A 72089-nucleotide genomic window follows, 5' to 3' on the forward strand; every position below is an offset into this window, starting at 1 on the left:
TCCTAGCTTTAGGGAACTGCAGCTGAGTTGAGACTGTCTTGCATAGAAATATGTACCTTAACTTATGATTCATCTAGCATATTTAAATATCTACCTTCACATGAGATGAATCATGCCATAAATTTCAGTGATTCTGTTGATAAGGTCTGCAAAGTCAGCTTGTGCTGAATAACTCAAATACTGACAGGTATAGTTAAATCAACTATCCATCCTAAGGATTTAGAATGTGATTGTCAGCTAAGGATTATTTGCTGAATATTCATTTGTCCCTGTGCTTTTGAAATTCTTACTCCAAAAAGAAACTGTTTCCAGCTTTTGATGAGAAATCAACATTGAAGGAACAGACCAGTTGCTGCAATGCCTTGTTCCTTCAGTATCTGAGCAACAAGCTGAACTGATCCAGCAGTGTGCCCTTGCAGTAAAGAAGGTAAATGTTATTCTGGGGTACATTAGGTAAAACATTGCCAGCAGATCAAGGGATGTGATCCTTCCCCTCTACTTGGCACTGACAAGGTCAGCTCTGGAGTCTTCTGTACAGTTCTGGGCTCCTGACACTAGGTGACACATGAACATACTGGACAGAGTCAGATGGAGGGTCACAAAGGTGATGAAAGGCTGGAGTATCTCCTGTGAGGAAAGAGTGAGAGCTGGGAGTGTTCAACAAAGAGAAGAAAAGGCTCAGGGGGTGGATTTAGTAAAGCATATAATACCTAAAGGGAAGGCACACAGAGGGTGAACGCAGGCTCTCTTCATTGGTGCCCAGTGACAGGACCAGAGGCAAAGTGCACAAACTGAAACACAGAAGGTTCTACCTGACCCTCAGGAAAATCTCTTCACTCTGAGGGTGACAGAGCACTGAAACAGGTTGCCCAGGGAGGTTGTGAAGTCTTACTCTTCAAGATAGTCAAAAGCTGTTTGAGCATGGTCCTGGGTAGCTGGCTCTAGGTGACCATGCTTAAGAAGATTGGTTTCTGGTTTGGGTGGTTTTGCTTGATTGGTTGGTTGTTTGGTTGTTTTTTGTTTGTTTGGGTTTTGTTTTTTTTTTTTTTTTTTTTTTGGTGGGTTGGTTGGTTTGGGTTTTTTTTGGTTGGGTTTTTTTTTTCTCTTTGGGCTTTTTTTTCCCCCAGTGAACAATTCTCCCAAGCCAGAAAGATTCAATTTATAAAAAAAATCCATGTTTTTTGGTTTTGGGTTTGTTGTTGGGTTTTTTTTTATTATTTTATTTTTCATGTTCATATAATTTTTGTGTTCATATAACTTTTTAATTATTTTTTAATTATTTTAAAATTATTTTATTATTTTGTGTTCAGCTTTGTCAGCCAGCACCCCCAAGTTCTTTTCTGCCAAGCAGCTTTCTAGTCACTCTTCCCCAGGCCTGGAGCATTGCATGGGGTATCTTCTACCACTGCTTCTTTTTTCCAAAGTCAGGGGAAAAAAAAACACTGTAGGTAATTTTGAACTTTTAAAGTAACCTGTATTCCCAGCTCTTTTCCATGAAGAGAGCACCACCAGATTTTTAACTACATTTCCCAGTGAAGGCTAAATCCTGAGCTGGTAACTCACTGTTTGCAAGACTTACGCATATAAGTCTCAGTGAGGCAACACTTTGTTTACCTTTAGTTTCTTGGTGTATAAATTTAAATACATTGAGTTTGTGAAAATGAGTCAGTGGAAGTACACAATATCATAGTCTGTTAACTGGTAATATGTCAATTTTTTGAGGATTTTTTGTGTTGCTCTAAAGCCTACTGAAAGAAATCACAGGGTTTCAAACTATGTATTAGTTTTGTTTCAGGAAAAAAACTATAAAAAACCTTTATAAATAGGTTATTGTTTTTTTCTTCACAAGCTAGCTAACACACATCAAAGGCTACATTTGTTGTCATCTAATTACAGTGCATCAGGGATAATGTAGCATTTTTGAGAACTGTTCCATAATTCTGGTCATGTCTCATAAAACTGTCTCATAAAAAACAGAAACAACCTTCTCAAATAAATAAAAGAGAAATGACAGTGTCTGAGGGGCACTAAATGCAAAAAAAAAAATATGATAGGGATGGGTAATTGATAATATGTGGAGGATTGATGGGCAATATTTGTAATACACAAAACCTGTTTTATGAGAAATAAAAATTGCTTCAGTTTCTATTAAAATGACAAAAGAATAGGTTTTATTCTTCACCTTTACAGGACAACTGTATATGAGGCCTTGAGCAACCTGGTCAAGTGAAAGGTGTCCCTGCCCGTTGCAGAGGGGTTGGAACTAGATAACCTTAAGGTCTTGCAATCCAAACCATTCTGTGATTCTATGATTCATTTCAGCCATGCAGCAATTAGTGGGGAAGATTTCACCCACTTCTGGCTTCTTGGCAGGGAACATATTTGCAGAGACTTCATGTTGTGCTGGAGCAAGAATCAAAGTACAGCCCCATGATGTGAAATGGGATTGCTAAAGGAACTGGTGCATTGCCTTGAACTCTTTGTATACACTACCTAGGAGGGAGCCATGTGGAGGGAAAGCAGAATGTGAATTGAACAGTGCAGCATCTGCTGAAAAAGACATGTTTAAAGTGAAGGAGACCTCCCTTAATTAATCTTTGGATATACTCTTACATGCTCTCGCAACAAAATCAACATAATATCTCTAGAAAGCAAAATGGAAAAGAAAACAAACCAGAGGAGTTGTTTGTGTGTATTTAACTAGATGACTTCCCTCCTAGTGAGGTGGGTGAGCTTGTCTGAAATCTGGTTTGATTTCAAGTTTACTCATATTAAATCGCTAAAGAGGGTCAGTCAGATTTTCACAGTCATGCCAGTGCTCAAGAGAAAAGTGCCAGAACGTTCCTGTGTTGCTGTTTGTTTCTAATGGAGAGTGAGAAAGCACCATCTGCTTTTTACTATTTTCAGTCCTTGCTCAGTAGAGAAAAAGCTTTGTCAACACACAGATCTTGAAGTATAAGGGATGAGATTGCTGGAGCTATGCTGAGGTAGTCTGCTTCCTGAAAAATCAGTGTCTTCTGCATCAACTGATTAAGCACATGGAGACATAAAATTGACTGACATAGTACTGGACCTCCTTCAAAACACATTCATGTTGGCCACTAACTATTGTTGGTGACAAGTCAGGGAAAAACACATCTTTCTTAGTGGGGGAAAGGTTTAACACCAAATTATTGTTCAATGTACATTACTGGAAGGTCGTTTTTTGTATATTCTTGTTCATATTACCTGTGTTCATAGTTATCAGCTATGTCTGTACTAATACATTATCTGACCTTGAGGTAAATGACGCTTTCAAAATGACCAGACAATGACATTCTCTAGGCCTTCAGCTGGAGTGACTGTACTCAAACTGTATGTTGGATAGAGTCCCATGTCTACCCTAATGGCTGAACTGTGCCAGGACATCCCCAATAACCCTAGCCAAAAGGGTACCAAGGATAGTTATATCTATAGAAATACCATAATTTCAATCATAAAAAAGACACTTAGTCTAACCTAGTCATCAAGTTTCTTCTTAACCAGGGGAAAGACATCTTTAAAATATGACTTATTGCCCTTTAGACAGTTATTTTGTTATGGACTGACTGAAGAATTCTGTCTATCCATTTGAATGACATGGCTGACCTAATTTTGAATGGCTAAAATCAAGCAGGATTAATTGTATTTTCTATAACTGGTTCCATAGTAATTTTCAGCTGTGGGAAACTGATCTTAAAGATCAGTTCATTTCTTTTGTTTCCTATTGTCCAATTTGGCTAAGTTTTTCAGTAAACCCAACAAGTTTGCCATCATATACCTAAGCTATGTTTAAATTTTTTGACTCAACACAATGCTGAAGCTATTGCAGGACATGTTTAGAATGGGAAACATGAAACATTTTTATTCCTTAATATACACATCTTAGAATTGCCTGCAAAAATAATGTTACTGATATTATTGTCCATATAGCAATGTTAGCTGATATGATTTTTTACTGCTAATGTATGAAGATGGTAGCTTTGTCACTAAATGAAAATATTTTTAATCTGAAAATACATTATTGCCTAAGGCCTGACATAATTACAGACATAATGGAAGAAGTTCAGTGACAGTCACTGATTCCACACAGTCCTCATGTAACAGCCCATCACAGGAGTTCGGCTGTTGACTTTTCAATCAAGTTCAGTAGCTACTGGATAATTTGTCTGTTCTAGTAAGAGTGTGCTTTGAATGAAACCTTCACATTAGTCATCCTTTTAGCATAAAGATGTCTTGACAGGCAGTCAGATTGATAGAATATGTAAAGTAGAAGGGCTAAGAAAGACAATTTTTTTGCCAAAGTGTGTCATCAGCAAAGCTGAGAAATTTCTTCAGACTAACAAGAAAGAAAACTTACAAAAGGCTGACAGCAGATACCATCACTCTCATGACTGGGAAATAAAAATAAGGATAACCGAGACAGCACTTTTTTTTAAAAAACAAAAATACCCCACACACCTGAAATAGAAAAGATATCTCTCTACGTAATTGATCTGTACACTTTTACTTCAATTTCTAAGCCTCCTATAGCTACCAATCTATTTAATTTTCTCTACTGTCAAGATGAGCAAAGAGTCATGCCACAATCAAGGTTATACAAGAAGTCTGTGGCAGATTAGAGAATTAATGAAGATCCTTAACTTCTAGGCTAACATCATATTTCAAAATATCTGCCAGCTCTCATTAGAGGAAAAAAAAAAAAACGAAGAAAAAGCAACATTTTCTTTTTTATGTCACAGGGCTTGAGTTGTGAGGAACATTTTTCACCACTAGCTAAAGAATAAGCCCCACTTTGCACAACTTCAGAGCTGACTGTCTTGAAGTGAACAGTCAATTTGGAGAGCTGACACAACCAATGTAACCACTCATAAATCATTTACCATGTTTTCACTAGCTTCGCACACACGTGGGCACATTTTTTTGACAACAGCTTTATGTAACTGACACCTTCTTTGTCCGCAATATGCTACTTTGTGCATGCAACTTAGCAAAACACATAGCCCCTTTTACCAGAAACAGGATGTAAAATTACATGAAATCTGCACTTCTGTCTTCTCCTAAAGGTGGCTCTGGAGAGTGAAAATACCATCCCTAATAAATATTATAGGGCCTATTTTTCATTGCTAAGTCTGTGTAATCCTCATTCTCTTGTCCTTACATTCCACAGCTAAAGTATTACCAAATGACTTTTTCTATCTTTGCTGTAACAGGCTGCAGAAAATGACAATGCTATGAATCCCCTTTCTCCTTTGACACTCAGTTTTGGATTTAAAGGCAAGATTTCTGTCAGACAAGATATATTTGACTCAGGGAGATTACCAGGTATATTACCAGGTGGAGGCAGTGAGAAAGAGTCCAGAGGGATGACTCCCTAGGGTGCTCCTCAAGCCCTCAAATGAGATCATGTGGACATGTAACAGGCATGATGTTGGCCATGGATGGGGAATTTGTTGCAACATATAGATCAGTCTGAGTTAAACCATGTCTTTGTTTATCTCTGTGGAACAAACCTAGGATGAAAGCATTTAAAAAGTCATTTAAGCAAATTTAAATTTTTATTCTGTGATTTTCATTAACTCTGTTGTGGAAACCAGAATTGGGCTCTTACTCTAAAACAGAGGAAGGGGATCAGAGAAATGAACAGTTGGTTAATGTGAGTGAATTCTCACATTAATGGTTTCAATTTACTGGTCAGGTTATTCTCTGGACAGTAAAGCAAAAGTAAAGGCAGAAGCAGACATCTATTTTTCACAAGTTTGATGAGTGAAAAGTATGCAAGACAAGCTCAGACTCTGTATAGTATACATATCAAGATACCTGTAATGATATCTGCTTGATGTCTTTTGCCTCTGTCAACTGTACATATCCCGAGGAAGGACTTTTATTAGGGTTTTTACAAATAGTCACATGGTGGAAACATCATCAAGTCCATCTCCAAATGCTGAATGGAGTAAAACGCCCTGAAGTTATTCTTGCTAGATGCATGTCATTCTTAAATATCTCCATCAATAGTCATTCCTTCATCATTCTATGTATCTGTCCCAAGGATCAGGCTCATTTCACATATATTTATGTCATAAGCATTAAAAACTCAGCTGGTCCTTCAGTTTTATTTTTTGTTTTGTTTTGTTTTTTGGGGTTTCTTTTGTTTGGTTTGTTTTTTTTGTTTGCTTGGTTGGTTTTGTGTTTTTTTATAGTCAATGGGAAGAACACAGATGTAGAGGGCATGATTTAGACATCTGCTCTGGCATGAGACTAATTGTATTTATTCTTCATCTCCTTATTGAATAGAGGATGTTTTTAGATGATCAGCTAAAACAGAGACAAATGTATCTGCCAGTTGACTGCCACCTTCATCATCCATGTAACTAAACATCTTTTCTCAGTAGCTGTTCTACTTCTCATAAAACCAGAAACTCTAACCAAAAGGATTTTATGCTACTGGTGGGCTGATACAGCAATGTAGCCCAAAATGAGATTTTTTTTTTAACAATAAAAGCATCAAGTTTTGAGTTCATATGTGGACTGGAATTCACTGTTGCCTTCAGGTCCTCTTGTGTTTTAGTTGCAATTAATCAGTTACTTGTCATTCTAATAGTGTATTAAATTTTAGTTTTAAATTAACATTATTTATTTCATTTTTTTTTTAGTAAGGATTGGTGTATAAATATACATAAAATCTATTTGTATACCTGTAATGTAGATTAACAACAAAACTGTAAATTTATTTCTATTTCTTTATTAATTTATTCAATACAAAGCTTGAAAATCTAGCTGGTATAGAAAACAACAAATGAGTTATGCCTAGCAACATTTCGATGTAAAATGTACTGTAAGCCCTGTCTCCTTGCTTACACCAACAATTTAGAATATACTTTTAGCTTTGATTCAAATGTCTGCTCATTTTGAAAATGACAAATGAGTAAGAAAACATTTGCACTGACATAAGGACATTCATTTCTTAGAACCCACAGCTACAAAAGCACTGGGTGGTCAAATTATGAGAAATTGTAATCCATTTTCCCTGGGAGATATGTATGTTAGACTGCCCAATTTCTTGTTATGCACTGAAACATTTATTACTATAGTAACAACATACAGCTCTCTCATTTGCTTGACTGCAGTCTGAGAATCAGAGGAAAAAGCAGATTGGTGAAGTTTTCAGTATGATATAAATCCTTCTACTTCAAAAAATGTTGAAGAAGGAACATGCAGTTCTCTGTTGTCGCTATACAAAAAAAGGGGCCATTTTATTTTTGATCCTCAGCAAGACCTGATGGAAGAACAATCCAAACTTTCTGCTTTCTTTTAGCTTTTATTCATTATAGTTTTGGTACTCTGAGTATGGAACTTTAGAAAAAAAAACAAATTAACACTTTGATATTTCCTGTTATATCACGTTTACAGAAGAATCATTCCTTTCCTTTTCCCAGCACTGATGCTTTCAATCCACTGTAGTAGATTTGGTTTAGTATATATTTCATATTTTATATTTCATATTTCATTTTTATGTAAACACCAGTAGCTCTAAAATTCAAGGTGCCATTTAAAATTGCTTTCAAACACCAGATACAAGAATCCAGAAATTTTCTCATTGCTATTACTATGAAATTATTTGGGACTAGCTGAAGTGCCATATCCTTTGCTCTGTTTTTACTCATATATAGAACAAATGCCATTCGAATATTTATCCTTTTGTGCTTTCAAAAGGGTTGAAAGATCAGGCTTGTGCTGGCTAATTTGAACATACTGAATCCCTGCCACCTAATCTGTATTTGCCAAGGAGGAAGGCAATGGCAAATCTTTCTTCAGTTCAAATTTCCATTCCTCTCAGGCGTGACACCAATTTGTCTAGGTCAGAACCTGTGGTCCAAACACTTCCTGTAGCTACAGACACCCAGAGAAGTTCTCAGAGATCAATTCTTCCCTCTTTGTTTATATATAATTCTTTAGAGAGCCTGTAGCAGAACTGCAGAAGCAGCATAGACAGGTTCTTGACTTAGCTCTGAAAGGGACCAGCATAGTGGCACAAAGGGTTTTGGCAATCTGTGGACTCAGTTTAACTCTGTGAGGGGAATCCTAACCTTGACTGAGCTGGTTCTCAGTAATGCTAGTGGAAATTGCAGAGAAGGCAATCAAAATAAAGAAAAGCAGGTCTTTCTGTTAGTTGATCTGTGTACCAGGTTGAAGTTGCTACACATCTTCAAACTGTCAGGTAAATGATTAGTATTTCTACTTACACCCCTTTCAGGAAAATATAACTTTTTAAATCTACAAAGATCTTGGTCAAAATACAACTGCTTCCATCCTCATTTATAGCACAAAGACAATTTTTACCCTACTAAAATCTGTACTATTCAGACTTCTTGAATTAGAAAGCTATTTTATATGTTATTTTTCACTTGAATATAATGTTGGATTCTGGGAATGTAAAGCAGGAAATGAATTATATTTTATTTGTGAAGAAAGAATTTTAGGTAGGAAAAAAACAACTCGCTTGCCTGGAGACGTTATTATGTCTGCTGAAACCAAAGTGCTATTCAGTAACCCTTAAAGCAGCATAATATGTGCACAGTAAAAAATTATAAAGCAGAAACTCTGTCACTTACTCTCCCATGTCATTCATTTGCAATATCCACGTCCTCCAAAGTCATTATACGCTTGATAATAGAATGCTCAAAACCAAATACATGATGATATTTTTTTTTTCTACAGCCTATAATGGCTGACATCAAAAGAGTCAGGAAACCAGAAATCACATACAATTTGAGTGAACTAATTTGAATGCACTGCATCTGTTCAATGATCAAAACAAAGTGTGGGATTGATGAGGGTGTTGGGTTTTTCTTTGTCAGTTTTCCTTTTCACACTTTCAAGGGTGATTTTTGTTATGCTTTCCATACTAATAGCCATGGTTTGTACTTTTTGAATGAACTCACAAGAGATCAAACGAAAAACGAGGAGAGAAATAACAACACAAAAATGCAGATGTCATTTAACTTCATGTTGAGCAGTATGTAAACTAATACTCCATCAACTAAAATGGCAATAGCCTCTGGCAAACTCAGAAAGATGTAAAGGCATTATGTCATGGTGAAGATCAGAGCTGTCAATATACTGGACCCAGAAAATCGACCTCCTCATCATTGTCTTTGGCTTTCAGGTTGCCCTACGCCAGTGGATTAAGGAGGCTACTCAAAAACTGAGTTTTAATGACCTCCTGTTGTATAATAAAGCCTGGGTTGTGGCTGTAGCAAACAGAATAAGGTACATGACTATAGACATCATTTTGGGTCACTCTGAAATTGATATACAAGGCAGTTATGACGAACCAGTATCTGTTGACACCATGTGCTATATTACAAAATTACAATGTACTATATGTAGTATTATAAGATGTAGGATTCTATCACATTGATATAGATAAGATCCCAAATACTTCAGGAAATAAGGAAATGCAGTGAAATCAAGCCTTTGTTGAGCAAGTGGGGAAAATAAGATCTCTATCCAAGTTTTGTGTTTGGTTGTTTTTGTTGGGAAGGGTTTTTGTTGGGGTTTTTTTAACACCAGACATACCTATTAAAACATCACAAAAAACCACTGGTTTGTATATGCAAAGGTAAAATTAAAATGTGCAGCTTAACAGATGTTCTGGGAAGGGCTATGCTTCCCTTAACTCATAACACACAAAAGAATAGTTCAGGATATGATGCACATGTCCTGATTTAATTCTTTAAAAGGTAGATGTATAATTTTAAGGTAGGTGATGGCTTTGATTTCCAGGGAAGGAAATAAACATTACCAAGAAACCATGCAAAAATTCATCAGATGTGTAAGCTCTGGAGGAATATGCTTCCAGTGACAGAGGAGAGCAGAGGATGACCACTGTCTCAGAGACAGACATCCAGTCCTTTGGACTCTAAATCTTTGACAGAAAAAATGCAGAGGATGGATTTTAATGTCTGCTCCATACCTCTTTCATAAGAAAGAGTTACTTTCACCAGAAACTCATGTGCTTTCTTAAACTAATAGCAAAATTTCAAATAGTTTTGTACTTGACATCACAACCCAAAGCTAAGTAAAGCTCATGAAAAATGTTCCTTTAGATGAATTATGGAAGATGTTCTTCCAAAAGCATGGACATGTATTTCTCTGCATAATTACATTAAATATGAAATGATTAGGTGCAGAAAAAAAAATCACAAGTGTAAACCACTCAGAAGACTTGCTCTTTTAATTTTAATTAGTTTTACACGGGTAACTGTAAATTCCTTCGTAAAGTGAATAACCCCCTTGGAGAAACAAAAACACACAGAGAGAATAAACATCCATACTATATCATTTAGCTGGGAGGGAAAGGGATTTTAAGTGTATGTAGTACACCAAGTTTAAAATATGCTGTATGCTAGCTATTACCCATTGATAGTTGTTTTGGGTACCAATGATCATTACTATGTTTGTGTAATGTGAGAAATGGAATTAAGATTTCATGAACATGGTTTAATACCCAAGGGAGGCTAATAAACATACACAAGTTAGGAGCAGTAGTTTTAATAAGGAAATTGATTATATTAGCTAGAAGAATTTTATCATGTCTTTTAAAATCCAAGTTGTATTCAGTTACCTTGAAAGTACTGTTGGCTGATAAAAAAAATAACTATTTAACTATATAGTACTTTGCTGTTAAATGCAATGAAAATATACTGCTTATTCAGTGGTTTATTGAAATGGTGACTATTAATAAATCCGATTTTGCTTGGTTTTCTTTTCAAGAAGATTAAAAAAAATACTTATATATTGACACTGAATTAATTGTGGAAGGGACAGACTTTTAGATGGATATCACTACCAATTTTCTACAGTGGACATAGAGCTAGTTATGTGAAAATCCTGAATGTTTTAAAACAAGTCTTTGAAGACAAATTGTACCTTAAAAATAGATAGCACTGCAGGCTTCCTCTGCGACCTCTAAAGCTCCGTGATCAAGGAATTATCTATAGATACAGTCTCCTTCACATTTGCCCACATGAACTTAATATGAAATTTTGAAGAAAATACCTAAAGAACAGAACAAAGACTTCTTGGAATACAGACTTGTGAGAAATTTTAGACAGGATCTTACAAAGTGTTAAATGAATCTCCAGTATAGAAACCCTTTCCTTGAACTCCAAAAAATATAGATACCCAAATACTCTACACATAGTTTCAACTTTGCTTCTTTGCACAGTAGATGTAAACTATCTGGAAAATAGATTATGGAAATTTATTGAGAGTTTCACGTTACCCACTCATAGCATGCATACATTCTAGGGTACCTCAATAATTGCAAAGTGAAGAAGCTCTCCAGAGAGTAACTCATCCCACTCACTTTGAGGGTTCATAGAATCACAGATCAAGTCCAACTGTTAACTAAACACCACCAAGTACTCCTCTAAACCCTTAACTATGTCCTTAAGTGACATATCTACATGTCTTCTGAATACCTTCAGAGATGGTGACTCCACCACTAGCCTGTTCCAATGATTGGCAACGCTTTTGGTGAAGCAGTTTTTCCTAATATCTAATCTAAACCTCCTGTGGTGCAACCTGAGGTAATTTCCTCTTGTTCTATTGCTTGTTACCTGGGAGAAGGGACCAATTCCCACCTTGCTATAGCCTCTTTTCAGGTACTTGTAGAGAGTAATAAGATCTCCTCTGAGTCTTCTTTTTTTTCAGGCTAAACAACCCCAGTTCCCTCAGCTGCTCCTTGTAATTGTGCTCCAGATCCTTCATCAGCTTTGTTGCCCTTCTCTGGATGTGCCCCAGAACCTCAATGTTTTTGTTGTAATGAGGGGCCCAAAACTGAACACCGTATTCAAGGTTTGACCTCACTGGTGCCAAATACAGGGGGACAATCACTTCCCTAAACATCTCAGTTACAGAAGTTGGAGATGCCCTAAAGGGACTTCCCTTCCCTCCCAGAAGATAACGGGTTGCTTCTAGGTTCTCTTATATTTTTCAACTGCATACAGATGTTTTGGATGTCCTGTGACAACTTACATTGCAATAAGTGTCTCTATATATAAGCCTGGAGAGCAGTTCAGGTACCTAACTAACTCATGTATGGAGGTCTAGACCGCAACGCCTAAATTTAGGTGTCTGAGTTGGGAACTGTAAGTAAGGACATGAATTTCATACCTAAAAACAGATATTATAGCTCCTGCAATTAATCCCTCTTTTTTCCAGGAAGACATTTCCTTTTAGACTAAAGTAAGAAAACTATGGATTGGGGGATTTCCCCTAAAAGTTTTTGCATTCAGTAAAACTGAGAGATTTAAATGAACAGTTACTGCAAACAAATGGTCAACTTACACTGCATACTGTGTTCATTTAATAAAATGCTATGGTATTTCTAGCCACTCAGCATCTTCCATTACAGATTTTGTCTGTGAAGATTGTTTGAAGTCAGAGAGTGGAACATTTCAATATTCACTTAGAATCAGAAAGGTAAGATGTCTCTTCAAAAAATAAAAAAATAAAAAGAAGGCAAATGGATGTGGAGGAACATGCTGATGACATACTGTGTGAAAAGGAGAAGGGTTATATCAAGGTCTTTAATTGAGCTCCATCACTCTTAAAACGAATGACATGTAATAGCTCTTTGGCAGCAGTATGTGGGCTCTTTTAAAAATCTGACAGTAACCACAAGGCCATATTAATTTTCCTGACACCTAAATGCACTGGACCATCATATGAGGACTTAATACTCATTAGACTCATCTATAAACCACCTTTGATACGCTACAGAACCGCCTAACAAAGAAGAAATAGATTTAGCTAAATTAATGTTCTTAATTTCTAGGATTGAAGTTGAAATTGTGTTCCCCTGATTATTTTTGAAGGGTTTTTTTTCTGACTGCAATGTGAAGATGAGTGAGAATACAATATTGCCCTTTAGCCAAGAAGTGGTGGTTGACAATGCATAAACTGCTTATCAGTTGTGGTATACAGTGAAACAGATGAGTTAATAAAGTTTCAGGGTCCCTTGCAGTTTCCCCCTGAGAAGCGGCAGCTGCTTCCAATTGGTGGTAGCTCTTCCTAATACCCAAACTCATTAGCAGCAACCACCTGGTGATTCTATAATACACTGACAAGTTTAAATCAAGTTTAAATTGCAACTTCTGCAATGAGATGTGGATGACAGCACCCCATGCCAAACTATGGAGAGTGACTATGGGACCTGGGAGCCAAAACTCCTGTGAAAATTGTGGGAGTTTTTTATAAAATATCTGTTTGGCTTCCTTAATAGCTAATGGAGAGAAATAGCTATCTTAGGATTGTTTTATTTAATAGATTTTAGACGTTTATTTGGTAAGGAGAAAGTTGGTCATAAAATCCACTGATTGTATTGACTAAATTCCCACCATCCATAAGGGAGTCAAAGATACTGGGTCATGTATAGATATCTACACTATAAACACCTTCATATAAAACCCACACTTCACATTCAAAATCAGCCAGTCATTTGGTTTCCAAACAGACAAGCTTTACAGGAGGAAAAAAGCAGCAAGAAGCAATCAACAACAGCCTTCACATTAACAGAAATGCTTCCTTGAGTGATTGCATTTCCGCCAGTTCACTTCCATGAGCAGATAAATGTTTCCTCTGGGGCATGCCCAGAACCATACTCATTTTGATGGCACTGAGCAGCTAAGCATGTAATTCATATTTATGTGCTGTCATGATTTAGAAACCAATAATTTCTCTGAATCCAGTTAAAAGACATAGAGAAAGCTTTGGCACCAATTGCAGGCTCAGCAAATTGAAGCATTTGAGGGGTTCTTCTTTATCTAGTAACTTGTGGTTAGAGATTTCAAGTCTGTCTCTCAGCCAAGGAGAGCTAATCCACATAAACTAGTCCTAACTATTAGGCTGCAGTTTGGTGGGGTTCTATAATCCTGCATTTGTATTTTTAATTTTGCCTATGCATGCTAATTGGGTTACCTGAGTTTGGGAAAGGAATAGGATTTGTGGTTAGCTGATGTACCCAGGAGAGAGGGAGCTGGATTTACACCATGCTCTGATGAATGCATACATTACTTATATTAATTGGAAGTGGGTCTGAAGTCTAGCTCCCTTCCCTCCAGTAAGTGGCTATCCTCTGGGGTTCAAAATTACATTTACTTATCTCTTTATCAGTGTTTCAGTTCATACTGAATTATTTCATGCAAAGTGGAGCTCTTAAGGAGAGAGTGAAAACATCCACTTCCCCTATACTAGAGAAGAGCAGCTGATAGCCTTCTGGCTGAGTACCTTGTGCACACATGTAGATTTAATTGCTGGAAGTAATTCTCTCTGTTTCTCACTGTTGAGGGGGAGGTTCTACTGAGTATCCTCCCAGGTAAAAGGTGGCAGCATTTCTTCCATGGAAGAAGAGATTCCTGTGCATTATTATTTATTCTTATAAAACAGTCTTATAAACAACAGTCTAAGCTATTTAATTCCAGGAGTGTGCATAAAGCTGCAAATTCCTTATGAAGAAAAGGCATCTCCCCACAGTTCAGAATAAAATCCTGCCATCTTCTGGAGGTGCATAATTCAAGACACAATCCTATCTTTTGCATCACTTGCTGTGCAGCCAGCCTGTAGTTTTCTACGGACAGAACTGGCTGTTTCAGCTCTCCTTGGAGTCTAGTTTAGATGCCTCTGAATTGTGCTCAGCAGCCTGGTACCTGAAGTACCTGTAACAAGTAGCACTGTGACACATTATCCACCTTCACAGATCTGACCCAAAGTGATTTATTAAGCCGCACAAGAAATACACAGAGGACAGCATGGTTGAACTTGTCTCCTGAATCATAATGCAATACCTTATCTACTAAATTATGCTTTCTCTGAAGGTTTAACTTCGGAAAATCTTGACAACCAGATGCTCTTCAGTTACATTTTAATGCCTCAGTCATGCACATACTGCCCAAGTCAAATTCTGATTTGTCAGATGAAAGACAATTATTTTTCAATTTATGCTTCATGGATAGGCAATTTGTAATGTGAAATGTAACTTAACTGTCCTGTTTGATGTATTGACGGTTTCTTTCCTATTTTGATTTGAAAATATTGTTATTTTAAAAAAATCATAAGCCATAAAATGGAATTATTTATCCTTTTTTTACCCTTCTTTTTTTTGTTTTTTAAAATGACATGCAAGAGAACTGTCATTCTGGTTACTGAGGCTTAAAAGAGAGAGGTCCTACCTCCCACAAAGTTTGTTAGAAAGTAAATTTGCATAGCAGTAGTGCTTGTTGACCCTCAATGGAAATAAAGGTAGCTGAGTAGGACTATTTAAAATGTCTAAAAAAATAGTTTATTTCTGTTGTATATTTTATTATATGTAGGAGAATTCAGTCCTTAAAACTCAGTGGCACTCTACTCTTAACAAAATAGCGTGATTATCATTATCATTCTGAAGAAACAAATTAGCCCTGCAAGGACATGTTCAAGCTAACTGAATTACAGAGTTTGTAACCTTAATATTCTAAACAACTAAATTGGAGGCAGGGGAAAGTGAGCGACTATTCTAATGTACAGTCTGTTGTATTTCTGATAAGCAGCAAAGGTGATAAAGAGGCAGATGATTGCAAACTGTAGCTACTGAGAAAGCTTACAAAGAGGAATGGTTAGCTGCGGTGGGTTAGTAGGCAGCTCTATATGCAGGGTTGGATGCAGCTCACTAAGATGCTGTTCATCTATATATAAGTGAGAGACCTCCACAGGTTGTTGCAACCGACCTCCAAAAGGTGTTATGAAGGAAGTGGAGATTATTCAGCTTCTCTTACAGCCACTTCATCAGAAAATTAGAGTTTAAAATTATTGCTGCTGTAGCCTGGCAAAGGGGTCATTCCCTCCTGTATGCTCTTTGTTATCCCTCCTTCTCTTATCCCATCTCCCTCAAATAATTGTTTTATCAAGGCAGTTAGGAATAGAGCTCTTTAAGTACTCAGGGAGTTGAATTTAGCTTCCAGATTTCTGGACAGGGTCTTAAGCTGGTGTTTTCAGAAAGCCCCTGGAAAATTAACTCAGTCATGTTGCTGCCAGTGAAAAATGAAGGACTTATAGAAGGAGAGTTTGTTTAAGCCTAAATCCAAAACCATGATTTATGAAGGCTTAAGGATAGGAAAGATAAAAAGTTGGTCTCATTTGTACACTTCCACTTAGCCTCATAGTTTCGTTCAATTACTTTTCTGAGGGGGTGTCATGGGTTCAGCCATGGCAGTCATTTTTCTCCTTCTTGTAGCTGGTGCAGTGCTGTGTTTTGACTTCTGGGCTGGGAATAGTTGCTTGATAGTGAGCATGTTTTGAGGGTGTTTTTGTTCAAGGCCTTTGTTTTTGTTCAAGTGCCTTTTGTTCAGGGCACGTGTTCTGCCGGGGAGTAGGGGAGTCCGGGAGAAGGAGAGACAGAACACCTGACCCAGGCTGACCAATGAGGTATTCCATACCATAGCACGTGATGCTCAGGATGCATACTGGGAAAGAGAAGGCTGGAGGGGTGGAGCTCTGGAGGAAAATGGAGGAGGGAGCACGCGGTGCTCAGCCGGGCAGGGTGGAGTGAGTTATGGGTCGGTGGCTGGTGGGGTGTTGTATTCTTTTCACTTGCTGTTTGCTGTATCATTATTATTGTGTTTTTCCTTAGCTATTAAACCGTTCTTATCTCAATCCATGGGGGCTACATTCCTTGGATTCTCCTTCCTAACTCTCCGGGAGCTGGGGGACTTGGTTTAAACCACGACAGGGGGCAAAAACCTCCTCAAATCTTGGAATGGGCTCTGCTTTGAAGGGTGTCTTCAAAACCTGGAAAAGTCACTGTGGTATGCAGGGGAAATCTGGTGTTACGGAAGGTAAAAAGTAGCTCACAAATTATTTTCCCTTGTTATTGAAACTTAAATTGAATTTATCTTGTCTTCCTGCTGTCAACAAATGCTAGACTTTCCTGCACTAAGACCTGTTTTAGACCACACATTATCACTCCCATAAATCCTAGTAAGTGCAGTTTCCATCTCAACAAAACTAAACACCGATGCAAACCTGGCTCAACAGAAATATCTGCAAAAATTTATAAATATTTATTTTAGAATAAGAAACAAGCTCAGGATAAATTTGAAGGTTTTTTTTAACTGAACTGCCCTCCCTTACTGAATATGCAAAAGAGCAGCAGTTGATTTCCTAACATGCCCTAATTCTCCAGGAAATTAAATCAGGCTTTGCTGTTCTTACAAGCTAAATCCCTCCTTTGTCTCCATCATTCCCTCTGTATATATCAGACTGTCAGCAGATGTTTATGCCATTCTCTGTGTAAGCTGGAATCTTCCTCTCTTGTGTACCACTCAAGAACTGCCAACACGAAGAAAATATTATAGCCCTGTAGCTACTGCACAAACAAAAAGGATGCCAATGACAGTGATTTGGTATCTATTTTAAGAAGAGCAGCAGGCAGGCTCTGTTTCCTTTATGCAGTCTTCACACTAATAATTATAGTCTATAGGATTTTACCTGTAGAAAGGCAGAAAGAAAATTGTCAACGTAAATATAAGGAAAAAAGAAAAAACGGGGGGGGGGGGGGGGGGGGGGAGAGAGAAGAAGAGTAGTCAATTTTTTAGTCTCCAGTAAGACAGAAATGCATGTAGCAATGTTGCCATTGAGTACAGTGACCAGTCCCAATAAGCCATACCACATACAAGTGTTATTTGGTCCCCTCACTCCTCTAGGACTACTCTATGGTCATGGCATTTTTTCAGTCAAAAATCTGAAACTCTTGCTAAGGTTTTAGTTTTACACATATGGACACCATTCATCAACTTATATTATTAAATGATACAGTGAGTGATATCATCACTGACTCATCTTAATTAACTTCTTGATCGTATTTCCCTGAATTTGGTGTCTATGAAGAAATTGAAAAATGTTAATTGAATTGAGTGAGCCTTGACTAATTTAAAGTGAATGCTACCTGTGATGAAAGTCTAATTTACAGATACACACATTTATCTTAAGAACTCCAGCTCTTAAAGAATCATTGGCTACTAGGAAGAAACTTGCCAGAATTCTGTCTATCCAAAGGATTAACTCCTCAAATAATTTCAATAGATAAAGATTAAAATATTAGATCCTGGCATGCTCACTCAGAAACAAACAAAAAAAATAATTCCATTGCCTGAAGGATCAAGAAAGAAATTTTAAGAAGTAAATTTTTTGTGTCCCTTTCCTTATATCACTTTTTCTACTGAAGTGTGAAACTGTTTGTGAAAAATCAGTATGAATTATCTCAGAAACCTTTCAGATGTTTGATAGACTTCTTCACGGAGGAATGATCTAAGTCTGGGTGGCAATTAAATTATCTGGTCAGTGATTAACCGCAATCCATCTGCCAAGAGATTATGTGAATGATATTTGCAGTGAGCCTTATTTTAAAAAACTTTCTTTGGGCAAGTAGAGATCTGTCTCTTTCAAGCAATCAGGGATGTTCTTGTTATAAACATATATGTTTATTCATCTTCTGCATGCTAGGCATCCTAGCTACTTTCTATATACTTAGAAGTTGAGTTGCTCCTTAAAGTTGTACCTCAATATAATTATCTAAATATAGATAACTATATGTGTGCAAAGTATCTAAGTGGTCATTAGGGTCAACAAAGGTCTGCTCAATACTGTGCAGGCTAAAGAGCTGTTCCACTCAGATACAGGACCATACATGAGGATGTACCTTCCAGCACCTACCACAGCAAGTTGGTTTTGGTTTTCTGTTGGTCCCTTGAGGCTACCAGTGAGTCACAGCACAGATGACTCAGACATTCTAGGGTACCTCCAGTATGACCTAAAACCTCTGTTATCACAACTGAATCAATAATGGGAACAAGGGCCTGGACACAGCACACTTGTAGACAAGATACTGTTTATATTTAAAGATTCCAGAAATTCAACCTGTCTTCTTTCAACTGGGAAAATATTTGTAGACCATTAGCCTCTTTGGAGTTGAAATGAACAATTTTCTTCTCCAATAAAACCCAAAGAAAAAGTCTGATTTTGAGATAATGGCTGCTGTTATCTAGAAGAGGGGTAGGATGTGAGCATTGGAGGTTCTTGCTTTGTGTATTCCAGACCATAACTTTTGCTCTTCTAGTCACTTTTTGTTTTTCACTTTCTGGTTTAAGTGGAGGGGTTTTTGGCAACAGCTCCTGAAATTTTATACTTAACAAACACTATAATCTAATTCTCATCTCAGTTCATCCTGCCTCACTTTTTTACTGTGGAGAAGCGACCAATCGTACTTCCAGGGATTTACAATTCATGTTGTCTCTGTATTATAATACTATGACTCTTGGGAGAAATGGGTTTGATACTTGCCTCTGACATAGTTTTTAGTAAATCCCCTTTTGTTTCCATCTTAGTTGGTTGAAGAGTCTCATTAAATTTAATTTACTTTGTGTTCATATTTCTTTCTCTACTCTTAGGTGAGTTTTGTTTATGCCAGGTATGCAGGTTGATTGTCATAGCCCGAGCTAGTAATTCTTTTATTCAGTGGAGAGATATAAAAACTGCAATAGGAGTATCTGTCTAATTCTAAGATAAAAAATACCTCCTTAGGTGCCTATTTCTTTCCAGTGACTATAAAAGATGGGAGACTAGTATAAACAGAGATGTAAATTTTAAATATTTATAATTATGTGAGGTAAATTGCATGTTTTATAAGTATGACTTCAGGCAAAAATAGTTTAAATAAGTAGGTTGCTTACTAAAGTGGCCTGAATTGAGATCTCTCATGCTAATATTATGGTCAATTAACATATCAACCTAAATCACTCTACATAGCTTGAGGAAGCATAGTAAATTGTGATTTATGTTTAGCTGCAAAACTGAGAAAAAAAAAACAGAAAAAAAAGAAATGTGAAACTCTTGGGTTTTGTGAACTTTATTTTCCATCATTTATGAAGTCACTTAAAAATAACAGTATAACACAGAAGTATTTTTTTGTTTGTTTTATTTTTTTTCCATGTGTGTGTGTCTCAATTGCTTCTCTCTCTGGCATTTGGTATCTTAATCTGCAGAATTTTCTGACTCTATCTGTTACATTCTGGGTAGGAAGCTTGTGTAAATCAAAGGAAATAATACTTACTTCTTTTCAACTACAATTTCCACATAAGTCTTTTAAAGATATGTGTCCATCAAAATAAAAGTTGTTCATTCATGTCTCAATCTACTGTGGCTAAAACAAATAAATAAAAGACTTAACTCTCAGCAGGAAGTGTTTCAGGTAATTATAAAGACATTAGTCATAAGGCATTCTAGCAAAAAGTATCTCCAGACAAATTTTAATATTCTCATTTCTGGATTTCATTAGGAGCAAAACTGTATAAATATCTCAAATAATTTTTAGTTAAGCAAGGCCTCCCTTGGAAAAAGAATATAGGATTGGCAACCTCTTGTTCTTCCAGCTGTATTTTCAATGATCTTTAGGTTTTATGCTTATCTGCAGTGAAAAACTAGAGAGCATGTCTATCAGGACATTAATTTCATTGAGAGAAAATTGAAGAAAATTGGGACACAGGCTGCACAGAGAGCTTCAAAACAGAGCCAGCTGAATTACTTATTATTGATACATGATTGAAAATGCACAATAACAATTTTGGAGGATCATTACAGATTGAAATTTCATGTTTATATGAGCTACCAAACTCATGTTATCACTCTTCTGTTAGTCTCTTCAATTATTTAGCAGCACAGAACAAATAAATTGGCTCTTTTTAGGCAACTTGGAAGATCTTTAACAGAGAACTGCTTGATTTACAGAAGCAGTATGTGTTACAGATAAACATGCATGTAAATGGCTCCATTCTCTTGTGAATTAATAGCACTTGCAAAAGCTTTTTTGGCATTCAACAATGTGAACAATCATTGAGGTTTTCTCTCTGCTCTTTGGCCACCCTTACACTGAAAGCTGTCTTATTCCACAAAAGGCATCCTTAAAAACAATAGGTCTAGCAGGAGTGGCAGAAGAAAGGTGATAGAAGGGTCCCTTCTGAGAAGAACTGCATCCACTTGATTAATGCATAGAGAGATGATTTATACAATATATCAACAGAAACAGCTGTTGGCAATGACATTTACTAGTAACTGCATCTGTAATTAAGACCTGATCACAATGCAAAATAAAGTGCTTATCTTTAATATCTGAAATCTTCTGGAGATGGAAAGAGAGAGAGCACTTCTCCTATGCTGAGTTTCTGTTATGCTTCTTTGATCCAGCTGTCCATGATTCAGTTTATCTGAATGTTAACTGCTTTAATTTTCATCCAACTTCCATTCTACAGAGAGGAAATAATATTGAGCTGATCCATTAGGGAGAGGAAACTGCTGATGCTCAGCTGATTTGAACAATTCTATATTGCTACCAGATGAGAATGTGTCTTACAAAATAGTGACTATTAGATGATAGATAGATAGAGAGATAGATATTGCAATCTAGAAGAGATGTATAGATAGAAAAATAGACAGGCAGGCAGATGAATAGATCTGCTGCTCCTTGATTGTTTCAGATGCCAAGATTCCAAGTCTTACAGACTAACTGATTGATTATTTTCCTACTAGATACTTAATGGCTATAATAATAGCTGGGGTCAATCTGCCAGTGGTTGCTCATGAAATGTAATTAATCTGGTTCATACCCTTACCCAGGGGAAAATAAATTATGTATACATCTTCCTTTGGTTGTCCTTTGCAGGCAGAATTTCACAGCTTTTAAAGGACTCTCAATCTATATAAAGTGTAAGGGTTTCTTTATGAAGAGAAATAGAAATTTAAGGTCTGTGAAAGCTCAGAAATAAAATGTCAATCAACTGAAGGTGAAAGCAATCCATAAACTTGAAGTCATCAATTCATTTCTGCATTCACACTTTCTGGTACCTAGAAGGAATCAGATGCTCTGTGAGTGCCACCCTCATGTACTACAAGTTGCACACGTTGATGAACAATAATTTTGGAAAAAAACACCACCTTGTTTTGGCAGACGGAAGAAGCTGAATTTATCTTACCAAAAAGGTAAGTGTCTTGTCCTGAACTGGTCAGGCAGTTGGGCTAGATGATCATCTTAGGTCACTTCCAAAGGAAAACATTCTATTTTATTTTCCAAGCTAAATCTGCAGGCAGTCAGTGGAGATGCACTGACACTTCCAAATGTTAATTCAGTCTCCCTTCAGGTGTGGCTAGCAGAGGTTAGATAAATTAGAGGTGGGAAATTGTGGATTTCATTTTTTTGACTATAGAAGTGGTCTACACAACCAACTTAGACTTGATTTCTAACTTCTGAATATCTAATAGAAGGTAAAAGAACTTCACCTGCTTACTTGTTTTGTTTAGATTAATTTATTTTCAACGCTTTCTAAGTCTTATCATATCTCTATGAAGGCTTCCAGCACATATTCCTTCTGCCCTGATTTTCCAGTCTCCCCTGGGGCAACATCAAGAAGTTACAATGCAATCTAAATTGAGGATTTTAAGCTTGTGCACAGTAATTAGCCATGAGGTTTAATTGCCAAGTAGTCAGATTTATGCATCAAAATCCATTACGTACCTTTGAAAAATTTCTCCCTCCACCTATGCAACAATATACACAAAGATTGTCTTCTGCTTTCAGGCCTTCTATTGTCTAAGAGGACTAAACTGTACAATGATGCTCTATAGGGCCATGAATTTTGATTAATTCTTCCGCGACTTGCATACCTAATTAAACAACTTGCCTTCATTGTCTGATCACTGCCATCAGTGTTTGGGATTATGTTCAATTCCCTTTGCTGTATATTCTTTGCATATATTTTAAAAGAAATATTTCATAAAAAAAGATGCTGCTTCTTCAACTTGTGCTGTTCTCATTCTTTCAGTCTTTGTTCTTCCTGAGACTCTGAAATGCTTAAAGTCTTCACACTTCCTTTTCTATTCTCTTGAGAATACACTACAGTGAAAGACTAGAATGAAGTTTTGTCTGTAGCTTCTAACCTTCAGACAGACATTAGAAATAAAATATTTTTTTCTCTAAATTGCAACACGAAAACCATGTTGCCATGGTAGCAACAATGTCACTGGATAAAAGCTATGATCAGTCTTCACAGAACCCATTCTATTTGGTTGGTAGAGCCTTGCCTTAACATATAGCATGGCTGGAGGTTAAAACTACTTCGTTATACAGCAAGGGACAGTAGTCCCAATCAGCAATCTCAGTCTCTCTTAGGATACTGTTTCAAAAATAACCAGGACACCAAATAAAACCAAAGACCTAAATTAGTAAAAAATAATGATAACTATACTTCAAGCTGAAGTCAGTATGACCCACAATTTAAGTTATCACACAATCCAACATCTCAAGAAACTTGTGCACTGGTCCTTCATCTTCCCTGAAATTGTTATCCCACAAGGACTATAGCAGATGGTTAGAAGAACACAGGTATCCTGTAGAACCTTGGTCATATCTGTCACCTTGAGTAATCCAAGGCATCACAAACAACACAAGCCCTGTGTATGGACAAGTGGATCAAGTCCTTGATATTAATGTTCCTACTTTCAGTGGTGGGATTTAGCTTTAAATACAGGCATTTAAATGTAAGTGTCTATGGAATATAAGTAACGCTTGAGTAAAAGTGAAGAATTTTTTTATCTGTTCTCAGATGTCAGTTGTCTGACCAGGATCCCATCTGTCAGTCCCATTTAAGTGTCCTGGAAACACTGTATTAAGTCATATGTGTATCTGGTATAATGTTAATTGTTATAAATGACTATGGGCAACTGAATAACATCTTAAGACACTACCTAATTAGCTGTCATTATCAGATATACCTCCACTTCCCCTTCTTGTCAGAAGGCCATATGTTTCAAGCAGCTCCTGTATTACAGTTGCCAGCATCATGTAGGTGTATGAGGCATTTCAGGACATCTGAAACAGCAGTAGACATTTGTGAACAATTTAATCTAGCTGTTTTTTACAAGGTTAGATTTAGCTAATACCAGTCCCAGTTTTTGATAACATCTAACACCTACATTCCTTCCTGAAGCTAGGTATAAGTGCTAATAATAACATATTATTAATAATGAAATAGTAGGAAGAAAATTCTTTGCATCTCAGAATACAGGACAGAATTTGTCTCCTTTAACACAGTACTGAAAGGCTGCTGTTTCAGTCTGACCTAAGTGTCCACTCAGCTGCCTTTAAAAATATAGAGAGAGAGGTATCACCAGAGGACTACTTATTTAATTTCAGGATACTGCACCTAAGTTACTGCTCTCTGAAAGATACCTACCTCTCTCCATTATCCAGGGAAGCCTTGTTTGACTAGTGGAGATATCGAACTCTGATGTTAAGGTAAATAAGTCCTACCCAAAGTATTTGAATTATTGTGGTGAGTAGACCCTGGTCAGACACCAGACACCCACCAAAGCCACTATATCCTCCCTCCTCAACATGACAGGAGAGAGGAAATATTATGAAAGACTCATGGGTTGAGATAAGGACAGGAAGATATCACTCAGCAATTACCAACACACACACATCGGATTTGACTTGGGGAAATGAATTTGTTACCAATCAAATCAGAGTATGATAATGAGAAATTAACCCAAATCTTGAAAAACACCTTCACCCCAACCCTCCCTTCCTCCCAGGCTTAATTTCACTCCTGAATTCTCAACCTGCTCCCCAGCAGCAGCAGATAGTATTGTGGTCAGTTCATCACATGTTTTCTCTGCTGCTCCCTCCTCATCAGGGAGGACTCTTCGCACTCTTTCCCTGCTCCAGTGTGGGGTCCCTCCCACAGGAAACAGTCCTCCATGAATTTCTCCAACATTAGTCCTTCCCACAGGCTGCAGTTTTTCACAAACTGCTGCAGTGTCTGTCCCTTTCACAGGGTGCAGCCCTTCAGGAACAGACTGCTCCAGCGTGGGTACCCGGTGGGTCACAAGTCTTGATGGTAAACCTGGCCCAGCCTGGGCTCCTCTCTCCATGGGGCCTTGTAAACCCATTACAATTTTATATGGCAATTACTTGAGTATGGATCAACACAGTTCATACTTGAAATATATAGGAAAGCTAGTATGAAAAATCTTTCCTTAAGGCAAGTTCTATGGGAGTATGATACAATAGGCATCACAGAAACATGGTGGGATTGTTCCTCTGACTGAAGTGTTGGAATGGAAGGTTACAGGCTTTTTAGAAAAGACAGGCCCAGCAGAATAGGAGGGGGAGTTGCTATTTATGTTAGGGATAGGCTGGAGAGTATGGAACTCTGTCTGGGGACAAGTGATCAGTTAACAGAAAGTTTGTGGGTCAGGGTTAAGGGGAAATCGGTGATGGGACACATTACTGTGGGGATCTGTTACTGACTGCCTGATCAAGAGGAACCTGTGGATGAAGAACTCTACAGACAGATAGGAAAAGCCTCATGCTCATAGGCCCTTGTTCCCATGGGGGACTTCAACCACCCTGATATCTGTTGCAGTGATGGACCAGCCCAGCACAAGCAATCCGGGAGGTTCCTCAGTTGTCTGGAAGAGAGCTTCCTTCTGCAAGTAATAGAGGAGTCGAGAACGAGAGGTGCCCTGCTTGACCTCATGCTTACCAAAAGGGAAAGGCTCATCGGAAATGTGATGCTCCAGGGCAGCCTTGGATACAGCAAGCACAAGGTGATCTAATTCGAGATCCTTAGGACAGCGAGAAGAGCGTGCAGCAAGCTCACTGCCCTGGACTTCAACAGAGCAGACTTTGGCCTCTTCAGGAACCTGCTTAGTAAGGTTCCATGGGATATAGCCCTAGAAGGCAAGGGGGTCCAGGACTGTTGGTTGATATTAACCATGACAAATGCAAGGTCCTACACCTGGGTTGGAGCAATCAAAGGCACAGCTATAGGTTGGGCAAAGAAAAGATACAGAGCAGCCCTGTGGAGAAGGACTTGGGGGTGTTGGTTGATGAGAAAATGAACATGAGCCAGCAGTGTGCACTCACAGCCCAGAAAGCCAACCGTATCCTGGGCTGCATCAAAAGCAGCATGACCAGCAGGTCAAAGGATGTGATCCTGTCCCTCTACTCTGCTCTCGTGAGACCTCACTTGCAGTATTGTGTGCAGTTCTGGTGTTCTCAACATAAAAAGAGCATGGATCTGTTGGAACAAGTCCAGAGGAGGGCCACGAGGATAATCAGGGGACTGGAGCACCTCCCATATGAAGACAGGCTGAGAAAGCTGAGGCTGTTTAGCCTGGAGAAGAGAAGGCTGTGTGGAGACCTCATAGCAGCCTTCCAGTATCTGAAGGGTCCTATACAGATGCTGGTGAAGGACTATTCATTAGGGACTGTAGTGACAGGACAAGGGTTAAAACTTAAGCAGGGGAGGTTTGGGTTGGATATAAGGAAGAAACTCTTTCCTGTAAGGGTGGATAGGCCCTGGAATGGGTTGCCAAGGGAGGCTGTGAATGCTCCATCCTTGGCAGTGTTCAAGGCCAGGTTGGATGAAGCCTTGCATGGCATGCTTTAGTGTGAGGTGTCCCTGCCCATGGCAGGGGGTTTGGAACTAGATGGTCTTAAGGTCCCTTCCAACCCTAACTATTCTATGATTCTGTGATTCTAGGTTCAGCATAGAGCATAGAGCATAACAGAAATCATACAGCTGCAAATCTGACACTTTTCCAGGACTAATTTTGAAAATGAAACTCCTGAAGAAATAATAAAGCAGATAATAAGATTTTATTTGTTTGTTTTATGTGAACTCCATTTCATGAACACTGACCAAGCAGAGTTGTATAGGAAAAATCAGTTCTAAGGACCATATTGCAATCTGTTTGGCAGTTTCAGTTAGCTCTCTGTCAGAAAGCAGAACATGCAGCAGCAGGGTTCTCCTCTTCAAAACCCTAACATTTAAGAAGTGAGAGGAATAAACTAAACATTTTACCTGTTGAAAGTGTCCAGGGGTGTCTCCTGAGTCTCCTGCAGAGGACTGTGAAGTAGAAAACAAGAGGGGCAATTGAACAGGCTTTGACACATTTCAGCAAGTTCACTTTGTTTCATCTGCCGCAGAGCATTGCCCTGAATTTGTGTCTAATATGTAGAATGTCCCCTTCTGCTTTTCTTTTGTGAGCAGCTCCATTTGCTATCTTTTTTTCCATCTCTTGTGCCTGCAACATCTCACAGGGCACCCCTGCTTTTCATTCTGTTTCTCCTTTATCTTCCTTTCTCAGTTTTGGTATCCTACGTGCTTTGTTTTTTTTTGGAAAGCATTGTGATATTGAAAAGATTCAGCCCACTTTCAGATGAAATTCGCTTTTAAAAGTGTGTTTACAAATCCATGCAGTAGAGACAGAATTCAGTTTTTATTCTAGAATTGGGATTCATATGCTGCAATTTAGACACTTTAAAGTTAGATACCTAAAGATTAAACTTTTAAATTAGACATAGAAACCTTTTAAAGATTCTGGTGAGTGATACCATGCCTGCAGTGCACTTCATCTCACTCTCTTACATGTTTTGCTTCGGAAAAAATACCCACTGCCTGCAGGTGCCTGTATAGACTGTCGACTGTAGAGGAAGCCTATGACACGCACCTTGGTTTGGATCAGGTGAAACCAGCTGTATAGAACAGTATATCTGCTTGAAGACAAATTTTGCTTTTAACAGTTATTAAGGGTTATCAAAATTTTAGCCATTTTTGTTTAGTTTTGACAAGAGAACCAGTAAAGGGAATGCATGAGTCAGGAGGTCTTGAGTGATAACTTTTAAACTTTACACCACTACAAAGGGAAGAATGGCATGTACTTTTCAGCTACCTTATCAGGCTGATTTTTACCAGGAAAAGGTCAAGTTGCATTCTACTTCTTAGGCTTGATCTCATTTATATTTCATACACTGGCTCAAAGCTCAAACCTGAACCTTAGAAATTATTTCAGGTGATTTCTGATGCACCTGTACTGGAAATGTGAAGGCAGTTTTCTTCAGACTTGGATTTTGTATATATTTTTTTTTCCTTGGAGGTTTTGGTGACATATCTCAGTCTTGAAAGAAGCACCACTTGCAGCAGTTACTCACCAGCAGTAACTATTTCCCTATGTCTGAGTCTAGCCACCATGCCTCCTCTGCCAAAACCCCTTTCACTTCCCTGCTGCAGATGCCCCATACCCACTCTCCAGCTGAGCATTTACAGCAAAGCTGTCTGTGACTATTCACTGTGTTTGGTTATTATTTGGGCTGCCCTATTACATATACACTTAGCTATAGGCTCTCACATTTTGTTTTCACCCTGCACATGTCAATTCCTGCAACGCCTTCACTTACAGGGTAAACACAGACTAGCCACAAAGGCAATGTGCTCCCCAGCTGCCTTTTCCTCTGCACGTTTACCCAATGTGAAATCAGCTACTTGGTGTTTGTCCAATTTTGCTGCTAAAAGCCTTGTTTGGCTCATCAAAAAAGCTTTTCAGCACTCCAAATCTCAAAAGCCTGTTAGAGAGGACATGTTTTTTATGAGGATCTTTTATCAGACAGTATTTCAGTGTTGCCTATATCCCCTCTTGCTGCTGCCACACGCTGTGACAGATTCTGGTTACAATCTCTTTATCGAGATATTTCCAGTGGTTATGCTTTTTGGAGCTATTTTATAAGTGCTCAGGTAAACAGACATGCAGAAGAACAGTAATTTGGAAGAAGTGGAGCTGGATAAATATAAAGGAAATACCCCCAACATCTCTATAAATGGAAAAACAACACTGAGCAAGACAATTCTGGAAAAAGTATGTGTGTGTCTGTGTGGCAGTGTGTTTGTGTGGCTGTGTATATTCTGGATTATTTTTTCTGCTAAGAAGAAAAAGCCCCCTTATTTTCTTTTTTTTCCTGAAGAAAAACAAAATTAAGAGTTTAACATTTCTCCAAAAGTCTCCCTGAAATTACTCTGCAGATCAATGTTTTCAAATAGTTTCAATAGCTTAAGAATAGCCTGTCTTTGTGAATTGTCATTATGTCATAAACAAAAGTAATATTATGCAAATGCATATTTCAACAGCTCATAGAGGCCTTGAAGAAAATGCAAAAGTAAAACATTCAAAATTATTTCATGGAATTAAATTGTGTTGAAACAGTCAGGGCTGATGTTTGGTTTTGCCTTTACTTTTCCAAATAGATCAAATTTTTCAGCATGAACTTGATAATCTTTCTTCAAAGTCAATAAATACTCAAAACATCTTGTTGTCATTGAGAAGGGGTTTTTGATACACATACTGGCCACCAAAACCAACCAAGAAATCATAAAAAGAGTGTTCCACATTTGTGGAACTGTAACTTTAATATTTCATTGCTTGAATGTGTGGCTATAAAGAAAGGCAGGTGGTATACTAATAGAAGTGTAGTACATGGCCAAATGCTGAGTAGTCACCTGTGAGGCAAAAAATCAGAAAAATTAGAGGAATTTAGCTTCCTTTTGTCTCAGTGTGTCATTACATGACTCACCAAATGCTCCTCTCCATTACATATTAGAAGTAGAGGTACCAGTGTACCAATACTGTACCTGTACTCAGGCAGTTTTCTTGCTGGGTACAGAGGTAACCACTTCCTGCTAAAAGCATCCAAATTGTTTTCAAATAGCTGATAAATGCAAATTCCAAAAGGAAAGTAGGGGAGGAAGAAAAAGTTAAAAAAAAAAGAGAGAAACAAAAAGAACCCAACATTTTAAATGTGAGCTGTGAATTAATCAAATTAAATTATATTCTCCACTGTGTCCCTGGGAGGAGAGAAAATTGCTGGTGTTCTAGTCATTGCTACTTTATTAAAAGCCACTCTATTTTTTTTCCAAAGCTTTTAAAGCAGGGACAGACTGATATTAAAATCCAATCAGTACTTAAAAGCTACTTTCCTTTTGTTACTGAGCTTCTGAAAGGGCACTCAGGAAAACAGATGCATTAAAAGCTGAGGGATGAGGGTAGATAGCACTTACTTGGTTGTTTTAGTGTATTTTTTGTCATGTGCCCATGCAAATGCCAGAAACAACAAAGCAAATGCCACATGCTAGCAAATTAAATAATCACCTGTTTAAGTACTGAAGAAACTTTGAGTTTTTCTGGGTAGTTCAGTAAGAGAAATCAGGATATGAAAATGCATTGGGTACATTTACTCTGCTAATAAGCCTAAAATTGCACTGGTGACCAAGGCTGGGCTATTGCTTCTTTTTGTACATGGTCAAAAAGCCTTCTTCAACACAAGGAGCAGACTACAGAGAGAGCTGAGCTATCACTTTGCTGTTGGAACTGCCACAGGCAATGTTTCTTGAGCATCAATGGATCCAGCACCTGCAGGTGTTTCTGTTGGAAAAGCCAGAGGAATTGCACAAGCGCAGATAAAATAGCATTATGCCTAGGGGTCTGACAACAACCAGCTTTGAGGACTCTCCAGGGTGGTCTTGAACACTGTAATTTTGTACAGTGTCCTCACACTGAGTGCACACAATGCTCATAACTTTCTGCTACTTATCTGTAAGTAGAACATGCTGGGAGGGTTCACCTCACTAAATGCCAATGCATCTACAGCTGACCTAGGTGGGCTTCCTTTATAAGCTCTGGAGAGCTACCAACGGGAGTCTGCAGTGCAGTTAATCTCATCTTAATACAGACTGTGTAAAATGAATCCGTTAAATCACATCTCAAAATTATCTCTTCCTCTCTTTTGACTGTAAAGACAGCCAGGCCTTAATTTGGGCACCTACATTTTAGAAGACCAAATAATGTCAGATAAATCCCATCTATTTGCAGCTGGCCAGATGATCCCTCTGAGACTGCATCTCTAATGGTGAAAGCTTTATTCTTCTATTATAAAGACCACAAGGCACACAGCTTCTACGGCAGACACCTCTTCAGAAGAAAAAAAAAATAAAGAGATAGTCAACAAAAGGGAACACCATAGGCTGACAATATAATGTTTTTTAATGGTGGTAGTTCTCTGCATTTCCTGCTTAAAGATACTACAGCAAATATTATATCAACAAAGATAAAAAAAAATCCCATGCTTTGTATTAATATGGTTAGTCTGTTCCAGGAAGAGTCTTAAGTATGTGTGCAGCATTAGCCATGTAAGTAGGTTGAGCTGGTTTGCACAGCTGGTGTAGACATTTATCTGAGAATGCCACGACTCTCCAGAAACATTAGAGAGACTGTAAAATCTGTATTAAAATGTTAATATTTTAACAAAATGTTTATGTTCCAAAATATTCCATCTATCCCTGGTTATGAAATGAAAAGAAAGCTGATGTTTCCAATGCCTTCATTGTTGCAGCCTTTTCTTTATCAGAAGGAGAGTGAAAAAGCTATTTTCAGTCAGAAGTGGAATGGCATGTTTTAATCCCTCACATAAAATATGACAACTCTGTAATCTGTGATGGTGGTATGTGGGAAATAATTCTATTAACATTCATTTAGCTGTAAACTTTTTATTTTTATTTTTTCTATTTATTCTTCGTTCATTCTTCCTCTTTTACCTATCCACAAACACTCAATAAAAATGTTATTTTTTAAAAGAACCCTACAGCTATACAACCACCTACCAGAATCAGAATCCATTTGCACTTCAGGTCTAGACCTTTTACCAAAACTGGTTCTCACAGAGGTCACTACAAGCCTTCAAGCTTTTCTTTCTAAAATCCATTATAAAGTATTAAAATACCATAAATGCTATCGTAAACCAAAATAAAGGCAGGAAACGACTGATATTTTTTCACAATACTAGAAAAAGGTCCCCTATATAGTTTCTGAGCTGCATTGAGAACTGCCACAACCAAGTGACCAAGCCACTGTGCGAACACCCACAAACGAGTTTTCTACAACTGTAAACTGCCAAAAAGCTGTGGCACTAAGCCCATATCAGAACTTAACTAATTTTTTTTCTTGGTATCTCAGGTGGATTTTAAGTCTTCATTTGAGCTCTATACAACTGCAGCAGTACTGCTGCCTGTACCTCAAATGCAGGCTTTTGGACCAAATCCACATTTGCTGCTTGATAGGTTATAGCTTGAAAGAGCCCAGCTTCTGGCAGGAGTTGGTTTCACTCAGACACTAGTTCCAATGCACTAATTAATAGAGCCAAATGAGTCAGCCTTTGCTTTGTCAACTTTGCCATCTGCCTGCTTCTCCATCATCTGTCCAAATGGGAGGGAATAGCCCCACAGAAGTTCATATTCTCCCAGATGCTTCCACCAGCATGGCTGCAAAAGTGAAATGATACATATCCCACTTAGCTTCCAGTCAACAGCAGCCTTCCCAACAGCTTGCAAGCTGTTCTTCAGTCATGTGTGGTGGTCCAGGAGCCTGTAGACCATGCTCAAAGATGAGTATTAGCCACATCCATGCCTGAATCCACACTTACAGTCTCACAGCTTATAAAAGCCTTGACAGGCTGGCTTCAAGGGCTCCTTGGCCTTGGGATATCCAGTGTAAACATGTATAACTATTCTGCAGAGAGGCCACCAGGTGCCTTTATGGTCATTTCAGCAACACCAGGCAAGCTGAAAGGGAATGAAACATATCATGTCCTGGCTATAGTATGAGTAATGAAGTCCATTGGTGCTATTCTGAATGCTGAGAGTGTCACTGGAAAGACGGTGAAATAAGTCATCCACTGAATGGAACATCTTAATTGGTATGTGTCAAGGGAATCGTAAAAACCATAATCCTGTTCCAGCGGGAGATCTGTGAAGATCCCGTCTGCCATCTAGTGGAGTCGTGGTGTGTCTTTAGACCAAAATAAATATATAAAGAGTACATATGGGAATAAGAGAACTAACCTGTAATCTGTAGGTTAAATAGCCTCATGACTGGATAAAAGGTCATAAGAAATAAAACAGCCTAGACAGGAATGAAACTGAGGACAGAACTACAATGTACGCACAAGAAGTGGGATAAAGTAATACTGAGGTTGTCTCGCCCACTGTTTCTTAAGCAGTTTGAGTCTTCCCTCTCACCTCAGGGGAAAACCACACAAGGGTTTTTATTCCCAACTAAAGAGAATTTGGTCTGTTTCAGAGTAATAATATGTCATTTTAATCCCCCCTCCCCAGCTTATTTTCTAGCATGTGTGCTTTGCACCACAACATTTTTTGCTGGAAAAAGTGGCAGATATTTTCCTTGAAAGTTCACTTCACAACTTTCTGATCAGCACTATTTGTTTATCCACCAGAGCAGCCTATACCATCATCAGTGATGGTGGCCAAAGCTTACACCTTGGAAGAGTGCAAGCACAAGATAGAGGTATACTCTGCTTCGCTGAGAACCTCCTGGATTCTAAGCCACCTGTGTTTGTCACTCTCCAAATTTTCAGTGATTTCTTTGACCTTGTCTTGAACCAATGCAAACTTTGCACACCTGTCAAGGCTTTCAGTATCGTGTATGGAGTAATGTAACTTTCTAAGGAAAACCCTCCTGCCTCCAGACTGGCACAGCTCATTTTCCTTTAAAATGGTTTCATGTTGCCTTACAAAATTTTACCTTGTTATTTCAGGCCCTACTGAATAGAAAACCGCAGTTAACACAATATAAAGAGAATATCATGTGTTTTTTTTCCCATCAAGTTGATTTGGATTCAGTGTTCTGGTTACACATTATTGTTACCAGTTCAGTAAGGAGATGAAGAAAATCCTTAGCCTGTTAATGCACTCAGTGTGGATTAGGTGTGGATGCTCATATAGTTTCTAAAATCTCTTAAAATTAATGCTATTACCAAAAAGTTGTTTCTAAAATTTCCTGTGTGCTGGTACCACGCTCATATACACCAGCACTCATGCAGATATAGTCCATTGGATAAAGGAACTTTATCTGGCTGGAAATAAATATGAGCTATGAAAATAAAGCTTGTGCTTGGGCAGAGCAGGGGAGGCACTCTCTCACCCTTTCATAATTTCCTAACCTTGTTTACCTGTAACAGCTAGAGGTGAATCCTACCCATAATTTGATGGTGCAGTTCTAGCTGTTTGTCCTGATCATGGAGAACCACAGCTGTCAGACATGGAAGCTATATTTTACTTCTGTCTTGACTTATTGCAGTGTAAACCCTTTAGCAATTTGCACACCCTGGGAATGATTCTTTATCATCAGGTCAGTTTTCCATTGCTTTGGCTCCACTCCAAGCGAAAGTAAATCATACTTAGCAAAATTTATTCTTCAAAGGTTAAGGAGTTTCTGTTACTCACACTTTTCATACTTGTTTTATCAAACTTTGCATGTGACAGGCAAGAACTTGCATAAACGCTATCTTATGCAATAAGTGTGCACATGCTGTTAAGTTAGTGTTGAGTTCAGTAAAAATTATCTGAATTCAATATAATTCACTTCCTGAAAAACTGAATTACTTAAGTTTTTTAATTGTGCTTGACACTTAATATTCAAGACTGAATTTGCTAAAAATGTAATGTGATCTTAATATCCATACCATGCCTAGTCATAACTGCAATTGGTATAGTAATGAGAGTCACATCTTCAGATTATAGCCACTTCTGTTTCCAGTTTCAGCTATCCCACAGAAAAGTAACCCCCTTACAGTGCAGTTGATCTGTTCAACAGAAGAAAAAAATTTCTTTCTTATTTGCTTCTTCTTTTATCTTCCAGTTCCGGAGCATGATGGTCTCCAGAGTAAATTTGTCACTTCACAAATTATTCGTAACACTAATTATACAACAGAAATGCAGCAGCTGTAGGAAATTTTCTATCTAAGCATGTATGGGTAGAGATGAGTAAAATTTAGACGTATTAGTTAAGCTATTACTCTGGATTCCACTCTAGTTGATAGAGACCTTAAACTCGTTTACATGAGAACTAGATGACATAACATTCCACTTCTTCAGGTTAGCTGCAATTACCTGGATACAGCAAAAGAAAAAGGAAGGGAAGTTCACTTCTGTATGTTATAATTTCTGTTGTTTAATAGGATTTTCCAGCTCACTGAAATGTTCAGAAAGGCAGGGTGAAAGTGTATCCGTGTAATGGTCCTCACTGGTTCAGTTTAGCTTTCTTTACCCCCTTCCAAGCCCAGATGTTTTCATCAGAAAGGTTTATCAAACTGTTAATCTGCAGGTCACAACAACCATTGGGGAAAAAGCAAACAAAAGCAAACCAAATAAACAAAAGCCTCCACATACAAACACTGGAAAGTAGAGTTTATTTTCAAGCTTCTGCATGTTCTACAGCACTGGAGAGAAAAAACATTCACACATAAGAAAGTACTTTGCAGTATTCCTAGCAATGGCCTATTCTGTCTCCCATGGGTCTCATTCTCTTTCTGTGCAAAAGTTTGCTTTTCTTTTTAACTTACTTGCAAAATGCAGTAATTCCTGAATGTTTATCTTACAGAGCCTTGTCCTTCCCAACACTTCTACTTACTGCTACTTGGGTATCAGAACTTCTCTAACATGCAGCTACTGAAACAACATTAGAATACAAAAGTGCATTGTGTGTTATTGTGAACTTTGAAACTTTTGAAGAGACAATAAAAAAGACAGTATCAGAGGACTTCTTAGTCAATGTGCTGCTGTTTAACAGGGCATTTGGTTTCTTATTTGCATTTCTACTGAATCAAAACAAGGAACAAAATTTGAACAAGCTGTGTAGACTCCATCTCCCATTGCATGAGGATTGAATTCCAGTTATCTGAGCTGGTCATCTGTGGTGTCATTGTAGGGTACTGTTGGTGTCCACTCTCTAGACACATTATGCCATTGTATTATATAAGGTTCATCGGTGAAAGTGTACAGGAAGTCAACCAAGAAGAGTTTATATTTGTGTTTACTGTGATGCATAGCATATTGATGCTGTTTAGAAGGCCAGTCAGTGTTTTATCTGTCACTGAAATGCTTGTCCAGTGGAAAAACTGCTGTGGAAGGGGACCTTCCTCCAACTTGCTCAGTATAAACTGCAATTCTTATGTTTGGTGGGTTTTTTGGTTTGTTTGGTTGGTTACCTTTTTTCTTAATTAAGCTTTTATATGTGATTACTCCAGATCCTGAGGCCATCTTCAGCACACAGACGTGGTCATTTTTACTCCAGAACTGGATGGCACAGTCCATCTCGTCCTTCTCCACACTGGCATAAGTCCATATTTCTTACCATGCCACCTCCGTCCAATTTCCGTTTGCACCTCAAAAGGAAAGAGGAATGTGATTTTGTGGTCAAATACTGCTTGGGAGTAGACTGATGGGAAAGAGAAAAGTCAAAAACAGGGGCTAAAAAAATATTGGTAAAATTTAGACATCTCAGTCCATTGGGCTCTCTTTCTAGCTAGCAGAGAGAAGTAGGGTCTTCCAGAGTATTCCTCATCTGACCTGTCTCAATGTGATGATCCCTCTGCACTGATGAAAACATCAAGTGTGGCTAGCTCAGAGTTGAAAAGATTAAATAAACTCCATTCTTCCTTATAAGAAGTAAGGACATACTTTATATGGGTCTGACAATTTCTGTGTTCCTAGTTAGTGATCATGGGCCCAACAACTGAAGTTAATTATTAGACCTGTCACATAGTTAAATAGATGAAGACAGTCTCATTTCCATTTTTAACATACCTGTTTTCAATTTCTACCTGGTTGTCCTCAGTTCCCCTTCCTCTGCTGAACTGAAAAGTCTATTAACACTAAGAAACTTCCTTGCATCAAAGTAGTTACATTTTGAGGTATTTATGCATAGTCACATCACCTCAGTCTTCTTCTGAGAAATGGGAAGAGTTTGAGATTTCTACCTCTAGTGCTGTAAGGCACTTTCTTCACCACTAGAATATTTTCTCAGGATTTTTTTTTATATCTTTTCCCATTTATTTTAAATATCCCTTTGAAAACATATTCTAGTAATGATCTCACTAACATTGCTTACACAATTAAACACATTCACTCCACATTGCTTGCTCTTCCTCAGTTGCTAAAGGATGTTTGTCTTGTTTCCACATGCTTCTAGAAAAGTATAATATGCAAGTTTCTTAACCAACATTCACCAATTTGTGGCTGAGAAATAATACTACTTTGGTGTTTAAGGTGGGGAGTGGAAAGCCATTAGCAATCAGAAGACATTTTCTTTCTGTTGTTGACAGATACATATATATATATATCAAATAAACTGGAACAGGTTGTCCAAAGAGGTGGTAAATGCTCCATCCCTGACAGTGTTCAAGGACAGGTTAGACAAAACCTTGACTGACATGGTCTAGTGTGAGGTATCCCTGCTCATGGCTTGGGGGGTTGGAACTAGATGATCTTAAGGTGCCTTCTGACCCTAACCTACTCATTGTCATGTTCACAGAAACACACAGTGGATCCAGGCAAGCCCTAAGATCTGCATTCACATCTGATTCCCATTAGAAATGTGCCTTCCCAGATGTTTAATATGAAGGAAATTTCTATATGAAATGTTGTATGTCTGAGGTGTCAAGCTGAATGTAAGTAAAACTATGGTCTAGCATCAGGACAGATTAGGATTGTTAATAGACTAACAGGAGTATTAACTGAACACTAGCATCATTAGAGACATCAACAATTCATAGCCATAAACTAATCCAAAAGGCTAAGAAAGATTATTATCTTTGAAGATGATTTTTTTAGTATTTCACAAATTCCTGACAAAATTAAGCAAAGTGTGGACCATGGCACAAGTAGACAATTAAATACTGTTTGAAACCTTAATGAGCCCTAGACTTTAAAATTAGAAAATAGAGACTTAGCCAGTACAGCCCATGGAGTCTAAAATGGGTCAGCTACCTCTAACACAAACAGCTGCACTTGGTCATTTGAATTTCACTGACTGTGTTGACTGGGGGTAGGATTGACAACTTAAACATACCATTGACACTAGGAAATGTCCTGTAGAATGGTATATATGAATCAAAACTCTCCTTTTTTAGGAGCTGCAGGTAGAAACCAGCAGACTCTTAGTGTAGACTGAAACTGAATTGCAGTCATACTCTAAAATAGCCATCTCAGCTACCCTGTAGTCAGAGAGGGAAATTTCAGGGTTTCAACCCATTCTAGAATATGGAGGATAAACTGTTTTTTTCCTATATAATTCATTTAAGGTGTGTTCTTACCATAACATCTAGAATATATATTTGGATCTGGAGACTAAGCTAAATTAAATAATTCCTGTCCCATTAACAGTAAAATTCTGACATACATCTTCTAAATGTAAAATCAGATTTATCAACATAACTGGGAAGCTTCATGAGCATATTAAAAAAAAAACAACAAACAACTAATATTTCAGTATTGAGCCATCAGCATAAATTTAAATTCTTTCCAATTTAATCATAGACTTTTAGTAAATGGAGGTCTCTTTGCATCACTGAGGCAGCTTGTACTTTCAGATCCAGACCGAGGATGGGTCTTCCAAGCCCTGCTATAGTACAGAAATGTGCAGAAAGGATAAAAAAAATGCTAAAAAAAAAAAAAAAAAAAGTTTGATGGAATAGCAAAGTAGTAAAATCTCATTTCTCCACTAGATGGCTTCATTCCCATGAAGATAATTGAAATTAAATTCACCTTCACTGATTCCCATGTTAACAGACAACCCTAAGAACTAAAAGATTTGATTATCTGCTTGTATGAAACTGATTATTAACTCTATGTATCTGCCAGCAAAAGCAACATTGTAAAGAATATAGTTTCCTTATCCTTACCTCTTGGTTCAGGAAACAGTAAAGAACTGCTACAATAAACCCCTGAAAAAAAGAAAAAAAAAAAAAAAAAACAAAAACAAAACAGAAGTGTTGAATACTAGCACAATTTAAAAAAGCTTCCTGCACTAGCTGACTTTGTGATGACTATCACTGTATGTTGGAGAATTGGTATAAATTGGAAAATTCATTATCTCCAGTAAATCTGCTCCATCTTTATCTCCAGTAAATCTGCTCAGCCAGATAATCAACTGGTTAGTGGTATTTCACTGAAGTCAGTAAGATGATATGAATCCACAATAACAGATAACATGGCAATTGACATTCTCCCACATTATGCTTACAAAAGTATGGTCCATTCTATCACAAAACACACTGTGAGCATGATGTAAATCAGTAAGGAAACAGAGTTCATAAGGAGGTCCATGTATGGAGCTCATACAGCTTTCAGTCAACTTCTGTTTCTTTGCAGTATATCAGATGAGATCAAATTATGGCCTACTGCATACTTTCATTCAAGTTTTGAACTGAGATAAACCCAGGAAAATCATAGGAGGTCAATGGACGTATGTGATCAGGTATCAGCTAGACACCTCACCTTTTTATTCAATTAATTTATTTCTTACAATGTTAATTAACAAAATGAAGGCCAGCTCCAGGTACAGAGAGTCAGGATTGAGATGTTCAGGATTTATTGGACAGGATTGCCAAAATGGATTATATCCTCAAGAAGATTAAATCAGCATAACTGCTGGATTTTTGGTGATGAATTCTGGCAAATTATGCCATCCAACTATTCAGAGGGACATATGCTTCTTTGAAGTTTGATAGGATTGTCCACAGCTGCTTCTTGAAGACTCTGAGGTACAGCACAGGGAAAGGGAGGAAAGCAAGGGGCAACTGAGTGATGCCTTCCTCATAACTCAGGCAGAACAGCCACCTGGAGGGTCTGTCAGAGCAGCCCCAGTAGCTGTTCTAGATGCCACCAAGCTCCTCAAGCTGTCCGTGCTCTGTGTGCCAGCTCAGACTATTTGGGGGCATTCAAAATACACCAGATATTCTGGTCACCCAGGAGGAAAACTCGGAGCACTCAGGGGCAGTAGTTTGTATGGGGTTGATGTGCATATCAGGCACTATTCAATTTTTATATGTTTGCCTATCAATTTACTCACTGACAAAGAATTAGCAAGGAGGCTGTACCTATAGCTTCTGTCGCCCCTGGATAGTTTAACACCAGCCGAAATCATCTTGATCTTATTAGTGAAGTCAGAGAAGGCATGTGGATTGTCACTGGTAGCAAAGTAGGTTTTATGTGCTCAACTTTGACTCACCACCCAATTTACACATGCATCTGAAAGACTTGGCCTTGTATTTGCAAAATTTGTAAATATATATTCTAGCCAACAGTCAGATAGAACATAGGGCAGATAGAACATAGAACTCAGCAAAGAGCCACTAACTTTGTGAGGAGACACTAGCTTCAGGATCCAGAATATTTTTGTGTAATACTAGTTGTGATGTGGACACTAATATTGCAAGGTTAACTAAGAAAATCTACTAAAGGAAGCCTCTGAAGTCATTTTACCTGAAAAGATCCAATGCAGAGTTCTAAGTAAAGCCGAACCCCCGGGCTGGTGTATTCCGGAAGAAAGTTGAAGACAATATAATGGGTTCCAAATAATGGAATTAGAAGCAGAGTTGACCTTGAGAGACGTCTAGCTTAGGACATGAGAAGAAGTAAGGTAATATTATTTCCCTGAGTAAAAATTGAGGCATGTGATATGCCACAGTAATGAGCAGAAGCTAAAAAGAGGAACTGAATATTTACAAGTGAAGTTCATATCTCTTGGAAATATAGTGCTGGGCAGAAAACATAATAAGAAATGAGCTAGAAATAGATTTCTGGTGCTCATTGCCTTATTGGCTATACCATGTTCATGGCTTTTTTAATGGTATTTTGGCATTCTGTCTTTCTGAATGAGATTACTGTTCAGGAAAACAAAAAGAACTAGAACATATTTTAGCTTATCAATTCCACTGAAAATTTGATGTTTATTTGTAACTAAATAGTTATATATTTGTAACTAAACAGTTGCAACTAAAGTAACATGCAGCATCCATTTATAGTCCAAGTACAGGAAAGGAGATCTACAGCCCTAAATCAGAGGTCAAATGTGGATTCAATGATTGGTTTCCTAGTGTTCCCATTAGCTGTAATTGGAAGGTAGATATCTGAACACGTCATAGTTAGATGGCAAATATTAAGTAAGATGAGTTTCATCCTTTAACTAGTTCTCTTGGGAATGGGATAAGATTGGATATTTCTAAAATTTAATGATAACCAAACTAAGCCTGTGGCACTGCACAAGTGCTTCTCTGTTTAGAAAAGATGATACAAACTTTTATTATTAAAATAATTGGCTTTTTAATTATTCTTCCATACACTACCTGTATTGAGAAGAGTTATTGAAGTTGATTTGTCTGGGGTCTAGTTTTTTCAGCAAAATTCTGATGATGTTAATAAATAGGACAAAATTGACCTGTTCACAATATTTTGGGAAAAAAAGAAGAAAAAGAAAAAAAGAGAGAAAGAAAATAAAAGATTACTTTCCAATGTAAAACTTTGCAACAAAATTCTGGGTGTTTAATTTCAGTTATTATGCAATTTGTGCAGTTTCGAAGAGATCAGTACAAAATTATCAATGTAATTCCTGTTGAAAGCATTCAAACATCTGAACAGTTTGCATTCCTTCTCAGAGAAACAACTGAAGATGAAAACTTGAGAATTTGACTTGGTTAAGGAAATTATTTTTGTCAATAGTTTGTGTGATTTTTTTTTTAAAAAATCTGTAGCTCATATAATTTTGAATCTCTTTTGAGATGACTACTGTATTAAATTCTGGGTAGTATCTTTAGATATTATTAATAGAATTCATCTGACTAAATATAGGTATGTACAATGAGATGCCTGCATCTGAGCTGATCACCCTGTTCTCCCTTTGTTGTCAATGGAGAGTCAGCCAGCACAGTCAATGCAGCCCCAGGTGGGGTTTGGGATGAATCACCTCCTCTGAAGGCAGCATCTATTGTAAGTCAGACAAATCACATACCAAGAGTGCATATTTCTCTTTATTGACTCTGGCGAGAACTGAGGAACATTAGCTTAGCTCCAAAGCTAGGTAGGGTTAATCCTAACTCACAAATTTTCTACAACTGCAATTTGACACAGCTTTACTAAAGTCTGTGAAACTGCTCAGTTTTCCACAATTAAAGTGTCTTCCCATGCATTTTTGTGTGTCTGTACACATCAGCTCTTCTTAGCTGAGGCTGAATGCTGTTTTGCCCAACAATGTCCACATTTTACCAGGAAGTCCAATCTCTTTTATCCAGCAGTGGTGCCTCAAGTACATTCCAGCAGAAAAATCATCACTGCAAACCCCTGAATCTCTTCACTTCAGATGTGGATGTCAGATGAACACTAGTAGTGAAAAAATTAATGGCAATAGAAGAAAATATAATATTTTATTGAAATATGGCACACTATGACCGGAATTCGACTTGAGATTCTTCATTTACCTTGTTTGTGTATATATGCCTTATTTGTATGCATCTGTCCTCCAATTAAATTGAGCTTTTAATAGATAGCCTTAAGATCATCCATAACCTGCTTCCTTATACACTGCTTGGGTTTAAAGACATGTGGAAGTAATCATACATGATAATCATTTAAAGCCCATTAGTTTATTCAATAAATGTCAGGCTCAAGAGTTATTATCATTGGTACAACCTATGAACAGAAACTGACTTAAAATTCATATTAAAGTTCGTGGTTGATTCTGGACTTTTAGGCTAGAATGTTGTTTTCAAATATTGAAAGGATGGTTTAGCCATACACCTACTATTAGTTTCAACCACACTAACAATTTTATGAAAATTTTATTTTTTGTAGGATAATGGTTTTGTGGAGTTGTCAGTTCTCTGCCTCTTTTTAGTTTGCATAGGACATAGGTAAGTTTACAGTACAAATTTTACCATTCCTTTTCCTTGTTTTAAACAACACTTCAGCAAACACTAACCAGATTTTGACAGTCTTTTTTCTTCTAATTAATGTTGGCAAACTCAGAAGTACCTACCCCAACAGAAATTATAATAGGTCCTTTGATTAACCACCAGTAAGGAGAGCCTTGATTAATATCCCAGCATCTGAAAAGACAACAATAAGTTTAGAAAAAGATGTGCATGCAATCACTGAGATAAATTAGAAATATAAGTCAAGAGTATAGAATAATGTATGAAACAATGACTTACGCTGTGTCTTCAAAGTAGAATTTTGCTAATATCCATATAAGGGTGAAAAGCATTGGAAAACCTGTCAGACATTTAAACAAAAACTGTGATTGCCTAGTTTTATCAATTAATCAAAATCTTTTCCACTGAAATTCTGCTGTGATGACATAGGTAATTCTTTTTCAGAATTGGAATTGCCCTTTGTGGCCTGTTCATGTAATGGGAATACTTTAAAATTATAGTACAAAGCTAGAAAGAAATCTCCTAATATCCATGACGGAATGAAACAAGTTACAACATTAACTGTTTGGTGAACATGCATCACTGTGAAGATATAAAGGGACATAGAAGCCACCTTGTACATGATGTATTTCTGCCAGAGGCCTGAATTTACAACCTCTTACTAACAATTCACCTCTATAATCTCACATGAAGTTAGCCCTTGTATGCAGATAGCACATTAAACCCCAGGTTTATTTAATAAAGGTGCTTTTTGCATGACAAAATACTGGGGAATAGCATTTACCAAATCTTAAAATAATAGTAATATTACCACTTTACAAACACAGGATATAATGCATTCTATCTTAACTCTTCCTTAAATTGCACTTGAGGTCTCTCTAAAATACCCAGAATGATTCAGTCTCCTTATTTGCCAGGCCTACCTTAGTCTTTGGTGATAAAATGCATGATTGCCTCCCTGAACTGAGCAAAAAATTCCCCTGGGCAAGGGCATTCACCTGACATGTTTTCTGGTTTTAGCTTGACACAGCAACTCTGTGTGGGCAGCCACTTAGTTTTTGATTTCTAAGTCACCAAAAAGGTCTAATCAATTAGATTTATTGCAGACTACAACAAAAAGGAGTGGGGATGTTGCTGTGTTTTACCTGTGCTGTTATTAGGTGGATAGAGCTCCTTTATTCATAAAATTGCCCAATGCAAAAAATGGGCTATAGCAATATTAAGACTACACAAATGCCTGCTATGACTCCACAGGGACCCATTCTCACATGAAGACTGTGTAACTATACTTTGCATGAATAGGTACAATGTGTTCCTAACTGGTGTTTGTGATAGTTCCTTAGATACCTGTGTTTTCAACTGGGAGCAGTTCAAGTGGACTGGATCACCCTCTATGGGTTCTTGAGTGTACTTAATTTTCCACTTCTCTCATAGGAACTTTAATGCCATACTTTAAAAATCTTGATTGCTCCTCACTAGTACATATGTAAAAGTAAAGTCAAAGTAATGGCCAAGGTAGGCACTTCAGTTGGGCAAATTTGATTCTACATCCAGTATTTTTAATGGGAACTTTGTTTAACATCCTGCCTTTTATTAATCTCATGTAAAAGCTTTACTTACCCCAACCAAAGAGAACAAGCCACCAAAAATATCTTCTTCCATGAGAAAGGGATGAGAGTAGTAGACAGTTTAGGTAAAGAGCCTCTACTAGCAGCCACATGAAATTGGTCATCATGAAGTAGTAACAGAAAACAACTGAGATCTTGCATTCAGTCTAAGGAACAGGAAATTTATAATATAAGCATTACTTGTGGATACATGTGTTTGCTTTGTAGTAGTCATCTGTAGTTTTTGCTGAAATCTACAAAGAACAAGATCTCACAATTACATGCATGTTTAAAGAGAGACCTTAAAATGTAAAATGATCTTCTGAAAAGGCTTTAACCATAATAATACCTATGAATCTCCATTTTGCTTTGTGTCTCTATGTTAGAAACATAGCATGTGATTTCTCCCATGAATGCACTGCCTCCAGTGTACCTTATGTGAGTAGAGACAAATGCATGGGCCTTCAACAAATGTTCAAGGACCCACTTTCCTACTTATGCTTAGCTCTAAATTTGTATGAATGTAGAATAATCATCCCACAAACCTTTGTTTGAAAACCATTGCCATATTGCCAGTATTTGTGGCTGGATCAAAGCTAAGTTGATAGCCTAGTACCTTGCATGTTTTTCAGTTTATAATTCAGAGGTTTTGGTCAGAACATGAAATCAAACATTTCCAGAAGCATCATCTCTTAAAATTTGTCCTATGAGGTACTCAGAGATAGCAAATTTTAAAGCTTTAAATTATGGAAGTGTTAACAGTGTAATGATATGGCAAAATCTATGTCTGATGTAGAGAACTACAGGATTCCAAATTGATGCATTCAGAACACCGAAGGACATGAGGTAGACACTTAGGGAGGTAAAACATACTGAATAAAAGAATTATATTATCTTCGTTATCTGGTTAGAAGGAAAAAAGGTAAGTAGAAAAAGCCATGAAAAGTGAAACCATGTATAGACCGTATGCAAAACCATGAAGTACAACAGTATCCCACTTTTCTTATGCTTACTGTAGAGAAGCTGCAGTGATCAATGTCTTCCTCTTGGAAAAGGACAGCATCCTTAATGAAGATGGCAATAGCTTTCAAGATAAAAGTAAAAAAGAGCTGTATATGGATATAATTTCTGGGACAGCGAAGCCTCCTGCAAGAAAAGGAGAGGTCCTTCTGAGGCAATTAACTAACTCGTGCTGCAGTAATTAAAATATGCAATAAGCTCTTGTTTAATCTCAGTTACTTACAAGCATGTATAGAAAGTACACATTCATCCACTAAACTGTCTTTGCAGGCAGGCAGACTTAGAAACCTTCCCCATGTAAAGCAATTCACTCGCAGTCTTACACCTTAACCACTTTTGTTATTAGGTGGTAATCTGGTGATGTTGCTGTCAAATTTCAGGAATCTCAGTTTTAGTTTGTGTTTAGTATCCCTGAGCCAGGCCTCTGGTTGGCATTGATTTTGGGCCAAGAAAAACCTGTGTCTGAGGAATGATCTTTACTTCTAAAGTTCTCACTATTTCTAAACCACTCCCAAGAGCAAGCATGAAGAGGTATCCCGAACTAATTAAACAGTTTTCTCAATGAACAGAGTAAAACTTAGCAAGATTTTCTATACCTTATGTTGTGGGTGAGTTAAACTACATTAAACCCCTTTGTAGACAGCCTTATATTCAGAAATAAAGTATTCTTCCTTAGTTCTCCAAAGTTACTCTTACAAATTAAATGAATGCTGATGAGAGCTTTAAAACAATTTGTCACATCTACTTTAAATTCTCAAATCAGTCAGATTATTTTTTACTGTTATTAAATACAAGCTTATAAAGTTAAAAAGCATCAACTTTATATTTTCCTTTGAAGCTGAAATTTTACCTCATACGCAAAGAGTTCCATTAAAAGCTGAATTGCATCCAGATCCAGCAATCTCAGTAATCACCTAATCTTAAATCTCACTTAGAGTGTGCAGAATTTTATTACTGAACTCAGATGCCAACCCCATTGTTAACTTCAACTTTTTCCTCCCTATTGATAAGTCTTTTTATGCCCATTGTTTCTTTCTTTCCCCTCCATTAGGCTGGTTTGTTTCCCTGAGGTCAGAGTGGATGTCAATAAATGTATCTGTTGCCTTCCAGGCACGAACTAGGAACCAGCAGAGGTCAAGAAACTTTCCCCAGAGAAAAATTACTCTCACAGCATAATACAAACACTGTTCTTTTTGTCTTGAGGATACACAAGAAATAAACATAGATTAATAAAATGAATCCTATATGTCAGTAAATAACAAATCTACATTAAATGAGAAAATAATCAATTTGCTTTGTTCTAGACAATCTAAATTACATCTGAAAATATCTAGTAGCTGTAAAGAAATCTTTCCAAATGTAGAGTGGGTAACTTTCAAAATATGTCTTTGGTTGTAAATGTTTCAGTGTATGCGGTGCTGTAGGAACATTTATTCAGAATCAAGTTATTTGAGTATATTCTTCTTCTTAATATAAAATTCACTGAAGCCATAAAAAGCAAACACACATAGTTTTTTAAAACACTCATTCCTCTAAAGCAAGAAAAATTAACTACTGGTTATTTAGTATCAAACTGAGTTGCAAATAGACAGGGTTTATTTCCCAGTTCTTTGTCTTATGCCTGGGTGCTTTTTGTTTCTAGCCTCAATTTAATATTATTGCAACAAATATGAATGGAATATTTTATTTTATTCTTCTGAATATCTATAAATAATACTTCGTTATAGCTAATGCTGTCTCACACAGCCGAAGATACTAAGAACTGTTAAAACAATCGAGGTTAGAGAATAATCTTACATACCTGAATGCAATAAGAACTGTCACGGCAACAATGAGTGAGGTGATCGATACACTGTACCCTACAGTGTAGATGATCTTTATAGTAGAAAAGTAAGATTTCTATAAAAGAATAGAATTATTTGTCACATAGCTTGCAGCCAAATGACAGCTGTTTTACAGGTTCTGGTAATTTTGCTTTGTTCAGTGTTTCCAATCTATTCACATCCCTGACTCCCTTTCTTTTTCCCCTTTTAACCCCACAGCACAATTCAACTGAAATTACTCATTGTTTCTTTTCTGAATACCCATTCCACAGCCTAGTCTGGTAAAGAAACTTGTATTAATCAGGATGATTGGAAGCTCATTCATAAAACCATATAAAAAGCAAAAAGGTACTGTAAAAACTCTTATTTTTATAAGCACTGCGTTTTATACCATGTTTTCTCCACAGTAGTAACAGGACGATACTGACGGCAGCTATCTGCTTGATGAATACAGAATTCTTTCAGCCTTTCCTTATGTGTCTCCAAATTTCTTCACTCTGCTTCCTTACTTACTGTTTTGCCATTTATTCTTCCTTTTTTTGTGTGTGTTTTGTGTTGTGAGCTGTGTTTCTTCATGGTATTGGTCTTTTTTTCCTCTTTTCTTGCTGCCAAACTCAATTGTTACTCAGTCAGAATGTCAATCAAAATCCATTTCAATTTAAATGGCACCTCTATCAGACATGATCTCTGAATGAAAATAAGCTGACTTCAATTATCACACATGGAAGAATTATATAGAAGGAATAAGCTTTAGGCTGCAAATCTTTCCATTAAACCTAACATGGTCTCTCTCTTAGGTCCTGTTTCAATGTTTTTATATCCTAAACTCTGCGCAGCTATGCAGTGTGTTGGTACAGTTCCCTGTGGGGAAGGGCAGATACTTATTTTGAGCCATAAGTATAACTTAAGGCATTATAAGCCTGATATTATGTAGGATTTATTTTATTTAAGTGCTTGAAAGTTAGCTGCCTGAGTATGAGCCGATGAGTTTATAGTAAAACAAGCTGTATGAGACCATGGCCACAGAACTGTGTTGTTTAATTGTCAACACAAACCTGCTCCTTCTTATTTTGTTTCTTTTCTAGTTAACGAATGCAGACAAGCACTCACAGAAGACAATACAACTCATTGTAAAATGAGACCTTATCACTTTCTGCCAGCAAGAAAAAGGTTCTATCACCACACCTGCCTTTAGAAGTACAGGTTGGTAGGTCTGGTTTAGCAGAGCAAGACCTTTGGCACTGACGATCCTACATTCATGTTGTGTGCATTTCTGACTAGCCCTAGTCTATTCTTTTCTCTGGAAGAGGAGTTACAGGAAGCTAAAAAACATCTATACAACATGTTTGTATCCTTATGAGAGATCAAGCACAATAGATATAACCCCTAAATATCAACAATTGCGCAAGCCTAGCTGAAGAAATATGTCAAATTCTGAATGCACTACAGAGATGTAGGGTTTTTTTTCTCCTTGTTGAATTAGATATTTTATGCTAGGCAGGATAAAAAAGCAGAAATCACTTTCATCCTGAGATATTTCTGAGTTTAAAATGGTGGTGGTGTAACAGCACCTTTGCTGTACGGATGTTGTGATGCCACAAAATCATCTTGCTGACATATTATTGAAATGTCTGAATTCATATTTTCATTTTGTGATATATCTCTAGCTGCTCTAGCTGCTATAGCTGCAAGCAAGTTCAGTAGTACTGCATGATGGCACAGGATTTGCAGCTGGCTTTAGTTTTGTTACAGTAGTACTCCTGAATGAGAAAATATCCCTAGTAATTCTCAAAAAAAAAGTAACTAGAGAAAAATTATAATTGATTGCATTCCACAGTTGATAAGAAATTTCAGCTTCAGCTAAATTTCCCTCTGCAGTGGTCTTCAGAAATAGAACTGAATCCTTTAACATCAGCACACCATTCACATATATTTATTTAATTAAACTTACTTCATCAAGTGGAATCTCATCTTCTACTGGACAAGCGATATGATAGGGAGGGAATGGGTCAGACCAGCCTTTCTTTGTGCAGTTCCTTTTTACTATCCCAGCTGAAACAGAAACACTTATTTTTTCTGATGAAGAGCCCCATAACACAGAAAATAAAAAAACATGAGAAGATCTTTTGCTCTTATAAAGGTTATACCAAGAGGAAGGGATCATCTCCTTTAGTATCTCACTGAGTTGATAGGACATTTTGCATGTGTACATCCAGAAAGAAATTTATTTAATTTATCTAGAGACAAGCAGTGGAAAGAAGAGAGAGAAATGAGGCAGCAGAGGTAGAAGTTGGAAGGAACAAAGAAGAAATCACATCAGAGTCAAGGATGTCTACTGAAGAAAATTGGGAAGCACTGCTCCATCAGAATTCTGCTTTTTTTCAGCACTCACCCTCTCATGTATCCTTTTTCACTCCCACCTTCCTTGGGGCTTACCCTTTATTTGCAGATGAGAGGTTGGAATAAGCAATTTGTTCTATGAGGATAACGTGTTTCCATAAAAAGATTAATGAGTCAGATGCAGGGTAAGTCAAAGAATCTCAGGGCAGGAAATGAATCTGCACAGATGAAAGGGATATTCCTTATCCCTCTTTTATAACTAGCATGTGCTGGGTGAGGCAGAGGTTGGACTTTGCAGTTTCTTTTTCTTGTGGAACTGCCAGATCTAGGTCTTTCCTGGAAGATGGTTTCCTCCTTACGGGCTTTCAGTTTGTTCCTTGCCATATTCACCCAGACAGTGAACAGTCACAAGAGCATTAGTTTGCAGTCTTGCATTTAACCTAACACATATGCTATTTCAATGACAAAATTCTGCTTTGTATCTGCTTGGTTTTAAAGAACAATCACATTATTCTTTCCTCTGCCTTTCATTTCGTCCCACACTAATCAGAGCATAAATTTCATAAAGCCCTATGTTTAAGTTCTGACTTAAATTACTGTCATACAAGCTCTGTGGAGAACTCATGCACCAAGCTGATCCCAAAGCCTACGGAAACCAATTGAAATCACTTTATTGATTTCAGTGTTCTTTGGCTCATGGCCTCATCACAGACTGTAATTATATCCAGTTATGTATACATTTAAAACATGAAAAGAACTGATAAGCTCCTTCAGATCCTACTGAAAACTTTGCAGTAATGTTCTGATCCAAACAGAGAGCAGGAACTTGCAATTCTCTGTCTTCACCCCCATTTTTAGAAATACTTTTGCCAGGCGTGCAACACAATATTAGGAGTACAACCATGATAGTATATCACCTGGTTCCTTCATGAAGTGAAAGAGGATGTTTGGACATGGTAAGGCAAGAGTGTCTCCATCATCTGCCTCTGGCCAGCACAGTAATTTGTCCCAAGCTCTCTTGCAACCTCAGGTAGAAAGCAAAATTTATTTTTAAGCATAATTATATTTAAGTATAATAAAACCCCAAAACTTTTTAAACTTTGACATTCCACCCCTTACATATTTTATAAAAATAATTTAGCCACAGTTTTTATTCTATATTGAGAAACAAACACCTCCAGGGGACTATTTAATCTGCTTTAGTTAGACTCCTTGTGTAAGAATGTGGTGGTTTTTCAGACATAATGCAACAAGTGAAAACGCATTGTGGGACAAAGTTGCTGGAAGAAAGGCCACATGACAGTATTTGTTAAAGGGTTACACTATTTTTAAAGATCCATTTGCCCTCACAGAGCAAGTGTGATGCCATGATAGCATCCGGCTGGGGAAGGAATAGGACAAGGGTGCAAGGATTCACTCAGATGGGTTGACCATCCATATTTTTTAATGAAAAAAATGTTGAAAAAAAGATTTGAAAATGAATGATGACTGGGAGTAGATGAAAGAAAGCTCACCAGAGAGCAAGGATATGGGACAAGAAGTAAAACAATTGGACATACACATTGGCAGCATGGCTGTCTTCTGACTCTGGTAAGGTGTTTCTCAGTCTTTTAATCTCTCACACATGGATACCTGCTGGTGTTACATTTCCATGCTCTTCTGGGTCTTCTAGACATTCAGCCTCCTTTTTCTTCAGCTCTGTCATAAAATCACATTCTGGGTGGACATTCCCAGCAACCTACAGGGAGAGGAGTTTCAGATGATTAATAAGAAGGGGTTGGGCATAGCCTTTAACTCTGGGCCAAATTTTGCAAGTAATAGGGCTGTGTTAAGGACATGGAACACTAGCTTTGAGTTCAGCAGTCAAAGGGTGGCACCGTTTCTGCACAGATTACAATGGTTTTGCAGATGAACCCAGCTGAGCTCTCTCAAAGGCAGTTGAGCTGTGCTACTTTACATCAGAGTAAATTATTATGTAGTATAGCTATCAAAAGATGGTAGCTACAGCTCTGTACTTGGAAGTTTATAAGATTCTCTGTCTACGTTATAAGGAATGTAATCTTTGCTAGGGCCTGGATTTGAGTGCAGGATTTGTTTGCACCCTAACTTTAGCCTCGCTAAATCTGGGCCCAGGGAGACACTATGCACTTGGGGAGACTTCTTTTCTTAACAGTGAAGAGCCTGGCACTGCAGAGCATACTTCAGAGCCCACTTGGTCCTCAGCATAGACATGCCCCTTTCAATCTTTGAAGAAACATCTTGAAACCACACACAATTACTGCAAAATTGTCTTCTAAATGAGCTCTTCATCCCAAAAGGAGGGAATCTGTTCTCTCCCTTCTGCCATCTGTTTTTCTTTACACAGGGTGGGAGGCAAAATTCCTTCCTTTGGAAGAAACATTTCCATCAAAGCCTTTGTTGGTTTCGTATGCTGGTATAAAGAAAAAAAAAGGCACTCAGTGTTTTAACAGTAGGAACCTTTTAGTTGCGTTAGTCCTTATTTAGAGTTGTGCTTAGATGGACACCACAACAGAATTAGGAGACATCCAGAGTACCTTGGCCAAGAAAGTATTTTGACGAAAGAACAAATTCTGCAGTGGGCTGATACACACCACAACTGATGTACCCTCTATGCAGAAGTAGACACATCTATTTTTCGCAAAGAAAGCAATATATCCTTTGTACAACCACAGCCATTGTCCCCAGTCCCAGAAGGCCAGTTGTCATCAGACACACTCTCAGCTCTACACCCTGGCCATTGATGCCAGTGTGCTCTGTATGTGTGAATATGGATATCAAGACATAGATACACACAGCAGAAAATAAACTCAGGATGAGACTTGCATTGTGAACAGGTGGCTAGCATATGGCTCAGTTTTATTCCACCTAGGGAAGATTAATATTCAGGGAATTTGAAAAATAAGTACCTGGCTTTCGGTTCATTCAGAGGGCAGATTGTATCCATTCCAATAAGCTGGTGTTTCCCCTACATGTTAATGTCCATATCTCATGTTGGTCTGCATAGCATTTGGACTGCATATTGTCTAAAAAGTTGAGGCTTTCAGGCTTCTGGGGAATACTCGATTAATTGTAGAGCCTTATGGTGTTTGGACCCTCGCACTTGAAAATGGCATGTATCCACATGTATGCCCTTCAAGGACATAGCCTGCTTCCCATTTCATACATGTTTAGGAGGATCCGTTTTTTCTGCCAAACTGACAGTCAGTTTGCAGTTTAAGGCAGCAATGAAAAGGAAGGTCCTATGCTCATGAAAAGGAAGTTCCCATGCTCAAGGCTGAACAAAGTTTGGTGTTTGAGAGGAAGGTAACTATGAATGGATAGAACAAAGGCCAGTCATTGCCTTAGCCCTAGGAGGTGGAGATCTGCTGTGTGGAATGCCTCAGTGATGTCAGCCCCTATCAATAAAAGCAGGTAGTATAGGGAGCGCAACAACTCTGCTAAGATGTGCAATTATAGACAGGATGACAGAATATTAGCATCTGTTTTGAATGTCATAGACCACTTGATATCTCTTCTGATGCAAACATATTCTTCTCCCTTATACTCACCCTGGACAATGAAATTCATCTATGCTGAAAAGCTCTCTACCTATCATGTATGGTAGCTATTGCAAAAAATAACTTTATTAGTCAGTAGAAAAAACAGCCAACCAATTTACTGAAAAAATATTTTACACCGTGCCCTTGGTTCAGCAAACTGTGCCCAGGAAAACCTCAGTAGGCAGGAAATGTACCCATTTGCACAGTCCTAAATTATTTCTTCTGGCAAAAAAATGACTAGGTTATGCCTATGAAAACTCTCTTTGCTTACTGAAATGTTTATGGCAAGAGCAAAGCTTGTTTGGCTTATTCACCAGTCCAGGAAACCCTTTTTTCTTTTTCTGTCTACGTCTCCAGACTTGTGAGGACAGTTTACCACATGCATCTTAAATGAAAAAATGAGACTGATCAAGTGGCGAGTATTTAAATTATTACCTCTTCCCTCAAGAAGGCCTGACCTTAAGAGATCCTCTCACAGTTTATATTCAAGTCAGAACTAACTGCTGCTTGAATAAACACTGAGTGAAAGATCTGCTATGACAGAAACTCAGCTAAAATAAACTAAAAAGATTTATTCCACTCCTAGGCTGTGTTCTAGAGATATTCAGCCCCCTAGAGTATTTGACTAAATCTAGCAGACCCTTACGCTTTCCAAACAGCTCTGAATAGTATTCCCAAATAAGTTGCATAATCAGGTTCCAAATTACTCTGAAAACATCTATAGACTTACTTGTTTAATCTCATTTTCTGTCTCTTTCCCTTCCTCCCATTTATGGAACCATCAAATAATGGGATAGAGGTATGAGACCTTCTTTAAGACAAGAATACATGTCTGTGTATGTGATTTAGCTCCCTTTGGTGTCTACATCTACAGAAACATCATTATCTGATCTAGTCATTTCAGGTTCCTTTCATGAGGATAACAGAGAGAAGCTAGCATTTTTGTGCATAGAACAGTTGAATTATTTAATACATGTAGTTCTGCATGGAATGATCTATGGTTTAGATTCAATTCATTAGGATTCCCCTGACTGTTAAATTCATGGTTACTTTTAAATTTGGGCTTCAGAACTGATTTAGATGAATACCAGTTACTACAGCTACTGACATTGTGCAAGTGTGTGCACAGATCATTACAGCAGAGCTATTCTGCCTTGTAGCTCAGCTGATAATAAAACAAGTGTTTCTGGTTTGTAGGATCCATAAAGAAATTAAGTTTCATAAAATCTTTTTGTTTGCCACGTCAGTAGAATTTTAAAAGGGCAAAAATTATAGGAATTGCACAACAGGAGCAAAAATAGAAAATCTTTGTGAGAGGACCATAGCTAATATTCCAGGTTGTCCTCTTGAATATAAAAAAAAATTTCTTGCTAATGAGCAAAACTAAATTCCAATTGAAATGAACATTGACATGTTCCAAATAGAATGTGTATTTGCAGTTGTTGTATCCATCAGTTAATGTACTAAATGGAGCTGTGGGTTTGCATAACTGCCAAAAACCAGCCCTTGTCAGAGGGCTTCTACTGAAAGTCTTCTTAATGTGATAAAAATAATAATAAAAAGGAAACAACCAGCAACAAAACCAAGAAAAAACCCTCTTCCACATCAGGCTCTAAAGAGGGACATGAAATGCACACATAAGAAAGTAAGCTTCTATTTTTTTAATAATTCTCAGTGTTTTCATAATGGCATGCAAAACCTGAATGATGCTGTTCCTCCATTTTCTCCCATATACATCAGAATGTGTTAATATTTCCACTCTTTTCACATTACAGTAGGCACCATACAAACAATGACAGAAAAAAAATCATCATTTATGAAGCTGCAAGTCAGCCTCTTTAGCATTTAAAACTTCTCCAAAAGTTCAGCTTTTCCAGGGATAACGTATTATCAAGATATACCAACAGTGAAAACAGATGTCAGTTTTCCCACCATTTTCTACTCAAATAAGAGTTGTTTACATATGCCCTATTATGAAAAGATATGTAACACACTCCAGGAGAATTTTATTATACATTTACACATAAACTTTTGTTTTTGATCAGTGCATAATGGCGTTATAACTAATCCAATTTTATAAAAGGTGCTATGTCTCTTGGGTAAATGGATCAAGTTCTTACAGAGATATTCAGTGATATAGTTATTAGGACTGGATCCTGATATTCTACTTATGAGCAATTATACTTATCTGCTCCCACTAGAGGGAGGTGGAGTTTCTCACACAGATGATACAAAGGAACCATAGCTTCACTTCAGCAAAAAGTATTTTTAGTCATTTCAGTGTTTTATTTCTCTTGACGCACAAAACCAAGCAGCTGTGCTCATGAAATGCTTCTTCAGCGAAGATTTCCAGGGAAGAGGAAAGGATAGAGCAAAGGGATCACAAAAGGAAGATGCTCAAAATGGAATTACTCTCAAAAGTGAAGAAATATCCTTCCCCCACTTTTCACAGACCATTCCTGATATCTGTGTGATCCTGCATGCTGGTTTACTAATCTTTGTCCAAAGCAAAATATCAGCAAGACCTCTGTGCTTTTTAATGCATTTGGATATTTGTGATTCTGCCATAAGTACCCCTGCCCATTTGACTCATTTATCACTTGTAACATCCCAACTGCTCACATATTAAATAACATTAATGCTATAAACAAGGCAGCTGAAATTGTAATTAATAAGACTGCTTACTCTGAAATTTAAGAAAACTCTTAAACAAAATTCAGCTGCTTTTATGTAACAGTTTTCCTCTGTTTTCTTCTTTTTTGCCCTTATCTTTTAAAGCCTACACAGAAAAAGGAGGGATTATGCCAGTTATGTTGTTTCTCCTTAGTGAGCATGTGGTAAGAAAGCAGTGAAATGCATTGATATTTAGTTCCTACAATGTGTGTCCCTTCTGCCGCTGTTCACACTTTTCATAGCATCTTCTCTTGTTTAACTGGAATCTAAAGCAAATAAAGAGAGACTCACACACAAAAAAGTAAATCTCTGACCATCTGCTCCAAGAAGAAAACTAACAATTGTTGAAAAACAATAAATTAAAAGCTTTTCTTCATGCAATTACTTACAAGCACTGCCAGACTCAGGGTGTACAGGGCACAGTGGTAAAAAGGGCTAAACTTCATGTTCCAAAGCAAGAGTCAAACTTCACTTCTTTAGCCTTTCTTAGCATCTTTCACCTGCTTTTGACTTCCCTTTGTCTTGTCATATGCTGATTTGAAGCATTTATTTTTTTGCACAGAAGTGACGTAACAGTATAGTGAAGTGGGAAATAAATATTAACAATTCTCTAAGCTATATTTAACCTGCTTTCCATCTTTTTTAATTTGCTGCATGCTCAAATACTGGACTGGATGAATTCAGTGATTGATTCCAAGATTATGGGAATTCTGTTCCTCCTGGCAAAGAAACCTCCTGTTTCTTTCTTTACAACACATTATTATTTTAGGAGGAATGGACAGCTCCAAAAGTTGCTAACCTTGTATTAAAACAACATGGTTGACACAAGAGAAAGCCTCTCCTAACAGCTAATGTTAATGTCAATTTATTCTAATAAACCACATTTCATAGTGTGGCTTCAGTGTATCTGTGTGTGGGTGTGTTTGTATGGCTTATAGTGACCTTGGGACCATATTGTAAAATACAGAATCAAAACCTACTCACAGGCATGTTCAGTATCTGTTGGACATTGATTTGCAGGCAAAATCCACAAACTATTCTTACTTTGCTTCAGACCTCTGACAGTTTAGTGTCTAAATCTGAACTAGTCAACTTCTCTAGTAATAATTCAGAAATATGTTCACTCAGCTCATTCATGTCAAGTTTAGGACAAGCCAGATGAATCCCACTCTGGAAATACCCAGTCTCACTCAGAGCTAAATATTTAATGCCTAGACTTTGTAAGGTCAGCCCTATTCCGGCTGTTGTTTATGTATGAAAGCTTGTCTAACAATTTATACCACCTTGAATAACTTCAAATTCCATATCAACATTAAGCAAATGTTAACATTGGAAAATCAGACACACAAGATATGAAATAACTTTAAAATATTATTCTTTTCTATTCTCATATCATGCCATTCCTCAAAATCAGTTTTTAATGCCAGCTCCCATATTCCCACAACGGTCTATCCTACAACCCTGTGATCACCTCTGACACTGCTTTTTTTTTTCATCTTCCCTGCTCATCTTTCTGCAGTTATATTAAACAACCACTTACTGCTTATCTACACAGTTTGAGTAGGAAAATGCTGAAACCTTGGAAAGGGGTCTCCCAGCTCCTAGACTACAATTGTACTTATAAGGGACTCTCCTGTGTTTGGAGATACCTGTGGAGATGAAGCCTTACTGGCTTGGTTGTAGATTGGATCTGTGATGGAACTGAGTATGTGCAATGAAAGAAAGTGTCTTTGGAGAGGTGAAATTGGCAATCTTTCCTTTCAGTGTGTGCATAAGGATTTATTTCATTTTTCTCCAAAGCCTTATCCTTGCATAAATTAAACAAGCTTTCGTGAGGCTGTCTAAAACGAAATTAGAGCTGCGTTCCCTTCAATTTTTGTCATCTAGTTCAGAAGGATGAAGCTCTAGACCTTGTAAATAAACACTTATGAGTGTACAAACTTTGGACAAATTTTCTTTTTTTTTTTTCAGAAGCTACAGAATTCCAAGAACTGATAGATACTTCCCCACAGTGGTATAGCATGGAAAAAATTCAGCCCATGGTGTTGAATTTATCATTTCAGCAGGTAAAGTTATGAAAAAATCTGGTAAGATAATTTAAACCTACAGAGTTTCAATTCACCCTACCACATGCCTTCAAAATTATGTCTGGCAACAGTATCCGGTTCTTACCAGTGTTTTACTGATGGGGTGCTCAGGAAGGTTGTGAATGCTCCACCCCTGGCAGTGTTCAATGCCAGGTTGGATGAAGCCTTACGGGGCATGCTTTAGTGTGAGGTGTTCTTGCCCATGGCAGGTGGGTTGGAACTAGATGATCTTAAGGTCCTTTCCAACCCTAACTATTCTATGATTCTATGATTACCTCATATTACCATTTGAGGAGGTAGACATCCTTAATCTTAACACTAAGCAAAGTGCTTTCACTAGTAAGACTGCAACAGGGAATTTCAACTGTCTTGCAAATACTTAATATTGTTATATTCCTTGAAAATCTTATAAAGGCATAGTGACTGGTGCTGCCATCACAAGTTCATGCCAGCAGAGGCTGTGTTACAGCACTCGAACATATTTCCTCTCCTTTCCTTTCCAAAGAGATTCCAGATTAAAAGCAAAATCTTTGGCTGAGTATCCATCAGGTTTCCTGTAATGTATCACATCAGGTTTCCTGTAATGTGTCAGTGTTATTGAGGTTACCAGTCTTTAGGCTATCCCACAAATGGTCTAAAAATCATGCATTTTGCAGCCATTTCAACTAGCGTTTTAAAATGTATCATGAATAACACCTCACATTTCATAGGGGTACACTTTTTGGTATTAGAAAAAAATGTTGCCTATGAGTAAGATTTTGCTATATGTGCTAGAATTTTCCATTTCAGGAACTAATCTGAACCATTATATGGGTTTACTCAGTGCTGTTAAACTCATGCTTATAAAAAATACAGAAGGCATTACTTACCGCATTTCAGTGTACTAGAACACATGCAGAGCCCTGTGCAAGACATTTGAGAAGGCTTTCCTTTTGCAGGGAGAATGAGCATTGGTATAGAGGAGTCTCATGCTGAAAGCATAGGAGCATACAGAAACTCTGATGACCATAAATCATTTTGGAAAACTTGGCTTTTCTGTATTTTCATCCTTATTCTGCCAATCTGCAGCACAGACATTCCATTAAAATGAGTTCCTTCCTACTGTCGCTGTTCTGTGTAAATTTCCAGCTGCTTGTGGTTAAGACAAAAGACAAGTCTAAAGGGCTTATAGGTCCTTTTTTTTTTCCTTTAAAAAAGACTTTTTTTTTCTTTATTTAAACTGAAAAGTTGCCTCATTAACTTACAGAACTTTGAGCTTCATAGTTTCACCATAAAAGTACATCTGAAAGACCAGTATTCCACAGGCACAGAAAAAATTATCACTTCCTACCAGTTCTATCCTAGTTTTTCAGTCTTGAATACCACCACCCCTTCAAGTCCACTCCCACACTTCACCTGATCACTTGATAGGTGATCACTTGATAGGTCAGTAATTATTACATCTTCTCTCCACTCATCGCCTCAATGATTAACGCACTGCCTATTGCATACAGCTCCTCTGCCAAGTTGTTTCTAGCTGTGGCAGCTTGCCCTTAGGACAGCAGAGATGCAAAGGAGAGATTGAATATTCAGTGGAAATGTGCTTCTCCCCGTGGGCTCTCCAAAGGAAAAATCCTGACATTTTCACAGCTCTCTCAAGGATTCTCTGGCTGCTCTTTGCAGAATACTTTTAAACTGTGCTACCAGCTCACATAGTTTATAAGATACTGGCTAATTTCACAACAGCTTGTTGCTCCTGCCAGCCCTGTTTCTGCACTCTTCTTACACACAGAACAGCATCCAAAACTTATCTAAAACTCTTGCATTTTTCCTAGTACTTTTTCTTTCTCTTGAAGATCTCCTCCATTATTGTAGCTACAAGGATATTTAATCATATACAAATGAAATGTAGCTATTGATTTTATTCAAATCATTTTTGAAAATGTCTATGGAAATCTTCATTGTTTGGACCCAATTAATCTGATGAGTGCTGGGTGGTTTTGGTACGGCTAAATTTCACCTATTATATGAAACACTAACCATCACAATACAGTCCAAAATTTATGAAGAACATTTCCACAGCAATTAATAATGCCTTATGATGATGTAAAGCTAGAGGAAACCTTAATACTATAAATGAGCATTTCACAGTCTTACCAATTACCTAATAAAAACAATAACAACAACTTATTTCATTTACATAAAATCAAAGCAAAACAAAAATAAAAGAGGATGCTTCCAAAGTTATAACTAAACAATTTGAGTTAAGTAGTCAAAGCTTCTGACATGACTTTGCTACAGCTTCATATTTCCATATTTCCCAAGGATCATGATCAGAAAAATGTATTAAAATTCAGCATTGAGGAAAGGGCTACAGTTAGCATTTTGTCTTGGACTTGCTAAGCCAGTCAGCAGGGTTAAAATTTAAAATGGAGCCAGGACTGCTTATAGGGTCTATCAACATCATATGCACAGGCGCACGCACTCTCTGAATTTTGCAATATTGAAGGCAAATCTGCTGTGGAATAAAGGGAAATTTCAGTCCCCACTGTTGTCTCCCAGAGGCTCTTATTGCCATGACAATTCTTTAAAACTATTGAAATTTAAAGGAAAAGTGTGGGAGGGGATGGGGAGAGGAAGGCTGGGTCTAAGTAGTTCAACCACAGCTCCAAGAATAGGAAATTTTGTTGTGTGGACGTGACAGATAAATGTTTATTTTCTGAGGAAAAATTGAATGTTTGAAACAGGGCAACTTTAGACAATCCAGATCTTAAAAAAGTTTTATAAAGGGGGCCTTGAATTATTGTTTAAATACTGAAGATCAAAAACATGCAGAGCCATAATTATGCAGTAGAATGAATTTTTCTTTGCAACACAGTGTAAAAGGGTGATCATTTTGCTCTGACCGCATTGAAATGAGCAGATTAATTTTAATTAAAGCTGTTTAAACATAGCACAAAATGTACTCTTGTTTATGTTAAATCTGTTTAAACACTTGTATATTATGGGTTTGTACCAATGTGCTTCATTGATTTTGTTTCTACTGGGATAAATTTTCTAGCTTGGCAGTAAAGCTATGGCACAGCTACTTGACCACAGTGCTAGCTTCAGCACTTCTTTCCTTTCCCGTTCAACTTTCTTTGGGATGCTTACTCCCTGCCAGAGTTATTTGTGGGCATAGTGGGGAATTGGAGCAGGCTAGAAATAAACATTCTTTTTCCCCCAGGAGAATCAGTTACCCCATCCACCTCACCATGTTTCCTAAATGCTGTCAGTGTAACAGAGAAGGCAGCCCCTGATAAAGTAGCTAGGGTCATTTTTAGGAGAGGGCAAGCAGCGTGGAAACAAACCTGAAACCATGTCTTGCGGCTGCATAGGGAACATCAGGTGATGTTTTCAGACACGTATCTTGTCATTTGAGTGCTGTATTTAAAACTTCTGTTAAAGAGCAAAAAAAGCAGAAGTTTTTGCATGCTGAATTAGGAAAACATAAACTCATGCAGATGATTTGTACAAATGATTGAAATAGGATGTTTAGGTTTCTTTAATGGAAGATTGTTACTGAAAAAGTATAGATTGAAGTGGACTCTTATGCACACTTACTGCCTTCATCTTTGGTATGGTCAAAGTTTTAATCATTGATATTTGACTTGATTTCCTTATCTACAGGTAAAAAAGATTTCCCTTCCATCTGCTTGTTACAAAAACAAGCTGTAATTCAATGGTAGGGCTGTTAGCATACATATAGTAACATAACAAGATTTTTTTTATTTTGCCAGGTAGTCTACAAAAGTCCTTACTGATGCAAGCATACTTCATAAAATTTAGACATCAGACATTCCTACAATCACCCACAGCTGGAAAAGGTTTTCTATGTTTCTTAATACAGCCAACAGAAATTCTGTAGTATGAAGATTTTCTATTTCAGAGAAAAGGCAAAATAGAAAGGAAAAAAAAAACAAACCACCACAAAACAAACAAAAAAACCAAATGCCAAAACAAACCAAAACCCAAACAAAAATTAAGTTGCATGTAAAATGAAAATAATTTGTTTAAATTAAAGAGAAAACACATGCACATAAAAAACAAAGCTTCAGTTTTTCTTGCCATGATAAATAACACATTGCTCATCTTTAATAGTCCTATTTTGGATTTGAGGTGAGAATGATATTCTTCTCTGAAGTGGTTTTGAATGACAATTTGATTGACTTTTCCATTAATCGTTTGATTATTTAACCATTGTCTAATATTCACCATTGGTTGTCCAACATAACACAAAAATTACCAAAACGTTTGATTTAAATTTTAATAAAAATTTATTTTAATCCAAAAAGTAAAGAGAATGTTATTTGAAGCATCTCAATGTATCTTATGAGTTTTACAGATGACAATTTCCAAATTTCTGGTATACTCTGTGAGATATCTGCTGTCTTGAATTGTTTACTAGTTTCTCTTGATTTCTCTTATTTGGTATTAACATCAATAGATTAATGTAATAAACATTAAATCTGGAATCAGTATTAAATGCTCTGAAATTTTTCAGTTGAAGAAATTTTATTTCCTTTTTAAATTAAAGATTGCCTGGTCTAAAAAGAACATTAATTTCTAACATATATTTATTATTTTTTCCCACCTATAGAGAACCCTGATTATTCTGTGGTCCAAAATGTCTCCCCTTTTTAATTCTCGTTTAATCAGTTGTTCATTAAGACTTTGAAGGATCTAGAAATGGCCCTTACATTCATGATCCATCATCTGCTCGTTATACTTCACCACTGCCTTACATCAGTGAAGGAAAGTAATCCACTTCCACACTAATAATTTCTGGATACAGTATAGCAGAAACAGCTACAAAAAGCAATACTGAGATGGAAAAAATCCAATGATGTTATAGTGGCGGAGAAAGGCAAAATTACTGGATTCATAAGTGAGAATACTACTTATTTCCTCCATGGAACAATACTTCATGATGGTAAGCAGTCAGATTGCCAGAACAACTTGACCAGCCTATGATGAGGACTGTTTTTCAATCATTTTTCAAGAAAGCCTTGGATCTGCTGGAAATAATCTAGAGTCAAAGAGAGGGTTTGAGGAGAGGCCAGGAAACTACAGCACAAGGGGAAAGGTCAGACGGAAAGCAACGGTTTGGCCAGAAGAGAAGATGAAGGGGCTATATGACACATCTGGTGTTATAAATAGAGCTTTGGAAAGGAGTCAGGAATAATTTTGCCCATGTCAGATAGGACAAAAACACACTGGCTAAAGCTGCTAGAGGAAAATTGTGGATGAGATGTCATAGAATCATAGAATAGTTAGGATTGGAAAGGACCTCAAGATCACCTAGTTCCAACCCCCCTGCCATGGGCAGGTCAGGAAAAATCTTTCTGGCAAAACTGGTAAAGCCTTTGATAAATCAAATTAAGAAAATGTGGTTTCCCCATCTTTGAAGAGTTTTTGAAAAAGATCATACAAACATCCATGGGAATGATCACTGAGACTGCCTTGGGGCTGGCTTGTTTGATGTTTTGAAGTGTCTCCAAATCCTGTTGCCCTAAACTTTGATGAACTTACTGCAGTCACAGCACATTGATCCTTAAAGTGCACTGCCAACAGTTGTCTTCAGGGGTGGGAAAGTAAATGGCCTTTGAAACAAATGAGAATTTGAGGAGAGAAAGCAGACAGTTTATAAAGGCGTAATATTTTCTTTCCCACGACACTAATTCATTTACTGATCAAACTGGCAACAGCAATTTTAATTCTTCCCCTTTTTTTTTTTAAAAGAATTTCAAAAGCTAGCAGGAAGAAAGAGCAAATTTTCTTCCATTTTTTTTCTAGAAAGCATATGAAAAGCTTTGAGTACTGCCTATGACTTCGAGATGAACTTCACTGCGAACTTCATTGTATAAATGTTATAAATCTTGAAAAATTACAAAATATCTTCACTGAAGAGAGGAATCAGGATAAGGTATAAACATGATACTACTCTTCTAAATTAATGAAACAGTTCCTGGCTAAAAGAAAAAAAAAATGCTAGTTAAGGGGAACAAGAATGTCAGTCACACTCATAAACTTTTACATGGTAGGCTCAGGCAGCTATCACAAATATCTGTGCCTCTGTTATCATTTTAGTGGCGAGAATAACAGTGAACATGAAAAGTGTAGTGGAGATACCATGTCACATTATGATGAAGAAATTTCTGTGTTAATGTAAGTGGTTTATTGATTCTTTATATACATTATTAATAGAAAACATGAAAAATAGTAAGACAATTTTTCACAGAATTAAGACAGATTTAGAGAAAATATAATTACATTAGGCTTTTTGGACTAATGTTAATAAAGGCAGAAGAGCCTACAGCAAAAGATGTTCTAGGTACTGAATGCTAAAGCCTGATAAAGCATAGGACAATTATTAGGACAGTTATTAGTACAGTCACATACAATACAGACAATTGTTATAGCAGTCAGATGTTAATAACAAACAAAAAAACGCACAGAAACTGTTATTATTTGCCTTTATATTTTCATTCAAGCCAGTATTAAGGTATTCTTTCCCTAACTATGTTCTAATAAACTGTAGGCATCCTGACCAGGCAATACGCAAAAAACACTGATGAAGAAACATTTACATTTAATTAAAAAGGTGAATAGTTATTTCATTACCAGGCTCTAATCACTGTTACAGATTGTTGTTGCTTTTGTTTACTCTTGTTTAGGAAGAAGTTTTGGCAATTAAAGCTACACTGTAAAGTACCCATTCTTTAACAAAATTATTTCAATTTAATTTGAGCCATTGCACAGCCTATTTTTGCCTTGGGAAGATCACTGACTGCTCTTTTCATCGTGCCATCAGCCAAAGGTTATGATAATCAGTAAATCTGAAAAACAACAGAACCTCAGCATTATGCATACAAAAGCAGATTTAGTTAAGCACAGCTGCTGGGAAAGACAAGACTGTTGTTCTGTTTTACTCTATGTGATGCACATTAACAAATCTTACTCTTTTTATTGCAAGCACAGGGAGTACTGCTGCCTCATGATCTGGAGTGAACAGCAGTGTGATTGGACTCTTGCCTGTTAGGGGATGGCTGAATATATTTTTTTGGCAGTGACTTTTTTTTTCCCCTTCCTAATGGAAAGCTGCCTCCTGATACACTGAAAAGGTCTCCATCAACTTTAATGTGAGTTCAGACATCTGGGATGGGATTCAGTTACCTGAACATATGTGGCTAGTGATATCTAAGATGTTCTGGCTCATCCTACTCCCATCTGGGCAGGAATAGTACCAGGTGTTCCCTAGATTCGTCAGCATAGGTGTGTTCAGTACTCTGGGATTGTTCAAATGTCAACAGATATCACGTTAAGACAACTAAATTAAGCACTGAAGTAAAAAATTTATTCTCCTGCATACATATATTTAGATGTTGAAAATAAGTTGTCCAAATCTCAGTCTGAATCTTGTCCTTCAACATATTTGATCTGACTGAGAAGGAGTTAATTTGCCCATAGGAGCCCTCATGCTGTGCTTTGTACTGCTAGCTAGAAAGGTATTGAGAACAACCCAGGGTTTTGGCTACTGCTGAGCAGTGTTCCACAGCATCAAGGTTGTCATTCAACATCCCCTCTCACCAATAGCCTGCCAATAAGCAAGATCTTGGGAGGGGACACAGAAAGGAGAGCTGACCCCAGCTGACAAAAGGAATATTTCACAGAATCACAGAATCCCAAGGGTTGGAAGGGACCTCAAAAGATCATCTAGTCCAACCCCCCTGCAAGAGCAGAGAAGCCTAGAGTACATCACACAGGAACTTGTCCAGGCTGGCCTTGAATATCTCCAGCGTAGGAGACTCCACAACTCCTCTGGGCAACCTGTTCCAGTGCTCTGTCACTCCCACAGTAAAGAAGTTCTTCCTGATGTTAACGTGGAACCTCCTATGCTCCAGTTTACACCCATTGCCCCTTGTCCTATCACTGGATATCACTGAAAAAAACCTAACTCCATCATCCTGACACCCACCCTTTACATATTTGTAAACACTGATGAGGTCACCCCTCAGTCTCCTCCAAGCTAAAGAGACCCAGCTCCCTCAGCCTCTCCTTATACCCTTCATCCACACCCTTCATCATCTTTGTGGCTCTGCGCTGGACTCTTGCAAGCAATTCCCTGTCCTTCTTGAACTGAGGGGTCCAGAACTGGGTGTAATATTCCAGATAATGTCTGCTCAGCAATAAAAGCTAAAAGAAAAGGGGGGTGGAGGGGGAGAGGTATTCCTTACAGTGTCATTTTGATTCTGGAGCAAGTGGTACATGTACTGAAGCCCTCATTCTCGGGAAGTGGCTGGACATGGCCTACTGATGGGAAGTAGGGAACAAATCTTTTGTGTTCCTTTGCTTCTGTGCACAGCCTTTTCTTTTGTGTTACTAAGCTGGCTTTATTTTGACCCACAAATTTCTTCCATCTTTTCTCCCACTTTGCTCTTCTGAGGATGGTTAGTGACAGAGCAGCTGGGTGGGCACATGGCCTTTAGTCAGGGTTAACTCAGAACAGTCCTTTTTGGTGCCAAACATGGGGCAGGAGGAATTCGAGATAAAGACAGTAATTGGAAGAGGTAATGGGCAAAATATGGAATGAATGCAGCTAGAAAGAAGTGGAATGATAGTGGGGAATTTCCATAATTTTAATTGCAATTGTGATGAAGGAGCGAGAGAATTCAAGAGCAAAGTTAAGCCCAGAAAGAAGGGAGGGATTGGGTTAGAGTTTTAAGATTTAGTTTTTATTTCTCATTATGGACTGGGCTTTGAACAACCTTGTATAGTGGAAAGTATCCCTGCCCATGGCAGGGAGGTTGAAACTAGGTGATCTTTAAGGTCCATTTCAACCCAAACTATTCTGTGGTTATCTTATTCTGATTGGTAATAAATTGAATGCATTTCCCCAAGTCAAGTCTCTTTTGCCTGCGACAGTAAATGATGAGTGGTCTCCCCCTGTCCTTACTTCAGCCCACGAGCCTTTTGTTACATTTCTTCTTCTATGTCCCATTGAGAAAGGGAGTGATAGAACAGCTTTGGTGGGCACCTGGCATCCAGCCAGGGTAAACCCACCACACAACTTTGAAGTCTATCTATGGCATGCTGCCTTTAGAATAAATTGAAAACATTTCACCTCCAGAAGAAGTGCCAAACCTTGGGTGAGTTCAATGACCTATTCTGCTTCTCCAAAATCTTAATCTCTAGAAATTATCAGTCAATTTATACAATGCCTAGTTGAGTGAAAGCTCACAGTGGAAGAAGAGCTAGCCTTGGGCACAGTCAAATAGGTAAGTCAGTGATATCCAAGTGGCAGACACAGTGTTGATGATGCAGTGTTAACAGCAGCACAAGATGAGTTTAGTGTTCACTCTTGGTGGCCCACAGACCACAGATATGACTGTAGCTGCAGTTATTCTGCAGATAGTTTAACATCGTAAAATGCTGGGCCAAAAAGTAGGGGTTCTGGTTACACAGGTTACAAGAGTAATGAGAAAAGTAAGAAACATGTTATTATTTTGATTACACAGTAGTAACTGAGTAATTACATAATGTGGTAATTCAGGAATGACTAAAGAGAAAAGGGAACCATAATTAACTACTCTATCTTGAAACATAGACTCTTATTTCAGGAAATGACATAATAGCACGGAAGTAATCTCTCCTCACAAACTTAAGTACTGTAGAAATAGTTCTCAACTCAGACAATTTTATCACTTTAGGAAAGTACTGGCATAATAACTTCTGAAGGAAAGCTAGGAGAAATATATGCATATAAAAGTGTATACACATACATATACATGAGGGCGTAAATGGGTTAAACTGCTGATTACAATACTTTTACAAGGGTTTTTTCTGAGAATAAACTCACTGACTGCTTTCCAGCTAGCCATCAGATACAATGTCTTTTCATGTACAGGTTTGAGCTGCCTTTCTAGATAGCTCAATACTTTATTTTAAGTTTGAAGACTCTGTATGTAGGTTCCTGAAACTATCTTCAGGACTCAGTAGAAAGACCAAAGATGAGATGCCTCCAGTGAACAAAGTCTCTTTCAGATATTCCAGCCTTTCCAGAGAGTTCAGAATATCTGTGATCTGAGTTTGACCAGTTCCATTATTTAATCAGGACTTTACAAAGACTCAAAGGTTTTCTCATTGAGAAACTGGTGGGTTTTTTACAAATTTTCTATTTTCCCACTTGTTCGCATTATCTTCAAAAATCAGACTTGGTCAATATTCTTCTTATTGCTTACTCCAGAAAGCTTCTGGTACCTTCCAGAAGTATGCATCATCCTGGACTAAAGCACTGATTAAAGAAAAAAAGTAACCGTACTTACAACAGAGAAGGAAGGAAGAGATATCTTTCAAAATAGTGATACTTGTGAAACTAGCTCAAGAAATCAGCCCATGGAGAAGTTTTAAGCCACATGTCTTTTCCACAGAATTGAACTGTCAAATCTAAATGAATCTCTCAAGAAGTAGTTTTCCCACACCTGATGAGTCTCTTTGAAGCATATCTTAGCACATTGATGTAAGGCATATCCACCTTTTCATCTCACACATATACCTCCTCTCTTATGATGGTGTCACACTGTGATCATTTGGACATTACTGGATAGTAATCACTGATAAACAGAGAAGGGACACCACACCACGACACTACTTTCCACTATCATTTACACTAACAAGGACTATCTGCACCTCTTTTCTGTACAAGGGCATATCAGTTTACTTAGCTTACTGGGGTGCAAACAAATTTTGGAGGTTTACTGAAATGGTGACAAAATACATTCTCCATCTACTACATTATATTTGCCATATTTTGATGGTTTTGAATGATGGATAAATATGAGGAAGACCCGAAAACATCAGTTGTTTTATTACAGTCCTTCATAGACGCAGGGAATAACAACAAAAAGACAAAACAGAAAAAAACCTACCCAACCAAACAAAATTAAAAGCAGAAATCTGAAGACAGTATAAAAAAACTCAAACAAGAAAAAAAGCAGGTTTCTCTTGGATGATCCATGACTACAAATACCAGTTATGCAAGACTCTAGCTATAACAACTGAGGTAACTAAGTGTTTTAACTCTAATCTAATGCTACAGCAGTGAAGATTAAATTCTATGACAGATGGCTGTTTAACTACAAAGATCCACACTGATAGTGATTCACATCCCCCCCGGCAACCAGCTCCGCAGCCTGGTTTTTCTTCTAGTTATGAAGTTTTTCCTAATATTCAATCTAATTCTCCCCTGTTGTAAAGCCATTTCTTTTGCCCACAATGATGAGAAGGAATAAATTATGCTTGTCTCTTAAATAACATCTTTTTTAGCCACCCTCAGTTAACCACCAATCTCCTTTTCTCTCTGGAATTGCATACCCAATTCTTTAAGGTTTCTCTCTGACACCTTGCTTGCCCAACTTCTCTTTATTCTAGCAGCTTTCTCTGAGCTCCCTCTGGTCACTCTTATCTGATAGCAAACTTACAGTGTTTATAAATATATTGTGACACAAAGGAAATAAAACAGAATTTTAAAATTTCTATTGAATACCATGTAAAACCCAGTATCATGTCAAAAGCTTCTTTTTCATTGAGACCTAAAAGTAACTAAATGCTAAAAAAAGAAGTAAGGTAGAGCCTCAGTTTATTTCTTTTAATGCCATATACTCTACAATGGCTATGCTAGTAGGGACTTGGGGTATAATTTAACTGCTCCAGGCAAGGTGTGGTTGAAAAGACCCTGTCTGAGTAGGTTCTATAGCTTCTATCCTCCACCAAAAAGAATTTCTCTCATTTCAGTCCCTATCACATCTGGGGCTTGCAGCCAACAGATCTGCAGATCAGCTGGCCATACCTGTAGCATAATGACCATCAGCTGACTTGAGCCTCCTGCTTTTTTGCAGCTCCCTGGACCCCCCTGCTCACTGAAGTGGTATTTGTAGAAATACATGATTTCCAGATCAATATGTAGTCTGGAAAGATTTTATATATATTTTTATAAAGAAAGTAACTCTACCATTACTTTCTCCTATCTTATCAAAAGCCTGAAGGAAGTTAAACTGCAGGCATTATCTTGATTTTGTGGTCTTCCGAGTTTTGTTCCTCATAAAGACAAAAGGAGAGGTAGAGAATGACTGAACCATACTACTGGGAATGGGCAGTGTGACCAACTGACCTCTGAAACAGCAAAAGTCATCAAACTTCCCGTTTGTTCTCTGATCAGAAAGGGGGAAGTGTAGTAATTTCCCTCTCTCGTTCCTCTCTTGCTATGTCCGAACACCCACATGCTAGCAAAACACCACTTCATACAAGGGTTCAGGCAAAGACTTGTACAGGAAGAAATAAACTGCAAACAAAGCAGAGTTGTAAATTTATATAAGTCTTGTCAGAATCAGGAAACCATTTATAAATCTAGTTCACTTCTGGGAAATTTTTGGCATAGGATATATGGATGGAAGAACTTGTGGCAACTGTGATTCTCTTTTGGCATGTTCTTGGAGCAAGTAGGATCAAAATTTTCCTTATTTATCTCTCTTGCATGACACACAGCAATGAGGTGCGCTAATCAACATAAAAAATAGGTAATTTAATATTCAGCATTTATTGTGCAATAACAATAAACAGCATTTTGAACAACTAGTTACAGTGAGATGTATTACTTATGAGTGAAAAGAAACACACATTTCCCCCTCATGTGAACAGTAAGGAAAAAGCAGAAATCTGCCTTCTAGACTGATTCTCCCATTTTGCTTAATGGCACCGTGTATCTCATTTCCCAGGAAGTTTCAAGCAGTGGAATCATTCTTGACACCCTGTCCTTACACAAGAGCTACATGCAATTATCACACCAAAGTGACTACACAATCTGAAGTTTGGATGAGGGTAAGAGGGTAAAGTGTCAGCAACAGCTTTATTAATATGGCAGGACACTTGAATGTCTCAGCTGGAATGGGTGTCTCCAGAACTGTAGATCTTGGGGTTGACAGCAAGCATCTCACCATGGTTATTAGACAACGGCTCGCCTCTGACCATTTGGTGCTACTCAAATTCTGAGTAAGGATCAGCAGAGAAAGGAGTTGTCTCCAGGTAGTAAAATGTGCAATATAGAATTTGAAACATCCAGATGAAGAGTTTGGGGTTTGATTTTGGTGCTAGGTATTTTCGCTCCTCTTTTCCCTCAGTACATACATAATCAGTTTTTTCTTGAGGGCAAAGGGGAAGGAAAGGGCTTGGCTGGATTTTGGCTTGATATCCTTTTTAGGGAAATGCTTCTTTTTTTCCCCCTGAGGTGTTATCGTAGTATACATTGGCCTTACAACTTTATAAACTTTTTTCAAAAAACTCTGTGACTAATAGTGATATTTTTCAAGCCTATATTTCACTTGATATAGAATAAATAACTTTTTTTCTTTTCTATTTTTTTTCTCTCTTTTGGAATCTCCTTTGCCCTAAAAGAAAGCAAGAGATGACCTTTCATCTGCTGTCCTGATAAGCTACACCTCCTGCTTTTGTGTTAAATCGCTGACTAAAAAGGTGGAAATTTGCTCTTAGTCTATATCACTGACTCTCAGCTCTATCATAAGGGTTGAGAATATCTCAGAATATCCCAGTCACATTGTTTTTTGAATTGTCACCACTCAACAGGAAGACAATTTTTTTTAGCAAAAATGGTTCTCAAACATCAGTTGTCATACCAAGTTCTAGTCCAAGACATAAGATTTAATTGTGCTCACTGACTTTGGTGCATGATCCAATCTGGTAGCTCTGTTCTCACCAGCTATAAATGCAAAGTAAGTCAGCCTTCAATGTGTTTATCTTATCTGCACTAACAGAACATACATGGACAATTACTAGTTGCTGGGTGACAAATATGCAACCCTACCAATTTCACATGAACGTGTCTGGTTGTGCTTAAGTCCTTTACTACTGGATCTACTAGGCATTTGAAATGGTCAGAAGTTCATTCCACTCAGCTCTGGCAAAAAGGCAGACTTCTGACCAAAGTCAAGAGTTTGAGCAATAACTCTCAAAAGGATAAAGAGGAACAGCTGTGAAAGAAGAGAGAGCTATTTATACAACATGGTTTATTATAAACCATTGGTGAGATCAGAGCAGTGCCGTCATAGCTGTAAAAATGCACGAGTTGAAAAAATGTATTTAAGAAGAACAAAACAATATGACTTGTATCTTCACCTGCTCTGAAGCACTTGCTATATTAAGAAAGTGAGACAGTTTTTGAAAAAATC

At 37.6% G+C, this 72089-nt stretch overlaps 1 protein-coding gene across 1 annotated transcript; it reads right to left on the bottom strand.

The window, feature by feature from the left end:
* Nucleotides 1-35308: 35308 nt before the first annotated feature.
* LOC101877406 (growth hormone-releasing hormone receptor) lies at nucleotides 35309-58779 on the bottom strand. Its single transcript, XM_031049835.2, has 13 exons — nucleotides 58701-58779; nucleotides 51071-51249; nucleotides 50429-50536; nucleotides 49123-49223; nucleotides 47150-47247; nucleotides 45342-45474; nucleotides 44342-44495; nucleotides 43001-43061; nucleotides 42826-42895; nucleotides 41141-41232; nucleotides 40278-40407; nucleotides 38696-38737; nucleotides 35309-36178 (listed from the first exon to the last, which is right to left on the bottom strand). Exons 2-13 carry the CDS (start codon nucleotides 51081-51083, stop codon nucleotides 36056-36058), a joined length of 1125 nt encoding a protein of 374 aa, XP_030905695.2. The 5' UTR covers nucleotides 51084-51249; nucleotides 58701-58779; the 3' UTR covers nucleotides 35309-36055.
* Nucleotides 58780-72089: the final 13310 nt, after the last annotated feature.

This window comes from Melopsittacus undulatus, chromosome 1, assembly GCF_012275295.1.
Source record: "Melopsittacus undulatus isolate bMelUnd1 chromosome 1, bMelUnd1.mat.Z, whole genome shotgun sequence".
NCBI classification, from domain to species: Eukaryota; Metazoa; Chordata; class Aves; order Psittaciformes; family Psittaculidae; genus Melopsittacus; species Melopsittacus undulatus.

Bases quoted from the DNA above. Each gene is read 5' to 3' on its own strand.
- LOC101877406 (XM_031049835.2), bottom strand. The intron at 40,408-41,140 runs GTAGTGTATGGA...GTCCTAAGCTAG, and splicing joins AATAACTCTTCTCAATACAG to ACGTCTCTCAAGGTCAACTC. The intron at 36,179-38,695 runs GTAAGGATAAGG...TTTCCTTTTGAG, and splicing joins ACTGTTTCCTGAACCAAGAG to GTGCAAACGGAAATTGGACG.